The sequence below is a fragment of the Podarcis liolepis genome (genome assembly GCF_965112155.1).
Source record: "Podarcis liolepis genome assembly, chromosome: 1".
Taxonomy (NCBI): domain Eukaryota; kingdom Metazoa; phylum Chordata; class Lepidosauria; order Squamata; family Lacertidae; genus Podarcis; species Podarcis liolepis.
The window spans coordinates 87,386,306-87,441,063 of record NC_139554.1 but is presented as its reverse complement, the minus strand read 5'-3'; the positions used below and the strand labels follow the sequence as shown (position 1 = coordinate 87,441,063).

The 54,758-nt window shown below is 43.2% G+C and overlaps 3 long non-coding RNA genes across 3 annotated transcripts; 1 reads left to right on the top strand and 2 right to left on the bottom strand.

The window, feature by feature from the left end:
* Positions 1 to 15,606: 15,606 nt before the first annotated feature.
* Positions 15,607 to 18,736, bottom strand: LOC310701266. Its single transcript, XR_014522966.1, has 2 exons — positions 17,704 to 18,736; positions 15,607 to 16,188 (listed from the first exon to the last, which is right to left on the bottom strand). It is a non-coding gene; the product is annotated as an uncharacterized lncRNA (long non-coding RNA).
* A 155-nt stretch (positions 18,737 to 18,891) lies between these two features.
* LOC310701238 lies at positions 18,892 to 33,305 on the top strand. Its single transcript, XR_014522952.1, has 3 exons — positions 18,892 to 18,906; positions 29,123 to 29,526; positions 33,130 to 33,305. It is a non-coding gene; the product is annotated as an uncharacterized lncRNA (long non-coding RNA).
* LOC310701268 lies at positions 23,847 to 28,988 on the bottom strand. Its single transcript, XR_014522969.1, has 2 exons — positions 28,855 to 28,988; positions 23,847 to 24,033 (listed from the first exon to the last, which is right to left on the bottom strand). It is a non-coding gene; the product is annotated as an uncharacterized lncRNA (long non-coding RNA).
* Positions 33,306 to 54,758: the final 21,453 nt, after the last annotated feature.

Genomic DNA, 54,758 nt, shown 5'->3' with positions numbered 1-54,758 from the left:
AGTGAGAGACAGGGCCTCTGGGCGAACAGTTCTATAAAAGTTGCAGACAACCGAACTGGAGGGAATTCAGAGGAAAGTGACTGAAGAATCAAATTCATGCAAGGCAGACTGCTCCAGAATGGAGAAGACTGATTTATGACCACAGTTCACATTTGGCTCAGTAGTGACTAAGGCAGTAGGGGAGCCTTGGAAATCATCCAGATAAGTGAAAGGAGAAATTACCACAAAGTGGGAGGAATTTTCACCATCTGGATTTCTCTAAGGCTTTTGTATAGTTTGGATGTGTGAGTAATCATGATCCACCAACATAAACTGATAAAGGTTCAGCTACCCAGTATCCAGGTCATCTGGATCAACTAGATATTTTAAAGTATTGGTATTGTTTAGAATAATGTCTATATCCTGTCTTTCTCCAGAATCTTTACTTTCAGCTAAAGTCACCGTTTAGTATAAACCTTCATAAATAATAAAGAGGCTGGATGCATACAAACGCCCAAGCATGTACAAGGAATGTACTTTGTTTTATTTTTAGGCGTCAGCCTAGAAAAAAAGATGTTTGTAGTTCATTTCTTTGAAAACAATGGGACAAATTAGTCACATTTAAGCACAAGGAACATTTTTTTTGCATTAGGACCATAATGTTTTAAGTGAATTGTACTTCTGGTGTACTTCTGGTGTTTTCTCACACTTTACTGGGGGCCATATGCAAAAGAGAGAGGTTATAAATTTGTGTATATGTATGTACATGAGTACATGAGTATACAACCACAATGCTTCTCCAGTTCCAGTCACACGCTCCCAGTGGCTTTTCCTGTCTCATAAGGGCCATATTGATGTTACATGCATTTATAGGAACATTTAAATGCACATCCCTGTTTGGATTGGGAGTCACACAGGCAAACACATGTACACTGCACTCATAACTGGCTCTAGCCAAGAGGGCTGAATATGTGAAGCTCACTAAATCAAGCAGCCATTGCTCCATTCAAGTGTCCCTTCATCTCAATGTATGGTTTGAAAGCACATGAAGCCACCACCTTGCTGAAGCAGAGCAGGTCTGCATCTGCTCAGTTCCTGGAACATCTGGGTTCCATGATAGGAAAAAATGTGGCATAGAAATGCAAGGAAATATATAAATAAACAAATCTTTGGGTGGATTCTGTCCCTGTCCCTCTGTCCCTGACGAACTGTTTATTGCCATGATTGCAAATTATATTGTAACTTGCTTTACAAGGTTATGTGCATGCATAGTTCGAGGCCAAAGGGATGTACCAAGTTGTATGTATGTGTGCTTGCATAATATTTGCCCACCACTTTTCCGCCACTGTAGTTCTCATAATAATGGTTCACAATAATAAAAGCGGATTTATGGGATGAGATCATCTCACAGTAACCAACCCCACAAAGTGTATGTGTATCTACACTCTGGAGAAGATCATTTTCTGAACGTTGTTACCCTGTTGGTCAAAGGGAATTCCAGAGGCAAGAAAGATGAGCCTTGTCACTAAGCATTCTGCCTTTGATGCGAGTCAAACGAATTAGGGTTGCTGTGCAACAGGTGCAGCACCTCACTCTGTTTCTTCTCAGTGGTGGCAGCAAAGCAAGCTACTGAGGAGAGGACCTGTTCTTCAGAGTCTTCTGACCAGACTTTTTGATTGATTACATTTATATCCTGCCTTTCCCCCAAGGAGCTCTGTACACTGTTCCCCCCTCCCCATTTTATCCTTACAACAACCCTGAGAGATAGGTTAGGCTTAAGATACTGACTGGCCCAGGGTCAACCAACAAGCTTCATGGCCTAGTCATGGATTTGAAGCCTGTTATTCCAGCTCTTGGTCTCAAAACTCTGGCTAATATATTCTGGTTAAGCAGAATATGAAAAAATAAAAACAAATAGGTTAGGGAGTTGAAGTGAAATTTATGTTACACTACACCACTACTGGCTCTTCCATATGTTCCTGTTGCAGTTTACTTGCTTCTGTTGCTGCTTTTGTTAAATGGCATCAGCTGAGATGTCTGTCAGAGGGAAGGGGCAGCATTATATAAAGCAGAGCTTTCCAAACTTTTCATGTCGGTGCCACACTTTTTAGACATGCATCATTTCGTGACACAGTAATTCAGCTTTACTAGCAAACCGTAGGTTAAACTAACCCAGGCTTCCTCAACCTTGGCCCTCCAGATGTACAACTCCCATGATCCCTAGCTAGCAGGACCAGTGGTCAGGGATGATGGGAATTGTAGTCTCAAAACATCTGGAGGGCCGAGGTTGAGGAAGCCTGAACTAACCCTTTCCAGCCCTGGGAGGAGTGAAGGGAATGTTTGTGTGACACATCTGCACACTGCAGCTGACACACTAATGTGACACACAGTTTGAAAAGCTCTGATATAAAGTCTTCTGGTAATCTCTCTTGTAGCTTACTGCTTCACCTGGTCAGCAGCCGCTGCCATGGAGTAATCAAGACAGTTGTACCTAATAGTATATACAGATATGTTACTGTGTATACCTTCACTTTCTCTCTCTCTCTCTAATATTTTATATGCCAATATTCTTGCTAATATTTTAAGCAGCTACCCAGATTGCGTTCTTGGGGAGAAGTTTAGTTAATACAAAATTAAACAAAAATGTTTTGTTTTCTTTTAAAGGTGTCTTCTGTCTTCTCTGCTGTGCTACTGCCCAACAGGAGAAAGGAAAACCTTTGTTAGAAAGGATGGGGAAGAAGAAGATGTGTGTAAAAAGACTTGGCTTTCATCAAGCATCCAAGGACTCAGCTAAGGGCGAGTTGCTGTGCATAGCATTGTAGGGTTTTCTTTGTCAGCCCTTCAAAGTGTTGTGATTTAAAGGAATAACACAGGGCACATATGCCTATAAATGGAAACTGGGATTGTAACGAATAAGGCTCGCCTCTGCCAATGCAAACAAGTGCAAGGCAGCTGGGCTCAGAGCAACGGGAACCGAGCGAAATCCAAGTCCGTTGACTCATTGCTTCACTTTAGTTTTAATTTCATTTGAAAGCTACATAAACACAGGCATCTTTTCATAACAAAGCCAGCCTGGAAGTATAAAGGTCTTCTGGGAAGCTCATCCTTTTCAACAGGATTATAGGAAAGGGACTGCCCCTCTCATTGCTGTCACTTGGTTTTCAAACTGCTGGAAGAGGTTCAATAAGTGGCAGCAAACTGTCCTAGACTTTCTATGGAGCTGTTGTGAATTAGAGATGTGCACTGCAGTCCGATTCTCAAAAGTAAATCCCACATTATTCAGTGAAACTTACTCTCATGTAAGTGTGCATGGATCACAGCCATAGAGTTGTTTTAAGATGTAATCCTGTACATGTCTACCTCTGAGGAAAGGAGCTTCCAGATGAGCTTTTCATTCTGGTTTGCCTACAGGGCGATTCAATGCCATTGGCTATTTAATGAGCATTCACTCTGATTTATTTGCAGAATTCCCACACTTTGCAGTGCATTTACCATCACTTTCCATATTGCACAAAGTTTGATCATTTGGAGAAGCAGGTTTACTGCCCAAAGTCAGTAAGTCAGTTTCAACCTGATTTTGTCAACATGTGATTGAATCTCTCTCAGAAATAATGGCTGCCTATCCTCTTTCACATACGCTCATAGAGGTGCACGTACACGCACACACCAGTCGTCCATTCACACTCCACACAAGAAGGATGCCATTTTGGGATCTTTAAAAAATGGGGATTGTGAATCAAAGAGCTCTGTTCTTCCTGCACAAGTGAGAAGAGGACTTATTTTAAAATTGTGGCTCTGGTCAGATCTGTGCTTTCAAGTTTGACTAACAATAAATTGCTGATAAATCCCTTATCCCAAAGGTTTGTCCACATCAGAGTTTACTTTGTGTTTGTTGCTCTTTGTGTTTACATTTAATGTGCATGATGCTACCTTCAAACTACACTGATCTCAATGTTTTCCCTCTGTCAAACTGGGTTTACATGATACAGAAATATCCAACAAACTAGGGGAAATCAGCCTCCAAAATGCTCCACTCAGGGTGACAGATTATTTTTGTCCGTGTTTTTGGTGGGTGGATCAATTTTCACTTTCTGTTAATCCCCTTTCCATGCCCAATACTTCCTCTATGTGCCCATTCTTTTCTGCCTATTCTCATTCTGGGGCACTCCTGAACAGAATAAAGGATTGTATGCAGCTATCTGCTGAACTGGCATAATACAACCAATGAATTAGAAGGTGGGAACAAACACAAAAGGGAAACATGGCTGGATAAGAAATGAAAAGCACCTTTCTGATTGCTGTGCAATATCTGGTGTAAATTTTTTTTAAAATGTGCTTTGCTTGTGCAGTTTTCTGGCTTTGTGGAAATCAGATGGATCAAAACAATATGACTGTTCGCCATTCAGGAGCATGTCAGAAATAGTTATCAGCAAGGCCAGAAAATAAATGAAGCCACTAAGGAAGCATGAATAGGATAGAACCAAGTTGCTCCTCATATACAAATTCAAGTACATATGGGTGTGGAGTTCCCCAGTCTTATTCAAATGGGTGAGGGAATCAATTAACATCTAAAGAATGCTCCAGTGTGGACAAGCCCTTAGTTTCATCTCTGTAGTCTGATAACACAGCAGGGACAGAAAACAGCCATGAAAAGATTGATGATCTGATAGCGAATCAGTATACATTTCGGCTCTTCCTTCCCCAGTCTTCCTTTCTGCCCACCTTTCTTCTTCATTTTATTCATTGTATGTGCAAAAACAATATCCCTGATTTGAAATGTTGATTTCTTGACCATTTCATTACCAAACTCATATGGTAAAATGACCGCACAATCTTTCTCCTTTACACTCTGCCTGGAATCCTTATGCCTAGAATGGACTGCCCCCCCCCCCAATCAAGCCACCTCTCTCCCCTCCAGTCCACACTCAAAACTCTTAGCATTTTGGGGTTTTTTTAAAGCTATAGCTCAGGTGTTGTTATTTCCTAATACTGATCACACTGGCTCACTTGAATTTGCATTAGGAAAGCTCTACTTCACCAAAGGGAACAAAAGCTGAGAATGAAGATGTCAATTTTTGTTTCTTTTAGTTTCTCATTTTCCTTAAGTTCAGTTCTCCATATTGCCACATCAGTTCATGATTTCAAAAAATTGTTCCTGAAACATCATCAGCATCTTGTTGTGCATTTCTCTTGATAGAACCTTCTGGGATAAATTATTATTATTATTATTATTAGTTTCTTAAATTTCCATACTGAAGATCACAGGAGCATTTATAATATATAAACACAAAACACACATTATACGTAATATACACATTTTCCCAAAGTAATTTCGCCTAATATAACATTCTTGTAAGTTATTTTCACTAATATATGCATTTATACGCACACTTTACCCTTGTTTATGCATTTGTGAACACACATTATTTTATATTGCAAAATTCAAAGTGCAAATTTCAAAGGGTGCCTGTGTTTTGGATTGTGTGTTGGTTTTGGAAACAGCAAATTAGATAATTTCACCTTAAATGCAAACTGAATTAAATTTGCCCTCCCCCATCCCTAGCTGGGGGAACCCCCAGAGCAGATTGGGGGTGTGTACAGGGCATACAGGGAGAGGAGAGGGGAGAGAGAGGAAGCCCCATTGCACAAGCTGAAGTCCTTGTGCTAATGGGACAACTTCATTGGATATAACCCAATGAATTGTTTAAAGTGATGATTTGTGCTCAGGACTATTCCAGGCAGAAATGACTCCTGGTTCATTAAATTAATCAACCCAACACTAATTATCCCTAGTGGCAATTCTTAGTCTCTCAACAAGGACAACATTTTGCAAAATTCTGGCCATTCCCAGTGCATAATTTGATTTCCACTTGAGGCTTTTGGTTTCCTAGCCGTTGGCTTATATTATTAGGTTACAGCTAACTGTGCTGGATGTTTTTCCTATAGCAGGGAGAAAGGACTTTGCGGTTACGATGTTACTGTGACCTGAATTTTGGGTTGGGAACATGTCGTCTATAAAAACAACCTTTTCATCTTCTGCTTTAGTCAGCGCTAGCGTTGCCATCATGTATCCCGGGGCTCTGTTTTTATGCAGCATCTGCCAGTGCCATGGTACTTTCAGTAACAAGTAACATTGTACTTGTAGGAGCCAACAACTTGGCATTTTATAAGTTCAAAGCCCTCAGTTGAGGTCTGTTCTCAGAAGAAGAAAAAGGGAGAGAGCTGCCAGTTGTCTCTACTGTGTGAAATATTTCCTTTTGTCCATCCCAAATCTTTCAACATTCAGCTTCATTAGGTGGCTCCAGGTTCTAGTCTTATGAGAGCAGGAGGAAAACTTCCAGCTGCACAGGTTGTTTTTGATCCAAATTGAACCTGGAGTGGGTCTCTGATTGCTGCTTAGAGGCCTCTAGTCCCCAGCCTGATGACCCAATGACTTGCTATGGCAAACCTGCCCTCTCATCCATACCTCTTCCCATTTCCTCTTGCACAATGACACAGTGTTTTGCTTTCTCTCTTCTCATTCCTGCTCCCTGAACATAGGAAACAGGATACTTGACAATAATAATGGAGGGCGTTGTTGGTGGAATTGCATCCACACGCAACACAAGTTTCATCTGCTAAGTCTATTTGCCATGGCTGCAACTTTTTTTGTAGATGGACCTGGTTCTTGTACCTTCAATAGTAGCTGACTTACACATGGAAATTAGTGTCAGGAGACTCCCCTAGCATGCAGCTGATTGAGACAAAAAAACAAGAAAAGCTTCTCCTGTTAATATAAGTTCAGACTGGACTGTTTGTCCATCCAGCCCTGTACTGCCTACGATGACTGGCAGCTTCCTGACAATTTTTGCTAGAAATGCCCGGGATCTATCCTGAGATCTTTTTCATGAAAAGCAAATGCTCTGCCACTAAGTTATGGCCTCCTCCCAGCCTACATATCTGTGCATCAACCTATTAAATCCATAGATATATAGAGCCAGAAAACGAAGATGGCAATTCTACCATTCACTCAAAGGATATGAGTTTCCCTCCAAATGCCCAGTTTGAGTTCTAGACCACATCTGCAAAGAGAAGATGCTAAGGGTAATCCACATCAAGGCCCAGGAAGCCAATTTCACAGAAGGAAAACAGGGTAGTTAGTGGGTTGAGGAGTGCGGGTACAGATGGTTATCCACATGGGGGCTTGTCATGTGGCAGTACCGCAGGATGTTGAAGACAAGGAGGTAAGGGAGTAATTGCCTCTGCAAGAAGATGCGGGATGCTTTGAATTGTGTCTGTAATTTGGCAGGTGTCCAAAACAGTACGCTTGGTATTTTAGATTAAGTTGGAGGACAGGAGGGAGGGTGGGTGAAGATGGACATGTGTGATAAAACAGGAAATCATTCAGGGTGCCAAAAGTCCAGAACAGACTGCAGAGATGCTGAAATGGTGTGCAAAAGTAGGTACTTGGAGGATGGAAAAAGAGAAGTGGGTGGTTGTGTGGCAATACAGTCATAGACATACAGGCAGAGGGTCAAATGAAAGGTTATGCTGCAGTTGCTGAAGGCTGCCCGATATGACTGCTCCCTTGCAAAATGCACTTGGAAGGGGACAAGGAGAAATTTGCAGTGGAGAAGGGTGTGAGGGGAAGCACTTAACCCTTTTCCTGCCAGCCTATTCCCTCCTGAAACTCCTGCCCTCCCATCTGTGTTCCTCCTCGCCGGGTTCCAAACCTGCATTTGCCACAGAAATCCCAATGTGCATGTGCAAGCTCTGTCCATGGCCTTCTGACTCCCACCCGAAATGATTCAAATATTACCATGTCTATATCATTCATATTGTAAGTTATGAAGCATTACACTAGGACGTTTCTCATTTGAAAATCAGAAACATTTCATTGGGCTGAACAAGTTGCTAGTTTACGGCTGCAATCCTATACACATTTAGCTAGGAATAAGCCCCAGTGAACTCAGTGCAGCTTATTTCTAGGCATGCCTGCACACCTCCAATGCCCTTCCTTTTAAGAATTGTGTTAAAATGAAGTGAAAGGAACCACAGAAACTTCTGTCCTTTTCATCCTTGTCATTTGTGAGTGTTGGGATGGGCATTTTGCCAATCTGAATTACAACATTTATTTGAAATTTTAGTTCCCATTTGGACCCTCTTCCATTTGGCATAGTACTTCTTGTCGCTAAATACCCCAGATAAAAATCTGAGAAACATTCATGTTTGGGATTCACCCCAGATTTAAACACAAATACCTCCTGGGTTAATTTTATAATAGCAGAAAGAATCTGTGAACAATGCTCTGGAAAGAGAAGAATTGAGCCACGTTCAATGAAACCCACAGAGAGGATTTAGGCAGACAAACACTGCTTTCCAGGAACTGTGACTGTTAAGCTGCTACAGAATGTTTGAAGCTGCACCACATAGCTTCCCAGACAATTCCTGCTTTATTGTTGGGAAAGAAGAACAGTCCCTGATAGATTTTTCATGGATCACCTTAAATCAGGACCCCAGCCCCAACTTCTCAATTTTGGCCTCTCCCAATGCCCTTTTTATTGAGCATTCATTATTATTTGTGCTCATGATACTATTGAGACTTATCTATGCAATTCTGTTTAAAATCCTGTTTTGCACCTGCAGAAGTTTGGGGCAGCCACGCTGCTTCATTTCCAGCCAATGCACATCTTACCACTTTCTGCTGAAATCCTGTCAATGTTCTAGTACTGCAAATGTTCTGGTTTATTTCTGTCCCCCGTTTGTTGCGTTATAACCTCTACGGACAGCAGTCACGTAGCTGCTTCCCTTTTCTGCCACTGCAACATGCTGGATACTTTTAGCAAACATTTGGTGTTCACGTCAGTCCTCCTCTGCAGTTCTTAATATGGGCATGTCTTATAAGCTCTCAAGGTTTACAGCTCTGACAAACTCTTCAACGGGGACTCGGTAATGCTCACTGATTGATACCTCCTGCTTCCTTTTCTCATGCTGCATTCCACTTTCTCTCCATATAGTCTCTCTGGGGCTCATAATCTGAATGTGATCCAAGCTTTGGTGGGAGAAAACACTTTGGGGCAAACCAGGGGATAGGAAACCTCAAGCCCAGGGGGTGAATGTGGCCCTCCAGACCTCTCTATCTAGCCCTTGGGGCTCAATCCAGGCTGTGTTCCCTCCCTGGGCTACGTACCTCATCTTCCCTGTTTCATACCCCTCTGCCTAACTGGAATGTTTCCTTGAACTGTGACCATGTCTATTGCTTACCTAGATGGAGGACAGAGATGTGTGGGTGTGTATAGAAACCTCTGGATTGCAGCCTGTCATGCCAGCCCACATCAGTTGCTCTGCCCACTTTTGCCTCTGGCCCCGGCTCACTTTTTGCCCCTGGCCCTGCCAGCCCCTGGCATGTGGTCTCTGGAAGGTTGCTCATGTGGCAATGCAGCCTTGGGGCTGGATAACTGTCCAGGGGAAAACTGTTCCAGGTTGTTTTCATGCTGAACTCTTGTCGTGGGCTCAGGGGTGTACTTAGGGATTGGTTAAGTTGGCGTCTGCCAAGGGTGCAGGCCAGGATGGCTCAGAATGGCTAGGACCCCATCCACACACTCGCTGGGCCATTCCTCTACACATACTTGCCAAGGGCACAAGAGAGGGTAGAGGCATCAATACAGCTCCTTGCCAAGGGCGTAAGGGAGCCTAGGTATGCCTCTGCATGGGCTGACTGCAGACTGTGGCATGCATGAAGTCTAAAGCAGCAGTCTATACATGGCTAGAGGGGCAGCCACGTTGAAAGCAGCACAAAGAGTAGGCCACACAGAGGATTCCTAACAACAACGTTAGCGAGCAAACAAACCACACAACAGACTGCTGCTCATAATGTAGAACTGCCACTAATGTGCACACTGCCTGTGAGATGACTTGGCGGATCCTGATATGGCAAGCCAGGAGATCCAATACACTACAGATGTCATGCCACCTTTCTCTCTTGCGACATACCCACTTTCTGACTCAGCTACAGTAATGTACACTACTTCACGTACTTAAACTCGAAATGGCACCTTTCCTCAGAATGAAGTAGCACTGAAATCTATGTGGTTACTTGTGGGCAAACATGGTTAGGATTGGACTGTGATTCACACTTATCCAGTCATCATGCATTTTGTTATGGCTCTTTGAACATATTCATCATTTTTGCTCCTTGGGTGTCATTTTAGATTTAAATATAAGTAGACCACTGAGCACCCTTTCTCTCCCTCCCACTTTATTCTTTTTTAAAGCTCCTAAGTCCTAATATCTCAGAACACTAAACCCATCAAGATCAGTACATTCTCATCATTCCTCCAGCAGCCAGACTTATCTACATTATATACTATATCTGTCTTTTTTCTAATATGAGATACTTTATTATTATTATCATACTTGGCCAATGGCACAGTATGTTTGAGAGAAAAGAGTGGGGATTTCCCATATGGGCAATCAGCTAATGAAGTGATGCCTGCATGTTTGTGCATAGTGCTTTAAGCTCCCAATGTCTCCTGTAAGTGCTAATTATTAACATGACTTGGGACCCCAAGGCATGAAACCTGATTACCCCTATCTTATAACAACAGAACAGCTACTCTGCAAACCTTGTTACTGGTCATAAAATTATCTAGACAGCTTTAAATGTGCCTTTGCACTACTGAACTCTAACATCTGCTGCACTGCAAGTCAGTCAACCACACCCTGGGAGAAGAGGACTGTCTCAGAGTTTAAGAGGAGTTTGTTTTAATGAGTTGCAGATTTGTAGTGCAAAATCTGGTGGAAGGATCAAACTGAGAACCAGGGCTTTCATTACAATTGGTAAGTTTCTAGCCCTCTTGGTTGACGATAGAGAGTAGCCACTTTATTGAGAGTATGAGATGCAAAATAGGAAAAAAGTAGCATTGTGAATTGGATCAATTTCTGCTGTTAAATTACTGAGCGTAGTTTCAGATTACACATAAACATGGGCAGAAGGAATGGAGCAGTACCAACATTCTCATTTATAGATACAATAAAGTTCAATAATTTCAATCACTTGAGGATGATTGTGGAACAATCACAAAAAATAAGATATCAAATGAATAATTTTTTAAAAAAATACTTTATTGAAACAATACTTTAAAAACAAACAAACAAACAAACAAACAAACAAACAAACAAACGAGTATTTGGGCAATTTGACATGTACAGTACATTAGCCAGAGGATTAGCTACTTACCCAGGTAGTTCTGGTAGGAGAAATACTCATTTATATATGTAACATGTCAGTAAAAAAAAAAATCACATATCTGCTGCTTGCCAGCACCACAAAAACATTGATTAAAGTCATGAATCTTCATTAATTTTTATGGCGGTGCTTTGTCTTTTGTTTTTAAACAGGATGACAAAAAAATCACCAACAAATCACTGAACACATCTGTGGACTCATAAATGATCCTATGAGTTGACGGAGTTTTGAAGGGATTCCTTGTAAAAATTAAGAGGCTCCATAAAGATTTGTGCTTCAAATCTGTGTTTTTATGCCATGGTGGTGCTGGAAAGCATGAGATCCATTATTTTTTATGGCTCAGGGCTAAGACCACAATTTGCTTCATCCAGAGGTGGTGTGTCCTGTTTTTGCTGCCTGTATTGAAACAGGAAGGTACCACACTCCTGGCAAAGCCTCCCTTACCTGTGTTGTGAGCTCTAATTAGAACCCACAGAGTTCTTGCAACATCACACAGAATGCCTGAGATCTCATGAGATTTTGGTGAGATCTTACAGGAACTTGCTGGAAGCTGCAGGGGCATCACCTCTTGGCATTGCACTGCCTGAGGTGGCTGCCTCATTCTGCCTCATGGGCAAGCCAGCCCTGGCCTCACCTCTGAAAGTAGGGGGAACCAAAGTAGGGACTCCAAGGAGGATCTTCCTTTGTGGACAGGGCAGCTTCATGAGAAAGAACTCCACAATGCACCTGCAGGCATCTTGTGACTTTTTTATCTGCCTGACTTAGCAGATTTGGCAAGTAACTTTGTACATAAAATGGCTCAGGTGACAGCATGCTGTTTGGGTCATGGTAGGAGATTGCAGGAATTGTTGAATGCTGTCAGTTGGACTGTGAATTTGAGTGATGACCTTTTTTTGGAAGAGATTATCCGAGGAAGAAGTTCAAAAATTGCAAGAAGTCAGGGAACTCTATTGTTTGCAGCACTTTTGCAAGCAACTGAACTAAGGACTTGGCTGTGGACTTTAGAACAGCAAGAACTTTGAAGCAAAGAACCCTCTCTGGGCTCAGAGAGACAAGACTACTTGTAACATCTGAAAAGAGGGTATTTTTGTATAGTGGTGTGTGTTAGTGTTGGTCTAGTAAAGACAATTCTGCTAAAACGCTGTTTTCAGTAGTGAGTTTAACTCAGGCATAGGCAAACTCGGCCCTCCAGATGTTTTGGGATTACAACTCCCATCAACCCTAGCTAATAGGACCAGTGGTCAGGGATGATGGGAGTTGTAGTCCCAAAACATCTGGAGGGCCGAGTTTGCCTATGCCTGGTTTAACTACTTGATTGAGCTTCTGCGGCTCATACACCCAATGCCTAAACAAGATTTCCAGCAGAAAAGCATTATCTCTACTTTTAATTCTTTTCAGAACCTTCTTTCTATCTGTGGTACTACCTCAGCCCACACATTTCTTCTCTGGGCTTTTGACCTGGTGAACACATACTCAAGGTCTGGATTGGGATACAGTTGCCTACACCTTGGCCCAATCCTGACACTTCCTCATTTTTTCACTCCCCGTTTTATATAAGCATGCATTTTCAGGATATTATGATTGAGTAAATGACACTGACAATAGGTTTGCATAGAGGCAAACATTCTCTGAGAAATCAATTGTTGTTTCATACTGGTCAAATTCCTCTTGGATTTACCTAGACTTTTAAAGTCCAATTTGCAATAAGGAATAGCTATTAGTGAGTCTAGTCATAGCCTGTTTATCTCCTCCTCCTGAGGAAATTTGTCCCACCCATTCAGAGCAGAAACAGGCAGCTCTCCTTGCCCGCCTGCAACATGAGGGAATTGGGTTGTGAGAAGAAGGGTTTAAACACTTTGTGTTTATTTTGTCCCAGATAACTCTTTCCCCTGTCCTTCACAAGAGCACAGTAGCTGTCATGCTCAGCTGTAAATGACATATTGCGTTTACTATCTATGTTCTGAGTTAGCATAGAAAATATATATAAAACAGTGCTCTATTGATTCTCATAGGTGCAGTAGTGTCCTTTGGTATGTGTATAAGGCTTCACCACACATACTGATTAAAGGCTGATTATGTCACCTGAAATTACATAGGAAGGTGCTTATTCCAAGTCAGAACATTGGTCAATTTGCTCATTATAGTCCACTGATTGACAGTGGCTCTGAAGGGAATCCCCCCCCCCCACCGTCTTAGGTCAGGGACTGAACCTGAGACTTTAGCATACAAAGCATATACTGCCATTGTACTTGACTACAACCCTTCTCCAGCCACTGTAATGGACTCATTGTAATATACCATAGCACACCATCCAAAAACAGCTGTATGTTTCTGGATAGGGGCCTGTAAGAGCCTTACCTCTTACTATGTATTTGGACATGCATCTGATCCCTGTAGTATGCCCCAAAGATTCCATCTATCTGCAAGACTAGTTGCATAAATAGATTGTACATTCAATGTGCCATGGACCTGTGGCTTATTCATAGTGAAGAATGCTTATCTAATACGAAGAAAATAGAGCACATGTACCACATCCCCCCAATCAATTTCTTTGGTGGATTTCAGTTCTTTGGGAGTCTCCAAAGGAGATACACAATGTTGCCAGTTGGCAATGCCCCAAATAATATTCAAATATAGTCTATGCAGCTGGCCTACAAACAAAAAATCACAAAAGACAGATGTGAAGATTAGTTGTTTGCAGATCATCACTAATGCCGGCTAAGATGTGACTCACCTGTCTCGGTCATTCTTTACATCAAAGGAGTTTTCATAGGACTTTTCTTTTGAAAAGCATGTAAGAATTGATTGTGCATACAAAGACCCATACGAATTCCCCTGTCGTGCTGTTTTGAAGGGTGGTCCAACCTTCTGGAGAAGTTTTGAGTTTCCATCCTCATTACACTGATGGAAATGGAGGTCTTCACTAGATTAAAGAGCCTTCCTTCAGTAAAGGGACAACTTCTGCCAGTGGAAGACTAGAAGTGGATATAACCCAATTATTGTAAAAAATAATAAAGAGTGGTGAGTGTGTGAATACAATTTCATGAAGTCCACAGTTACAGCTCCCAACCAGCAAATGTTAGCACGTGTTCAAGACAATGGCACGACCTACTCATGGCTAATGTAAGGACACAAGAAGATCTTTGCTGGGTCAAAGTCAGGAGGTCCTTCCTGCTAGTCAAACAACCTGTTTCTAATGATGGCCAGCATACATGTAGGGGATGAAGGCAACATTCCCTCTCTGGTTGCTTATTCCCAAGCAACTAGTATTGCCTCTGACTGTTGCATTTCCATTTAGCTACTATAACTAACAGTGAATCTTATTGATTTCATAAGTACATAGGCATGACTGATTTGTTCTGGGCCGATCCGTTTCCTAGGGTAAGGATATAAGAGCAGGGAAATTTGGGGGGTGGGGGTGGGGAGAGAACGCTTGCATTTCCTGGCAGTCTTTGTGAACAGCCTATATGTTATCCTTGGTCTTAACTTGGGACAGATCCATTTCTAGCGCCTTATAAATTTTAACTGGGTGTGGATGGAAAGATGCCCTTTTGGGAACGCAGATTCAAAGTTCCTCAGTTCCTCAGTTCCCATGGAAACTGGCTTGGGAATGATTGATGAGGCCACGATATGAAGGGGAGAATCATAGATCCACCTACAGTATTTTCATGCTTTTCCTCAACTCCAGGGTGTGTTTCAAATAGGTAGATACTGACATTAAGACTATGCTGACCTCCAAACAATGGTTCTCCCCATAAAGACCCAGGCATATCTTAGAACAGGCCTGTCCAACCAGTTAATCATGATCTACTGGTCGATTGCGGGCTGTCCCTGGTGGATCCTGGTTGATTGTGTGATCTCCACTGATCGACGCCCCCCCAAGCTCAACAGCTTTGGTCAATCCAATGAGTAGATCACTGCCAGTTTATTTATAGTGGGAGTAGATCACAGTTTCTTGGAAGCTGGACACCCCTGTCTTAGAACATTCAGGCAACAACATCCCCATGCCATATTTTGCTTTATAGCAACAGAGCAGATATTTCACTGCTCTACCCATTTTATAGACCGGGGGAAAATGAGGCTGAGGCGCTGTCCAAAGCCTCTGGTGAATCCATCAGTAAAGTTGTGTTGTTCCTTTTCATTCTTGGTAGGGCTGCTGCTATTTGAGATGGCACTTTAGTAAGATAGCTTACAGGTGAAGCTTTACCAATCACAGAGATTCAATGACAGAGAAGTGTCACCTGCTGCATTTCTGCTTGTGTCATAAGCACAAGATCCCTACAAGATTTTTTTTTTTTTTAATTTGGAGCCAATCTCCCGAGTCCCATTCAAGTAGTGTGTTCATTGCACAACATTGGGTTGTGCGTCAAGATTGGGGGAGGGAGTGTACAAAGACAAGGTACAGCAACTATCATTTTTATTTATGACTCTAAGTTGATTCCAAGTGAAATTCCAGCCCAGTAGAAAAATGCAGAGAATTGAGAGCATCTTTGACTTAATGGACGTCTTACATTTCACTCTTCCCCTATCTGATATAGGATTGTCACAGGCAAGCCTTAATGGATTTTCCATTCTGTGAATTTTATCTCTCTTCTCTTTCCTTCTTGCTTTCCTTCCTTCACCATGGCTGTAAGATGCTTTATTTATGAATGCCTGAGTTCATAAATGTCAGCATTTCCGTTGCAGTGCTCCAGGATGTTGGCTCTCGCCTCTGCCTGTGGAATCAATTCTGCCTTATCGGATTCATCTCATACACGGACTCTGTGACCGAGAGACATTGGATCCGGCAGTGGTACTTCATCTGCATCAACAATTGCTTATCTCTTTGGGTAATCTCTGAAGGAGTCTTCTCTGCAGCGGAATGGCTTATTTAATTATTAGTATGATTAGGATCTTATATTGGGGGAGGGGGTGTCTGTGCGTGTGCAGATATTTATGTTTCAGGAGTGTCTTTCAGAGCCTGTGAAGAATCTAAAAAGCATCTATGGTGGGAGAAAATAAGTTTTAAGATGATATGCTCAAAGGTGCAGCCTGAACTTTGCACTGGATTGCCCTAGTGGTAAAATTCTGTGATTAGTTTCTGATTATATAAGTTCTACCCAGTGCTGTTTTGGAAAGTGTGGGGGGGGGACCTGTAGCCCACCCAGCAGGTCTCTCCATCCACACACACCCTGGCACCATTCCCATTGCGTGGACACACACACACACACACACACACACACACACACAAACACACTCCCTCAGGTCATACTCCTCCTCACCCCTTGACTCTGAACAAGGATGGGTCATTTTTCTCCCTTGTCACAGCATGCTGGGCAGGGAGGTTTAAATCTCTGTGCCCAGGGTGCCATGATGGAAGTGAACATCACTGCCTCTTCACCTGATCTGCCCCAAGCAGGAAAGGAGGAGAGGGTGTGATCAGGGGAGAGAAAGGATGAGGTATGTGTCTAACAATGGCAAGTGTGTAGGATTATGCCAAGTGTCTTTGTGTGTCTGTATACAAATGAGTGAAAGATGCAAATTAAATGCAGCTCTCACGGTTTGGACACATTTGCACAGTTCTGAACCATTTGCTTGCCTTGGTTGTAGCCTTTAATTGGATGGCTTGTGCCTCCATTCTCTGTAACCCTAAACCACTGTGCCCATCACAAGAGGCAGAAATTAACATTGGAACATTGCCCCCCCCTATTCTCACCATCACTGCATCTCCATACTAGGGAAAGCTGTGTCCTTTGAATTTCTGCCTGTTGGATAGCTGTGAAAAATACAGAAGTGGTTCTGCAAAAGAACAAACAGACAATATGTCAGTTATACCCTGTTAAATTAATGTTTAAAATCAGGGCACTAAAGCCCATCCCAGGCTTAATCACTTATACTCTTTGTTTACTTTTGCTGAGATAAGAAATGTAGATAGTGATATTTCTTTCAGAGATGAATCAGTATGAAAATATTTCCCCCCTCATGTTGCATATGTGTCATCGTGATTCAAGTCTTCAGAATCCCTCTTTCCTCATCTCCTGTTGCTGAAACATTGCCAATTTTCAATGTGATGTTTCCCAGAAAAAGGCTCAGAGAATACTGGTTTTTCCCAGATGGCCTGTCTCCCTTTTTATACTTTTCCTTTCTGTATATTCAGAAGGAATAAAAGTTTACAGTCATGAGATTTCATAGATCCTGTGCTTTGTGATTGTGAGATTATCTCAAATCACTTGCTCCCAAGATGGCCTGGCTGGGACTATTTCAAAAATCCTCATCTTTTTATGTTATTCCCTATATACTCAGTAGGATAAGAGAGCTCTCTGGGATGAATAACTACAGTGGAGCTATAGTTTCCCCCCCACACACATAACTAGCATTCCCAGCACTATATCTCCCAGGATTCCTTTTTGGAGGGTGGGTGGCAGCATGATTTAAATATGCTTTGGATGTATGGGGTGTACTCAGTCTGCCCACCTCCCTTATCCCCTCTCCTTTTACCAAGCATGCACAAAAGTTACTTTAAATCTCTGGTTCAGGCTTCCTGGTCTTTGACTTGAATTCTTGACCCAGACCCATTATTACTATCAGTTCTGTTTCCTGGTGGGATTCATTAACTTTTTGCCTTTGCTCCAGCACATCTCTGGTCATGACCCTTGGATTTCTCTTGGATTTCTCCTCTGAAACCTTTTAGGTGCATTCCATAGATGTCAACTCACTGGGGCCAAGAGCACCCACAAAATTCCCCATAAAGGGGCCGGGCACCCACAAATTTCAGGGCCAGGGCCATGCACACTGCATGGCACCCATGGCCCGTGGCACCCACAGTTGTGGGGCCAAGCTGGCACTCTTGCTAAGGACTTTATAATAGGGACACTTTTTCTACTAGATTGCATACATTTTATGCTAGTTTTTAACTGTCTTGAGTTTCCCCAAATAATCCTGTGTATTGCTATCTGGTACTGGAGCTGAAGATGGCCAGTTAAGAGATCCTAGCCTCTTCTCACATAACTTTTCTGAGATGAGAGAATAACTGCTAAACCTTTACAAGTTTGTAGTGTAACAATGCCCCAATATTTTCAGTTGGGTGTGCTACACCTTTACAGCAACTTGCCAGTCTGCTGAGGTGGTATAAGGACAATGTGTAATTCAGGCTAGGGGCTGAACTCTATGTTACAGTAAATGAGTAGATGCAGCTGAAATGGGAAAACTGCACACATATACTCCAATAGCATGATGGCCAATCCATAGCCCTCCTGAGGTTGTTAGATTTCCAATTCCCAACTGCCCCCAGCCAGCAGGGACAATGGTTAGAGAGGACAGGTGCTGCAGTCCAAAAATCTCTGGGGAGCTGCAGCTTTTCACTCCTGCAGTAGAACTTAACTCATGTCATGAGGTCACCCATTATTTTCACCACCATTCCATATCATTGGCTATTACATCACACTGCTGCTCAGTGAGTTCCGCATACTCAAGAGGACATTGGGCTAGTATTTCTTAATCAGCAGAATCCCTTTCCCCGTGTCAAATTGCTTTTAAACTTTAGGAGGACCTCCCAAAGTAGATAGTGGTGCGGCATTAGGGAATTTGCTGCTCAAAGGAAGGAAAGCCAAATGTCCCTGTGGTCACACCCAAGTTAGGTTCTTCTAGATGTTGCAGAGAGGGAAATGAGAACTCAATGTACATTCAGGGATGCTCGAGGAATAAGATTTCTTTGAATTCAGGTGTGAACCAACCCAATCTGTACCTTCTAGACTAAGGTAAGCATCAAGACAGAATTTATCCTTCAAGATTTTAAACTTTTTTCAAATTTTGCAATACAACTCTTGGCTCAGAAAAAGCACACCAAAAATACATTATAAATTGTTATTTTTAGAATAAATGATTTTTAGATAAAATACATCAAAGTTAACTGTATTTAAACAGTGTTTTGTGAAAAGATACTGTGTTTGTTTATTTAAAAAGCATTTCTGAGCCTCTTAATACTCAAAACCCTCTATAAATAGTATAAATCTTCAGCCAAGGCAGAAAATGTATGTCATCTCAGTTTTGTGATAAAATAAGTATTTAAATTCATATGTAAATTCAAATGTGCACCCAGAGTTGTTTTAAAACTGTGTTAATGCAGAAATGGAATGGAAAGGATTTATGGCCCGATTCTATCATTCTATGTATGAATTTATGCAAAATTGACAAGGGCCAGAAATAATCTCATCCACCCAACCCTATGTGCAGCTACAATTTTCAAGCATTCAGTGCACATTTAGCGTAACCTCCAGCTTCGCCCTAATCCTGTGGACCAAGTTAACTCATAAGGATATCCACCTGCTGAAGATCCATCCTGATGAAAGCAAGCATCAGACGATATTCTCCTAAAGTGAAGTAGCTCTAGAGATGGCCATGAGGCTCAGAATAGAACAGAGAGAAGCAGCTTGCTAGGTGTGTCGCTACTGCATACTGGGAGGCAGAGCGGCGAGGCAGCAGGGAGATTAGCACAGTAGAGCAGGAGTACTGATTAGCTCCGCCAGTATGTTTGCACCACGCTGACCTCCATGCCACCTCATCTCTCACTCTCTAGTTCAGCAACAGTGACCACCTGCTAGGAAGCTAGTGTAGTAGTGGCTCCACCCCACCAAGAGAGCCACTTCTGGGAGTAGGTCTAACAAGGGAAGTCTGTGGCAAAAGCCCTCCCACTACCCTAATATTAATTTTCACAGAGCCCAAAGGCAGGTAGCTTCCTGTTTTACTTGTCCCGTCCCCGTCCTCCCCAGTTAGGTCATCGTATTTATTTTCTTGTTTTCCTTGCTTGGGCTAACAGAGTTTTGTGTTTCTGGTCTTAATTATTCCTCTTATTCCCCATATGTCATCATCAGTGCTAGAAGGGTTTTAAAACACATCTGTTAATAGCGGTTGTGGGTGGAAACACAACAGAGTGGCTAAGCTCAAGGTGTTACATGATCAGCTTTCTCCTATGTGTCGTTGATGGAGGAGCTTCCTTCCAGCTTCTGCGTTCTTCCAGGTCTGATTGCTGGAAGTGAGAATCGGCTGAGATTCCTGGGCCTAATTAAAGCTTATCCAAATTTAGAGTCCACAAACAACCATCCTTTTCAAATCGCTCATCATTTGCTTTGCTACTTGGCTACACACACAGAGAGAATAATAAATAATAAATTTTTATTTATAACCCCCCTCTCCCCAGCCAAAGCCGGGCTCAGGGCGGCTAACAACAATAAAAACAGCACAGTTTACATAAAATCACAATCAATTAATTAAAATACGTTCTAAAATCAATTCAGAATCAAATTAATAGCAACCATTGGGCTAGAGTTCTATGAAAATTACAGAAGGATAGAGGGGGTCAGACTGTTCCTTGGCCAAAGGCCTGGTGGAACAGCTCTGTCTTGCAGGCCCTGCGGAAAGATGTCAAGTCACTCAGGGCCTTAGTCTCTTGTGACAGAGCGTTCCACCAGATCGGGGCCACGGCCAAAAAAGCCAGCCTAACCTACCTGTGGCCCGGGATCTCCAAGATGTTTTTATTTTCAGACCATAAGGTCCTCCGTGGGACATACCAGGAGAGGCAGTCCCATAGGTATGAGGGTCCTAGGCCGTATAAGGCTTTAAAGATTAAAACCAGCACCTTAAACCTGATCATGTACTCCACCGGGAGCCAGTGCAGCTGGTATAGCACCGGGTGATTTCTCAAGATCAATACATTAACCAATATTCCATTAACCAATCTTCTTCTTTGGCGATCACTTGTAGCCGAGTAAGATTGTCTTCCATAAATCCGGTTTTAACAATGAGTCCGTAAGTGACTGCGGAGGCCAATTCTGGATCCACACGTCCTTCCACAGTGGGGACATTGGTTTCTGGGCAGGAGTTGATCACGGTGTGGATTTGCCAAGTGTGCCTTCCTCTTAGCACGTTTCTCCCTTGCGTCCTGAGTTCAAGTGTCTTCAAAGCCCATGGCACCTTTGGTAAAGGCTGTTCTCCAACTGGAGGGCTCACAGGCCAGTGTTTCCCAGTTGTCAGTGTTTATACTACATTTTTTTACACTCGTTTCAGGAAAGATTAGACATGGAGGATAAGGCTATCAATGGGTACTAGGCACAATGGCTAAATTAAACCTCCAACATCAGAAGTGCTTTGTCTCTGAGGCCACATCTAAACTATACATTTAAAGCAGTGTCACACTATTTTAGACAGTCACAGACTTCTTCCAAAGAATGCCAAGAACTGTAGTTTGTTAAAGGTGCTGAGATTTGTTATGAGACCGCAGTAACCCTCTCAGAGCTACAATTCTCAGGGGGGTTTAGCAGTCAATCCGTTTTCCCAGGCAGCTCTGGGAATTGCTGATTACATGAAAACATCTGATTACAGTGCTCCAAATACTGTACATCTGTGGCCTAAATTAAGCAACTGGTATAATAGCACCTGGTCCTAGCTAGTACCACTGACTCCAGATCTGCATTAGAAATGCACAGCCATAACTCCCTGCCCTTTCTGCTTTTCTCCTCTCCTCTCCTCCACAATAAAACAAAGTTCTGTTGAAGTCCGATTAGGGAGACTCCACTGCACAAACTGTAATTTACAGAATATATATATATATATATATATATATATATATATATATATATATGAGAAACCCTTGCCAAGACTTTTATGGGTACCACTTTAGATGATCGAGCCAATGCAGTATTTGTTCAGTCAAGGACATTAAATTCTGCTGAACAAATGGGTGGATTGTTAGTGGAGTCTGATGTATTCCAGGGAATGAGAAGCTATAATATTGTTCACTTAAACAGAGGGGAGAAAACCATTTAGTCTGTATTTCTTGATTTGTTTTAAAAAAGGAATATTGTAGATATGGGGGATTCTCAACCACACTCATCCAAAAGAGGTACACCCAACAGTCTAAGGGCCAAACCAGCAATGACATTAATATTATACATAATATGCCTGTCTTTCATTTGAAATCTGTATTGCTTGAAAAGCAGCAATTAAAAGACAGAAGAATTTCAGCCACCACAAGGGGTATAGGAAATGCATGCTGAGCTTTAAATGGTCCCACCCACAGCAGCTTTGCTGCAGTCACTGGGGTAAATGGGATGAGGGACACAAAAATCTACAATTAAAACCCTATTTATAACAAAAATTGTACTTAAATATTTTATCATAAAAATATGCATTTAAAAACTCATTTTGTTCCATTTCTGTATCACAAAATCCAGAGAATCTGAAGGGTAATTAAGTTCTAATCCACATATTTGTCCCATATTTGTCCTATTTCCCAAGCACTACTGCTTTCATAGGAGGTTAAGCATTGAGACATACTTTCTCTTCATTATTACTTTTGGTCACAGTCCATAGAGAAGGAGGATGGTTTGCAGTATCAGCAGCCCAGCAATTTGAGCATAGCCAAGGGGCCTACTGGGAAGTTCTGCATCTTGCTTAAGGGCACTGGGTTCACTTGGGATACCAGAAATTCAGCTGTCCAAAGGCACACACCCCTCCTGTTGATACTAGTATGAGGACAGCTGAGAGAATGCTGGCAGCAACATTGACAGTGGAGGAAGACATGTTTCTTGTTGTAGCTCCCCAAAAGAGTTTCCAGCACCCTATCAAAATGACGCGGGTGGGATTTCTGCTACCATTGTCTTCCAGCAAGCAGTCTCCTTGTGATGCAGCTTGATGCAAATGGTGATGGAATAGACTGATGCCTGTCGTTGCTCTATTTTGCACTTAACTGGTGCTATGCATCCATAGCTCACACACAGAATTCTGTTTGGGTTTCTTGTGGTCCACCTGAGTTATTCTCTAACTAGGCAGCCCCGACTCTCTGTCTCTGTATCTCCTGCTCTATCTTATTTGCAATTTGTTAACGTTTCTGCTAGGTGTTTTTTCTTTCTTTCTAGAATTCCGAGGTTTCAGAGTATCAAGGCTCCTTCCACACCATTGGAAGGTGGGACAGTTAGGCATGCTGTTCTAGTGCATTGCCTATCAAAACAATTACCTGTCAGCTCAGAACATGACTGTCCTCCAGTCAGGTGTGCTGGATATATGGGGCACAAAGGACTTCAGCCCCTTCAATATTTTGAGGCGGGGGTGGAGCCCCCCAATATTGAGAGGGCTGCTATCCTCTGCTGCATCGAGTGAGTGCCATTGTGCTGGGTGGGAGGCTTGGAGAGCTTCCCAGTAGGTGTGGCCCAACGGGGGATGGGGTGTTGCACATGTGATGCACACATGACAGCCCCCCCCATGTGGGGCCCAACTTAGCTTGCCTGCATCTAGTAGCCCCAAAACAAGCATATTAGAAATAGTGATGGTGGTGAGAAGACTTCAGAAGAGACCATGGAGAGGAGCAGAAAAGACTGCAAAGTCACATCATATAGAGAGAGCATGCCTGCTGGCATGAATGAAAATAACCATGAATCTTGGGGGAAGTAAGTGGAATAAAAAGAAGTAGTAGTAGGAACAGTTTGACAAGCTGGCTGGAAAAATAAATGCAAAAATACCACTATAAGGCTACACCATCTGATTGTACCCTCTCTCTCATAGATGCTATTTTCAATACAGCTTGTATTATCTGACTAAAACTGGATGTTCTATTTTCTGATATGCATAATGGAATTTGTGGGTTTGTTTTGCAAATGAAAGAACTCAGTGCTTGCTATGAATATATTTCAATTTGTGTAGGCAGCTCTGGGCAGCTTATGATTTGCATGGAACATAATGAAACACACATAAATAACATCAACCAACTTTACCTTCTATCCAGTTGACTTTGTATCAACACATCTCAAGGTGTTTTACAGAGTGTTCAAGCACTTTGTCAACAGTCTTCAGAGCAGCTGTGGTGGCGGGGAAGAAAAAGTGAAGTTAATTAAATTTAACAACAGTCAAACTCCTGGAATACTGAATATCAAATTCCAGAATGTAGAGGTCAAATTAACTATTTTGTGCTCAGTATGTTTCTGTGGAAACATGTAAGGACAGTGCTGGTCTGATTAAAAAGACCTAATTTGAACCAGTAGTTAGAGGGAAGATGTCTAGAGAAAGCTCATGATCTCCACTCATTCACCTGCTATTCCATCTAAGTGTATCTTCCCAGGACTGGTTCATACTTTGCCCAATAAGACAAGTTTTACATGCAGTTGGTGAGAGCTTTTTTCAAGGCTGAGCTGTAGTTGGCTATTGGACATGAGCCAGAAGCCAAGTTAGGAAATCAGAGCCAAGGGTCAGGACCAAAAGCTCAAGCTAGGAGCCAGAGTCACAGACCAAGGCCAGGAATCAGGGCCAAGGAACCAAGGTTAGGAGGAATGCACAGAAGCTTTTGAGAGCCAGGATGATGTCTTGCTCAGGCAGAAACCCTTTTATAGCCCTCCCTGTCCAGGAGAGCCCAGTGGATAGGAAAACAACCCAAAGCTGGAGCTTGCTTCACTGCCAAGCTGCAGGTTCCAAGCTGCAGGTCTGATAGTTTATCAGATGGATCCACTGTACACAGAAGCAAAGCCAGCTGTTCTCACTCCAGGGGCTCCTAACAGCCATCATGCATACAACCACTAGTATGAACCAGGGTCTACATAAGAAGGCACCATTCATGGGACTGCCTGCTCCTCATTTTCTCTAGTACAATTTCTTGTTCATGCTAGAGCAGTGGTGGGGAACTTTCAGCCCAAAGGCCCAATTAGGCCTGGCATGGGTCCCAAAGCTGTTCCCCCGAAACCACAACTGCCTGCTCCGCAATCCAACTTCTGTTTCCTATCATTGCAAGGATTTCCACTTGAGAAATAGAACCTTCCCCCTCTCCTAAACAGCCTCCCAATATCTGCTCAGGAGGCCTAAAGGAACCCCTGGAACAGATTTAAGTGGTGCATAGGGAGAGGACAGGGGGAAGTTGCATTGCACAGGTGGAAATGTATGTGCTGATGGGATGTATTAGTTGGATATCACCCTTGATATTATATAGGGCATTAGCTGAGGAACAGGTATAGGTGTGATTACAAACTAGCAGCTGTAGTAGCTAGAGGCTCCACCCATGGCAGGGGAGAGCATTCGAGTTCACAACTTACTTTTGCACCTCACTGATTATGCAACCTACACGTTTGGCCAAAAGTATGAAGCCGACCCTTTTAGGAAGTTCTAACTCCCAATCCAGAATAGGTTTTTGTGAGTCCCCACAGAGCAGGAACTGTACTATCACCCGAATTCTACTTTAGAGACCTTCTGCTTCCAAGCATGTCATTTAAAGACCCATGTTTAAAGACCCTGTGTAACAAAAATTGTATGGAAACCTGCGGTTACAACTGCATGAATTAAGGTGCCACAACTCCATATATGTCCACATTCATAAATACAACAAAATCCTAAATTCTAACTGCAGAAGAGGGAATTAATATGACTTAATTATAAGGGGGCAAGGTTGAGGGATTCAGCAGGATACAGTTTGAGTTATCTAGTATCTCCTTTATTCTTCATTTGTTGTATTCCACAGTCATCAGCAAGATGGTTTTCTTCTTGATAAGAATTAACTGCTGCTTGCAATGGTTTGTATAGGTCATCTTGATAAATTGGCCAATGTGAGGAAGTAGCAAAGTTAACTCTCCCAGATAAAAATAGCTCTGAACTCCTTATCCTCTGTTATTGCTGATGCCTTTCCTTTTCCTCTGATGCAATCAAATCAACATTGCATGAAAAATCTAAAAATAAAGTCCCTTTTATATAAAAATCAAGTGTGAGATGCTCATGGTCCCTTAGCAACCTGCTAAAAGCTAACCAGAGACTCTTGTTATCAGCAAAAAAGAAATTCCACATCAATGTGGTAGAAGCACAAAGTTATAAACAACTCAACTTACTCTCCATTAAGTATGAAGTATTGCATCTCCAATCTACCATTATTCAGCAGGCACAAGTCTTATCTGGCATGCAGTACATGAGTGTCACAGAGCACATGAGACACCAGTTGTTGGCAACCAGTGACCATAGTTAAGAAGCTCAACCACCTCTCTGTCTTTTACACTGTCATGGAAGGCACAGAGCATGCACACCAAGCAGGCAGCTAAACAAAAGCTTTATTGTGTCCTTATATAAGAAGAGAACTGCTCAAGAAACCTCTGACTCAACTTGTACAACTATGTCCACTGCCACTATAGAGAATAACATGATCCACACACAACTCCAATTTCTTTGGACAATTTTACAGTAAAACTCACAGGATTATTTTGGAGAAGGTTTCTTCCTCTCAGCCTAACCCACCTGACAGGGTTATTGTATGGCTAAATGTCACCTTGAACTCCTTAGAGGAAGGCCTGCATTCAAATTAGATATTATATTTTAAGGCATGAACTGCAAACTGCAATAGGGGCACAAACATGATTCTCCCCATTGGAGAAATCATTTAATTTCCCCACAGTTTGTTTCTAATGGATCAACTTATGCGAGGATCAATTTACCTGACTAAGAGAAGAAACATATCCCTTAAATTGACAAAGGCATATTTTGTTTAACAGAGCACTGGGAATGAGTAAATGGTTGTTGACCTTCTCTGTATCCTAATACCACCAAAGTGAGTCCTCTGTTGAGTTACAAGAAAGAAGGAATGATTCTAGGAATGAAAACATCTCAGAATTCTTGGCAGAAAAGAAACTCTTGTGTATCTATGGGAAGCCAATGGGAATGCAACAAACCACATCATCATGGAGCATATTTACTTAGTATTTGTATTGTTACACTCACTCCATTTCTCAGAGCAGCGGGCTGTTCCAGGGGGTCCAGCACTTATCCAAGTTTTGGGTTTTTTTTGAAGATGATAACTGGAGCCTCATGGTGTTTTGTAATGTTTGTGTTTCTTGTCAGTTATACATATTGATGAGCATAGGTGGAGACACAACTCGAAACATTGCAATGCCAAATAAACTGCAACTGCATTTGATGTCCAGAGAAGTCTAATGTTAGCTTACAGAGCTCCAAATGCTCAGCTTTGTCTCTCTCCAGAAACTGCAGTCAGTCTTCCCCCAAATGCTTCTATTGCTTCAACGTGGGTGGTGCTGTGGGTTAAATCACAGAGCCTAGGACTTGCCGATCAGAAGGTCGACGGTTCAAATCCCCGCGATGGGGTGAGCTCCCGTTGCTTGGTCCCTGCTCCTGCCAACCTAGCAGTTCGAAAGCACGTCAAAGTGCAAGTAGATACCGCTCCGGCGGGAAGGTAAACGGCATTTCCGTGCGCTGCTTTGGTTCGCCAGAAGCAGCTTAGTCATGCTGGCCACATGACCCAGAAGCTGTACACTGGCTGCATTGGCCAGTAAAGCGAGATGAGCGCCACAACCCCAGAATCGGTCACAACTGGACCTAATGGCCAGGGGTCCCTTTACCTTTTACTCAACTTGCCTCTCCCTTGGACAGGAGAGAGAGGAGAAAAAGGATGAGTCATCTTCACCAACCTTCTCCTAGCCTAGGGCCATTAGTATAATTTCCCTAACAGAAGATGTGCCAGAAGGGACTATCAAAGTCATTCTGGCTTCATTAAGCCACTTTTGTCCAAATCTACATTTTATACAACATAAAATTGTTGAAATAACACGGGTGTGGCTCCTATTCTTCTCTCCTTCATCTGTGGAGCTGGACCAACCCATAGGATTCTGCATACAAATCAGGCATGCAAAGCACAAGACTTTCAACGAGCAATTGTTGAAAGTTGATTAAAGGTGCTCTTTTAATATCCTCACTTAATGAACATTGCTTAAGAAGATGTCTATTGGCAGAAAACATGTTAAGATATGTTTGAAGCTCCACTTCAATACAATAAAATTGAAACATCATTTGCACAATATTTTAAGACAACAGTACATATTAGTTTTAGAAAGTTCGAATTCATGAGGTTAGGTATATCGTTGCCAATGGCTATTAGGCAAGGCAAATGAAGACATGGAGACTCATACTAAGACAGAGTCTCCTAAAACCTGAAAACTGCTGAAAGACAATCACACTCAACAGGAAACTCAACTTGGAAAGATTGGATGGAGGGGAAATATTGTTCATCATCCTAATTGTCCCTATGACTATTAACCTGATTTTGGCAAAATAAGAATTCCTAGATAGCGTTGCAGAATGAAGAATGTCTAGCTCACTACAGATAGTGAGCTAGAAGTAGTGATGTGCCTTTTGGGTGACGTTTATCCATTTCTCCAAAATAGCATGAGATAAGGGCTGTGTACAGTCACCACCAGCCTCCACACCCAGAAAATGCCAGCCTCACTCTGAATCTGGCCCTGGATCAGTTTTGGGGTAGGCCTAAAGTTTAATTAGCTTTTTTTAAAATAATAAAAATAAAAAGCAGATTAAACATACAGTTGGGAAGGGACAAAATGAGGAGGTGCTGCATCTCCACCCCATCCCAACCAAGATCACAGGGGATCTTTCGGGTGCTTTTCTGCAAGCTTCTTCCTTTCAGGGAAGACACTTGGAAAGAAGCAGCACACAGGGTTGAAGTCTCTGCTGAACAGCCCTCTTACAGGATTGAGTCATTGAGTAGAGAATTCAATCCTGCTGGGTGCTGCTTTGCAAGGGCCTTCTTTGCAGGCAAGGAGCTTGCAAAGCAGACCTCTGCAGCGTCTCCTTCTTCCTGAACACCCTTCTTTCCCATCCCTCTTCTCACCCTTCCTTCCCATCCTTACCTCCTTCCCATTTCATGTCCTGGACTGCTCTGAGCAGCTGGATCTGACTAGGGGTGCTCCAAGGCTGTTCTCATCTGGCTTGAGTGAAACCTCGATTCCTACAAATCAGCCCAATTTGATTTGGGCTTCAGCTGAATCCAGTGCACAGCCTTCGCATAGGACACTACAAATGGCAGGGGTGAGAAATAACTGGTGAAGACCATGCATTTCCTTCTGGCTACTACAGAGAAAGTAGGAACAAGACATAGACCTTAATCTATCCTTCCAGGTTATATCAAGTCCGAAGGCAGAATGGTGGTATTCTGTGGCCATCTCCAATATTTCTAAGGCTGCAGAAAACAAGGAGTGATGTACCATGAGACAGGCCATTATGATGTAGCACTGCAGGCAGAGTCACTCATATGTCATAATTGATGGGTGACTTGTGGGCCCAAGTCAAGCTTATCTTCAATGCAACACCCCAAGCAGATCATCACCAGCTGATCTAGAAAGGCATCTTGCTCCACCTGGAGCAGAAATCTGCCACACAGATGTAAGAGAAGGAGAAGATGTCAAGATTCCGACGATATCACAGACATCGCAGCAAGAAAGGTGGTTGCCGTAAAGGGAAAGGACGTGGGAGGAAGCGAGGCAGGACAAAAAAAGGTGGTCGTGGAGGCAAAAAGAGAACAGGTGATAGTTTAGTAGTTATCTTACATTCTGTACTGCAGTATGTATCCGTCTGGAAGGGAATAACATGTTGATGCACATTCCTTTAGAACTCTGCCAATTCTCTTTCAATCCAAGAGATGACTTTATGTCAAATGGTATTCTGTCAACCAGTAAAGGAGGGGTAAGCCAATTGGGTGCCCTCTGGTACCTCCAGCCCCTATCAACTGCAGTCAGCATGGCTCATGATCTGGGATGATGGGAGTTGTAGTCAGCAGCGGAGCAAGCCGATCGGGCACCTGGGGCGGCATGCATGCCCTGCACCCAGGGACGGGGCCAGCCGCTCACACGGGTGGGGCCAGCTGACTGTGGGGCAGGGTGAGCTGGGGCAGGATGCTCCGCAGGGCCTCTGAGGAGTCTGCCTGCCTCCTCTCACTACAGCGGGCAAACCATTTGCAGGCCCTGCGATGAGTTCCGCCCGACATTTTGCCACCCCCCTCAGTGGTGGCACCCGGGACGACCCGCCTCCACTGCACCCCTTCCTCTGCCCCTGGTTGTAGCCCAACCACTTCTGGAGGACACCATGTTGGCTACCCTTGCAAGTAGAGCGTTTCAGCTGAAAACAAGAAATGTGTTACATGTGACATATGCACCTTCATAGGGTTAGAAGCAAATATTTAGGGAGGAAACAAGGAATAGGTGAAACTTGCTTAGCTCTTCTCCACCCTCTTTCCGCCCACTAGCTTGAAATTGGGTGACTGTTTAAAAAATCTTTGTGCAGACACATCTTTTCGAAAGTCTTATGCAGACACATAATGGGGTTTTGGGGTGTGTGTGTGTTAGCTGTGATGTTCCTGTACACCTATGGGGTTTGCAGTGGGCAGCCCCTTGCTGCCTCCTGGAAAAAAAGTTTCTATGTGAAATCTGTGTGTATGTTTGTGTGTGTTAACTGCTTACCATATTAGCCTAACCTTTGAAAAAACCCCATGATCGCATCATTTATTAACTGAAACAAACAAACAAACAAACAAACAAACAAGCTGATCATTCCCATCATTAAAGGAGGTTCCATGGTTAATTTTGCTCAGGAGCCAGTGTAGCTTCCTTCTCCTCCTCAGGGTTAGTCACACATGATCTTGCTAGGCTGTCTTAGCTCAGTCTTCCCAAACCTGGTGCATGCAAGTTGTAGCCACCGAAATAACATCAAAATCTGGAAGGCAGCAAGTTTAGCGAGGCTGTTCTAGGGCACCCAGCAACTTCCTCACGCATTGCCTTCTGGGGCTTGGCTACACTCCAACTGCTGCTAAACGTACCCATGTTTTGGGGGCCTGGAGGATAAGATGGTTAGATGTCTAAAAGTGATCCAGCTGGCACCAGCACACAGCGTAATTGTGCAAATCCGGAGGCCCTAGCAGGGCCTGTCATTGGTGGCAATGGGCTTGGTGGAGCCTCAACACAGAGGGGAATGTAAGATCTGAACAGCTGGGGTTATTCTTGCCACCATTTTACCTCTTTTAGAATTGCTCGAATGTTTGCTTTGTATGTCATTGATGTACAAAACATGGAGGTGTGATAGAAGTGACTAGAAGAGTGCTTCGTACAAAGGGCTGCTCTTTCCCATGCTCAGCTTGCCCAGGGTGCAGGATTTCAGTGCCTAAAGACATAATGATGCCCATATATATCTACTGGTTATGGCACTGTCCATCCCCACAACACAAAGTGACACAGTCCATTCTACCAATTTATCCAATTGGTACCCTTGGGCATATAGTTTTGATTCACCAGGAGACACCCACTAATGGTGAAAGAGGGGTGGTGATTTTTGCCATTTCCCCTTCCTTCCTCTAGCCCCTAGAGCCCATAAAAATCTGTTCTGGAGCTTCTCCTCACCATCTAAGTTGCCTCCCCTTCTCCTCCATTAGTAGGGGAGCACTAGGATGAGGTTTTGGATTCCACCACAGGCCTCAGTATATGTCTGCTGAGTTGAGATTGTGCTGGAGGAGTTGTGTGGTGACGGCTTTGACATGTTCACTTAAAGGTGTGGTAAATCAGGTTGCTGAGTGTAAAAGAAAATCTAGATATGACCATAAAAAGAAATCACCCGCAACTATAAATGAAGCACTTGATTTGATAAGTTTTTGATACAGATTTCTCACATCCATGCTCTTTAACTACTTAAATTGTAGTTAAACTATAAGGCTTTCAGTGACAAAACATGCATTTTTGCTAAAATTGCTGTTACCTGTCTCCTGATCATGTTATGGAAGGGAGGGAGGGAGGGAGAGAGGGATGGAGGGAGGGAGGGAGGAAGGAAGGAAGGAAGGAAGGAAGGAAGGAAGGAAGGAAGGATCACTTTATGAGCATTGAAATATGGATGTTTATTTTATTTATATATTTATATGCTGTCTTTCTGAATTAGGTCTACCCAACGTAGCCAATAAGAGATAAGCATAGAAATAAAATAAAGCCGTCTTTATTTTATTGATTTTCATTTTTTTAAAAATGCTTCACTTTTCCCCTCCAAGAAAAAGTTATTCAAAGTGGCTTTATCAAAATATAAACAGGAACACAAAAATAAGAATAATTCATCATAAAAACCATGGTTTTCCGACAAAAAGCAACATCATGGAACAAGGAGACAATAGAGCCAATACCAACAATTAGCCAGTTATATGAAGCAAAAAACCAGATCCGATATATTATTTAAAAAGAAATATATTCTGTCGCCAGCAGAACTCAAAAAAGGAGGCTGATTGCCACCTCTTAGGTGGGATGCCCTCGCTTGTGCCACCACCATATGTGCCTCAGAAGGCAGCAACACATGCAAGAAGGGTGCAGCGGATGATCTTAAGGCACATTCACATAGGAAGAGATGGTTCTTTTAGTACCTTGGTCCCAAGCTTTCCAGAGGCCAGAACCAGGATTTTGAATTGCACCCAGAAATGAACTGGCAGCCAGTGCAGTCCAGAAAATATGTTTCCTGTGATCCCAACACTTTGCCCCAGCAGAAGCATCCTGCGCCAACTGATGTTTCCCAGTGGTTTTCAAAGGCAGCCCCACATAAGATGCATGGCAGCAGCCCAATCAAAATGTATATAATGCATGTAGGACCAGGGTGCATTCTGATCATATCAAGACAAGCAGGGGAATTTCAAAATTTTACAAAAGGTAAGAAACCAAAAATACATTAAAATCAGGGGTGGGTTTTTTGTTCAATCAGAACTCACTGGAACTCAGTACCAGTACCTCTCAGGTGGGCACCATTGCCATTATAAGAGAACAAGGGAGGCATTCATGTTGAGTTCTGGCACCTCTTTTCCTAGAAAAATAGCACTAATTAAAATAAAATATTGCTGGTATCTCCACAGCAATAAAACACCAACAAAATGGCAGAATGATTAATAAACTAAGTTGAAAGTGACGAGAAGTTGGTTGGTTTTCAAAGCTTTCTTAAATCCTGTTATTGAGAGTGTCATCTTGGGGGAGAGTTCCATAAGGAAGAGGCCACTACTGAGAAGACTCTGCAAATTAACATGGGCTGGATTTTTTCTTTGGGAAAAAAAAAAGAATGGTGGATCTGGACCATGAATGTACTGACGTTTCTCATTGTTCTTTCTTGCCTTCAAGGCCGTCACCACTACAGGAGGTGTGTGCTATACTAACTGGACCAGTTTGGAACAAAGGAGTCCTAGCAATGCAATCACTGACTGAGCAGAACTGACATCTTTCTCCAAACAAGTCATCAGCGTACAGGGTCAGGAAATGTTAGAAAACGTTTCCAATTAAACCTACCTGGGCTGGAATTTCTGCAGCATCTTTATGTGTTACTTATAAGTCTTTTCCTTATCTTTGTAAGTGATTTTAGGAGTCATGTGCCTGCTCTGACCCAGTGGAGCTGTTTTCTGGCGTTTTGACAGATCTATGCCGTAATTAAAGCCACAGTCTCCAAATTTACCTAACTCTCAGTTTCTGAAATAATGCACAAACCAAAACACAGCCATCGTTTAAATTTACACTTAGAATTTTGCAATGCAGTTCTCCAGGCAAGTAAAGTGTGTGCATGAAGAATGCATTTATTAGTGAAAATAACATGCAAAGTGTGTTCTATTATGGGAAACTGTTTGTAGAAAAGTATATATTAGGCATACAAATTATGGACAAACATGGTCACAATAAGAGATCTTCACACTAAAATGCTGCTGAATTTTCAGGAGAACTGTTTTTAAAAGTTGGCAAACTGTAGTGGAAATGTGAAGAACTGAAGAGTGGGAAAATTAGAAACTGAGAGAAACCAAAACTGGCAGATCCACACATCCCTAAAGCTAACAACCCTGCCTCTCATGTTTTGTTAACATAGTATCAGAACACTTGAGGAGGGCTAGTGTCCCACCGAAAGTTATGAATCTTGAGTTAGTCACAACCACTAGTTTCATTGGTTCCAACAGATAGTCATGACCAATGCTGTATGAGCAAGAGGGGAATCCCAACCCATAAAGCATCTGAGCCCTAGCGGCTTAGGCAGCTATGCAAAGAAAGAGTAATCGCTACCCTTTTATTTGTTAATTTGTTCTTTTGAAGCACCATCTAAAACTGCAACAGGAACACAGTCATGGAGGACGAGGGTCTTGGGGAAGGAGGCATCACTCTGACATTTTGGCCCCTGAGACAAACCTCAAAATGGCAGCTCTCTCTCTGTCAGGGAAGAAGAAGTGAGTAAAGATCTACGTCAAGGAAAAGGGAAGAAAGATCTACAGTGGCATCTGCTGCCCCTGCAGATCCTGCCACCTGAGGCAGTCGCCTCACCTTGTCTCATGAGTGGGCCAACCCTACTCTGAGGAAGAGGGAAATGAGCCTTAGAAGCAAATCATTTGTTGGGGGATGAACTGATATCCTCTTGTGCCTCCAGTGGGCAGGGTAGTGGGTGGTTTCTGGTAGTGGGTGATTTGATCATTATGGACATAGCCACCCAGCTTTATAACGGGAGGCAACCCTGGATTTAATCTTAAGAGGTACCCACAACATTGTGTGAGAAGCATGTGCTGCTGATCTGATTGAGAACAGTGACCACAGTGCTATCAAATTCAACATATATGTAAGTTGGGAATTGCTGAGAAGGTTCAGCATGGTCACATTTCACTTCAAAAGAGGAAACTTCCCCCGTATTGGAAGACTGCTTAAAAAGGAACTTTTAAAGAAAAGAGCAACTAAAATGATCGACTCCCACATATAGAAAGGTTACAACATTTAGGGCTTTTAAGTTTAGGGGGGGAAAGGGAGAGGAGAACATGCTAGAGGTGTATAAAATGCTTCAGTGTATTAAAAAAGTGGACACAGATGTTTTCCCACTCTTGCTCATAAAACTAGAACCCAGGGTCATCCAATGAAGTTGAATTTGGGAAGATTCAGGATGGACAAGAAAAAATTAAGCAGTGGAACTAACTCCCACTAGAGGTAGTGATGGCCACCAAAGTGTATGGCTTAAAAAGAGATTTAAAAGGGTCTATCAGTGGCCCCCAGCCATGGTGGTTGTGTACTACCTCTGAATACCCGTTTCTGAAGAACACAATTCAGGAAGTGCTGTTGTGCTCATGTCCCGCTTGTGGGCTTTGTCTTCCCATAGGGATCTAGTTGGCCATTGTGAGAACAGGGTGCTGGACTAGATAGGCCTTCAGCCTGAGCAAGCAGCTAGATTGGGTTGACAGTGTTGTGTCCTGATTTGAACTCCATTTCCAGGTTGTTAATGCTCTGCTTAGTACATCATTAAATGGTTAGTAATTAGTAACCTTATCATAATCTCTCTAATACAACGGCCAGCTTGTTTGCGCAAATGTTTCACAACTCTTTTAATCTTAACCATAGCCTCAGCTTTATCAGGGCATTCTATCTTTTTGCTTGTTTGCTTTGTTGTTCTGACTGTAGAAACATCCACCTATTCATGGATTTTCACAAAAGGGACCTGTTTTCAACTTGGTTATTAGACCTCTGCCCCCTTTGAATGCTGAATTCTACCAGTAAAGAGATAGCTTTTCAGTTTTTCCCCTCTTTGCTTTTTAGATTTCCAAATTAGCCTTAAAACAACTACTACATTATCCTCAGAAAGCACTCTAGGAATCAAGAACTGGAAGCATGCATTGTCTGTAGACAACTCAAGAAACGCTCCAGAAAGCATTTTGCATGGGAGCAAGGGAGGGAGAGAGGAAGAGAGAGAGAGAGATTCGACTGAATAATATTAGCCTTATTCAGAACTTATAAACAAGTCCTGCCCCCCCCCCTAACAAAGTCCTGCCCCCTAACAAAAACCCTGGCTATGCCCATGAGATGTTTCAGTCTGCCAATTAAGCCATGTTCTCTGGAGTATTCCTACTGATGTCTATAGGGCTTCATTCAGGAGGTAAACGGTTTTGAGCACTGACGTCCAATACATGCTTTCACAGTTCATTTTTCATATAAAGGTCTTTGCCCATCAGCTGCTTAAGTGGTGAAGGATGGGGTTGAATCTGTTTCCTCCACTCTGTGCAACTCATAAACCATAGTCACGGAATCATTTATGCCACAAGAGCATTGAAGTGGCATTGAGGAAGGCAGGGCAGCTTCAATTCCATCCCTGTCAGGCACACATTTGACTGAATTTTTCAGCGATCTGCTCGCACTTTCCTTGGCATGTGTGGGCCCATTTGGATGCCAGAGATGTTCCCCCCTACTTTCCTATCAATATCACTTCATTAATTACCTACCGTACTCAGCCAAATCCACCAGATGATGGATGACATGGGCAGAGCCTCTCAGAGACTTTGTGCTGGTGGTAGCACATTGTAAACACTGCCGAGCTGATGACAGTCGTCGCACAGGCCCATGACTCAGCAATTCCCTTTGTGCGATCTAAATCCAGCCAGAAGCTGATCTCAGCTCTTGTGTGGGGTTCAGACTCCGATAGCCAGCTTGCAGGGATTCCTTGAGAGCATGTTTAGTTTGCAAGACAGGCAGGCCCACACCTGGTTTTTCTCCAGTTTGAAGTGGGACAAGGTGAAAGTGGTTTGTAATTCGAATGAGGAGCAGTAACAACAGTGACCCACCTCCCAGATGCTCAAGTTGGCAAGTAAGGAAGCCTGTCTGACCGGATAGGTTAAATATGGGCCTGGGGCCTGGGAATCATAACTGATCCACTCTGGCCTATGGTTGTTGAGGCTTCCTTGCTGATGAGCATAATGTTTATGCAATTCCTTACTTTCTCCAGAAATGGGTGGTATTTCAGAGGGAGGATTCCTGCTGGACATCCCCCAGGTTCAGTGTGCAGTGCTGGGTGGAGTCCTGACAGGCAAGGATGATTGTCACAAAGGTAAAGCCCTGACTTCCTGACTGGTAGCTTCATCAACAGCACTTTCCCTTAAACAGGTTACGAGAATTCTCAAGTGATTTGCAGAATGTAACAGATCTTGTATGCTCTCACAGAGCCCCTGTCCAATCCTCTGTGCAGTCTCAGAATGCCTCAGAATAGCAGCATCTTCAACAGACATGCTGCTAAGTTCATTTTGTAGCTCCAAAACATCTATTGACATTTTCCTCTAGCCATCCTTTCCTTGGGGACACAATCCAAATTCAGTCTATGAGAGGGAAAGAAAAGTGGTATCCTGATGGCAACCACTTGCCTTTGAAAGGTGATGGTCTTGCAGGCATCCCCTTGGATCCAATATAAGCCTGAAAGGCTAATTCTAGATTGGCAGGATCTGATGAAGGTGTCACATTGACATGTTAATAGGGGATACTGTGGCTGATGCTCTGCTTCTTATACCACTATTGATTCTGGAGCTATAGGAATTTGTGGTTTCCCTCCCGGCTCATTATCGGCTCATCAGCTGAGAATGACACCAGAGATCTCTTATTTAAAGGCTTCCTCTTTTCTGAGTTTTCAAATTATACTTGTTTTGCCTTCTGTCCACCCACACTTTTGCAGTGCTATTTTGGAATTAGAGTGTGGGGGCAGTAAAGACATTGCCTCGGCACATATGTCATGTTCCCTTCCCTTTCTCTTCCTTTCCTGTACATCATGCATCACAATGCCTCACCCATGACAGGTTGTTTGCATGGGATAGCTCAGTCAGTAGAGCACAAGACTCTTCATCTCAGGGTCAAGGGTTTGAGCACCACACAGGGTGAAAGATTCCTGCACTGCGGGGGATTGGACTAGATGACCATCGTTGTCCCTTCCAGCTCTGTAATTCTATGATTCTATGTGATTCTTATTTACAAACAGAGTTCCATGTGGATGAGGATGATGAGGTGGGTAGCAGATGATCCACCAGCAGAAATGAAAGTGGTAGATGTACACAAGCAAAGTCACCTATCAGATGGGATGACTGCCCACCATAGAGTCCCTTTCTGAGCTGCTACTTTCCCCTCCAAAACCTCTATATACTTCTTGCTGTGCTGAACCCTAGTGTCACCCACCCTGGGGAAGAACCTTCACCCCCTGAAAAAGATGTTTTCTCTTTTTCATGCAATGATTAGGAGAACTTCACATTGTATTTTATTAGGGGAGTTCCATTGTGCAAGAGTAAATCCTTAAGCTGATGGAACAAGTTACTCAGCACTACATTAGATGCAACCCAGGGACTTATGGACATCTTCCAATGTAGCAGCTAACCATAAATGACACCCACACAGGTGAAGAAAAGCAGGACATGCCAGTGCAAAACTGGCACACTACATTCATAGTACATTTTATTTTATTTTATTTATTACAAATGGTTTAAGAATTTCAGTGCAAGAGGGTTTGGCTCTGAATACACAGAGGCACTAAGAATGGTCGAGAGCTGAATTCTGATCCCCCTAATTACAAGATTTGTCATCATTACTAATAAGAACCATTTCCTGCTAGAGTTGCATGTGTCAGCCCAAAGTCTGTGACGCCAGATGTTTCTAGTATTTCTATTCCTGTTGATGGGAAAATGCCTTGTAACATTTGCAAGTGTCTTTATAATGAAACCAGGAGCAACCTGGGAGGGCAGCTATGGGAGCAGAGGAGAGTTTTGTACTCAGGTTTGTAGCAGTGGGGTGAAGATATTTTTATTCTCATTGCAGACACTACTAGAGGTTCCCTAAGCCAGAGCCCCTTTGTACTTCTTGTTCAGTCCAGCAGTGGTTTGCATAACGTCTATCGGGCTTCGACGTTGCACTTTCTGCTGATTTGAGCTCCTCAAGTATTTTGGGTTTTGGATTAATACTGCTCACTGGAATATTGTGCCTTTTTAGTCTCAATAATCAGCTTTGTTTCCTTTGAATGGCCCTCTAGCTAGCTGAAATTCCCTGTATCCAGATTCTCTAAATTCACTCCAATTGCACAGTCCCATTCATTTGCACCATGCAACTTTAGCAGGGGAAGACTTTGGCCTTTCAAATTTCAGTGGTGTCCTGTGCGAGGTCAAAATTCAGTGCGCCCCCTGCCTCCCACCTTCCATTCTGTTCAATTCACTATGTCATAGTTGTGGTGCCCTGTGGCACTCCCTAGGCTTGGTGCCCAGTGTGGGGAAACCAGTTGTGCTGCCCTAAATCGGCCTCTGAGCTAAGGTTCAGACTTTGTGGTTTCTGCTTAGAGATCTTGGTCCCCCCACCTTGCTGCAGGATGGGACCCATAATTCACAAGCTACATGGCTTCCTAACTGCAGGCTTCTCAGCACTTCTATATAAGCAAGCCAGAGAGATGTATGTGTGATAGGTGCAAGTGACAATGTACATGGAGGTTTCATGCTTTTTCCTACATGGACCTACTTTCCATGAAGGAAACATGTAACATTTGAGAAGCCTTTCCAGTATTCTACTCACCTAGGGCCCCTCCAGAATGGTGGCTTATTTGTGGGTGTTTTCTGCAGCCTGCCACTGATGCAATAATCATGCCTAGTGATGGATTTACACTGGACCATCCACACAAGATTCTGCTTTATTCATTGTCCTGCAATCCAGTCTTGTTGTATTACTGCCATCTGGAGAGGCATTCTTCTCTTAAAACCTAAAAAAGGTAAAGGAACCCTGACAGTTAAGTCTAGTCGCAAACGACTCTGGGGTTGCGGCGCTCATCTTGCTTCATTGGCCGAGGGAGCTGATGTTTGTCCACAGACAGTTTTTCTGGGTCATGTGGCCAACATGACTAAGCCGCTTCTGGCGAAACCAAAGCAGTGCACGGAAAGGCCGTTTACCTTCCCGTCGGAGCAGTACCTATTTATTTACTTGCACTTTGATGTGCCTTCGAACTGCTAGATTGGCAGGAGCTGGGACAGAGCAACGGGAGCTCACCTCCTCGTGGGGATTTGAACCGCCAACCTTCCAATTGGTAAGCCCTAGGCTCTGTGGTTTAGACCACAGCGCCACCTGCGTCCCTATTCTTCTCTTAGAGTGCAACAAAAGTAGACCCAAACAACAGCAACCCTCTAAATTTGTGTTATGAAAAGTTACAGGATTTCCTCAGGGAACCACAGGACATGCACTGACTTGGAAATGAAGCAGATCCATCACAAAACTTTGGCAGGCACATACAGTATTAAAAGCAGGATTGTGTAAAACCACTCCAATTCTATCATGATACAGATAATTATGATACACAATTACAAGGATGTCCTGATGGTCCCTTCAAAGGCCACCAACCCTGATGAATATGCTGTACCTCCACTGCCCAAGACAGTATGTTTCTGAATACCAGTTACTGGAAATTGCAGGTGGGGAGAGGGCTCTTGTGTTCAAGTCTGGCTTGTGTGCCTCCCCCAGGCATCTGGTTGGCCGCTGTGAGAACAGGATGTTGTGCTAGATGGGCCCTTGGCCTGACCCAGTAGGTTTTTATGTTCTTCTGTTCTTAATGTCACAAGGATCCCCCCAGAACCCTTGACTGTGGGTGCTAAATCTGTTCTGGACTGCCTCCCCATGTCTGTGCTTTAGCTTGAACCTCAATTATTGCCTATCTTGCCAAATTCTAACTCACAACCTCCACAGTATTCCTGTACTTCATGGATGGGGAACCTGCGGTCTTCCAGATATTGTTCGCCTCTGACTCCCATCAGCACCAGAAGGCATGGCCAAAGGGCAAGGATGGTGGGAACAGCAACATCAGGTGGGCAACACGTTGCCCATTCTTGCTGCGCTGTATGGTCTCTTGGAGCCAGACTAGACTTTAGTATTCTAACCCCAGGCCTGCTTTGCTGCTTACTTTAGAAACACAGCTATTCTCAGCAGATGGATTTTACTTGTATGGCTGCTTTCATAAAATGTTTTTTTGAAGCTTCCCCAGACAAATGAAATGCACAATTAATTATTTTCTATGTTATCCCCCCCCCCGCCACTTACCCGACACAGTGTATAGAGCCCATTCTCTCTCTGACTTTTCCTCTTCAGTTCATCACCCCATTGAATATTTCTCCAGGTCTTCCTGTTTGTCAGATTTCCGGAATCAGGTTTACAAAATGTTTCCTCTCATAAGTTCCCTGTTAGATTAGCCCCAGTGGGTCACTTTTCTGAAATGTTCCTTTGCCTTCCTGTCATGAGGTTCAGCAAGTGATTTTGTAGGTGAGATTCATTTTACTCAAACCACCAAAGCATTTTGACATAGACACACACACACACAAAACCCCATCCCCCCAAAAGAACAACCTTATATATATATATCCTAATTGCAACATTTCCTTAACTCATTTTCAACAGTTAAATAAATATAGAATTGACTTCATCAGCTGAAAAATAAACAGTGTTTCTGTTTCACACTGAACATTATCCCCTTCTTAGAATATGAATAAACCAATGACACTTTCAACAACATTTGTTAGCAGGCTCATAAATAAAAACACCATCATTTATAGTAGGGATCACCTTCATTGCTACCCATTAATCAGGTGTTAATGTAAATTTCTCAGTGCAAGCTAATGTTAGGTAGAGAGATATGATTTGTTCTGTGTCAAAGTCCAGCCAAGGGCAGATGCACACAAATATAATCTTGGAGATTGTGAAGGAAAGTGGGAAGCTGGTACCCCCAGCATATTATACTCTGTCAAGCTTGCAAGGGCAGAAGGCCAGAATTTCCTAGAATTTATACCAAGCTTAGTCAATCCAGATGGTTATACTGCCACCCAATCAAAGAAAGCAAAGTTGGACATTCTTTCTGTTCTTAAAGAGGACTGCACAGCTTGGACATACATTTCTCTGAACCAGACCTCAGTTTCTGATTATGATGTTTCCAACTCAAATCTGTAATTTCCAACACTCAGAGTGACTCAGTGAGCTTCATAGTTGGGGCATTGGTGCTGGTCTGAACAACAGACTACCTTGTTTAACATTTTGTCCACTCGGCACATAGCCCATGAGTTTGCAGAAATTTGAGGAGCACACTATTTTGAATTTGAAAGCCACAGACATCCAGTAAACCTAAAGGAAGAAGTCACTACCTTCTTACCAATCAAGTCCATATACCATATTTTTTTCATGTTTAAGACTAGGTCCCCCCCCTAAAAAATAATGTCAAAAATTAGGGGGCGTCTTATACTCTGGGTCCTCTCCCCCCACATTTTCTTAAATCCAAGTCCCCCAAAATAGGGGGCATCTTATACATGGGGATGTCTTATAGACGGAGAAATACGGTAAATGGGAGAGGAGGAACCTTGCTGGCTAAGGGAGAACATCTTTCATGGCACCTGAGAGCATTATAAGGGATCGTGCTATCTTCGGGAGTACATGACATGCTGCTTGACACAACTCTGATCTCCAATAGAGAGGAATAGCCACAGAGCTTAGGAGGAATGTCTGGGGTGAGTGGGAGGGTGTGTGTGTGTTCTGCTGATTGCCTCACTTTGCCTAATGGTAGTGCTGGCCCTGGTTCAGCTGCAGAAGAAGGACAGATGAACATTTGGCCTCAAGGCCCTTTCTGGAGAGCTGAAAGATGAAGGGCAATGGCAACATCTTGCATTCTGATTGTGAAGCATAAATATCTTCCAAGGCGCAAGGAGGAGGGACATCTATGACATCCTTTCACACCTATTGCAGAGAATGTACAGCACCTGCCAATACCTCGAAAGGAAATTAGCTAACTTTTGGTTAAACCAGAATAAGCAAAATCACAAAAGCCCCAAACGTTAATCAAACAGATGTAAATTTCTGGCGGGCAATAAGAAAGCTTCCGGAGCAGACCTGGAAGGTAGCACTGTGCATTTAATGAAAAGGATCCCAAAAACTTTCCCTTTCAGACTGGGCAATAAACTCATTATTCCCCAAGCGAGTGTGAAAAGGCAAAATGAAAGGCTAGAGAATGGATTCACTTGTTTAAAAAATAAATACATGATGGGGAGGGGGAGGAGGGTAGAATAGTATTTCCATAATCTCAAGCAAGGGATGAAAATCTTACCCTGCAAGCAGAGTTATAGCATATATATTACTCTTTCTTGGAAAAGTTTTGCAGTGTTCCCAGTAACTTCTCTGAGTATGCAGGCAACACAGCCAAGCGGTGAGTGTTGTGTAACATGCTCTGGAGTGATTCCACTGAATGACCTTCTCTTCTATAAGTATGGCTAGGTTATATGATCAACCAGGGACCATCTTCTCTTCAAACAAGCCACCCTTCATGCAGCTTTCAGGCAGTGTCCATTTTCTGCTTTCTTCAGCCAGCTGTCATCACATGCTCTTGTTCTGAGATGGGTCACTAAGAGATAGCCTTAGGAACGGTAGGGTCCACAGTGTAATCTATCCATTTCTTTATTATATTCCATTTTAATTTCATGAAAACATGCCTTGGGTTCCCAAGAGGTATCCCACAACCACATAAAGCATACCACTATTTCATAAAACTGTTTTTAGTGGTGCATTTTAAATTGCTGTAACACACTTTGGGACCTTCTGATAAAGAGCAGTACAGTGGTACCTCAGGTTAAGTACTTAATTCATTCCGGAGGTCAGTTCTTAACCTGAAACTGTTCTTAACCTGAAGCACCACTTTAGCTAATGGGGCCTCCTGCTGCTGCCGTGCCGCCGGAGCACGATTTCTGTTCTCATCCTGAAGCAAAGTTCTTAACCCGAGGTACTATTTCTGGGTTAGCGGAGTCTGTAACCTGAAGCGTATGTAACCTGAAGCGTATGTAACTCGAGGTACCACTGTAGTAAATATAAGAACAACAATAACAGCATCTAGAACAAACTGCTTAGCCTCGGCACAATTGTAGCATCATGTATCTCCAGACCAGGCCCTAGGACAACATGAGGTAATGGCTTATAGATTGCTCTCACGTGGTTGATACCAGGAACTGCTGTTTGTTAAAGGCACAGAGCAATCTTGCAAAACTACCATTCCCCAGTACCTCTTGGCAAAAGCTACTCCAGTTAACCCAGTTTTAAACCCATTGACAGTTGCAGTGCAGACGTGCACTCAGGGTGTGTGAGACCTATTGCAAGCATTTCTCATGGTGTGTTTAAACTGCTTTAGGTCCACCCACATTGGAAACATCTGTAATAAAAGCTTGAAACCATTGGTTCCCAAGCAGCTGCATTGCCTTGCTGTGCTGCTATTTAGTAAGACAAAAGTATCTGAAGAGCTGGAATAGGCTCAGTTCCAGGCAGTGCATTCTGGCTAGGATCAAGAAGCAGATAAGGGAAATGATGTGTCTTACCTTGCAAGAGGACAGCCCTCTATTTCAAGGACCACCAGAGAACAACCTTTTATTTGAAGGAGACCTCCATTTGAGGAGGTGTCTGGTCCAAGCCCTGTATAAAGATCCCTAAAATGGGAAAACAGGGCTTTGAAGTTGCTCATCAAGTGTCAACATCTGAACAGTGGACTGAATGGGTCTCCTGGTCAAAGTGTCACCCACTATGGTCAGATGTGCTGCATTTCTACTCAAATGATAGTAATCTGAATTTGTATCTATATATAGATTAGCATGTGCAATTTTAATGCTAAATTTTGTCCTCTTTTATGGCGATGTGTTTCTTCTTATATACCAATGTGTAAGTGTCTGTCCGAGAGCAGATCCATCAGTCTGAAGATATGTGTGTTGACTACAATTACTGCCAGGTAAGAGTAGTGCCATATATAATTGCACGCCCTGTGAATTCACTGGGTTACTCTGACTTGCTGCTCCATGAAAACAAGAGCCATGAGGGATTTTTCAGGATCCAGGAACCTTAAGTGTTCTAAATTATCATGAGCAAAACTAGCTTCTCCCTCATCAGATTCCTCCATAAAACTCCAATCCTTTCCCTGCCTTCTGTCCCCCTTTTTTTATTTGGATTACAAACTTGTCCAACACATAATGATTTACTTTGGGACACACCATGCCAGAAAGAGAAAGGACAGATCTAAATTTACTTGCCGTTCTAATTTCCAAACAGACTCATTTCCTGCTGTTCCTTTTGTTTTTTATTTCCCTCATTGTGCTCACATTCTGACTCAGAAGAACACGTTTCCATGCACTGTCAGTTTGGTTGGGGGAAGATTCTTAGTTGCTGATGAAGCCTCCGCAGATCTTCCTATTTATGTAAGTGAATTCCTTCATTTCATACCCAAGATCTGACCTGAGAGATCAAATGCCAAGATAATACCCTTCAATGTAGTGGAGGTATCCTGCACTCCCCCTCAAAACCTGCACTCAGAAGAATTCATACAAAATTGCACACATTTACTTTTAATAATGTACTCTTTCTTTAAGCACTAGCTGAGTCTGGGCAGAGTCTTTTGGCAAGGTGGTAAAGCAGACGGTGGTTGGGGTGCGTAGGCCAATGTGAAGAAACAGCAGGAGGAGAAGGGATTAAAAACAGAAGCTTACAAAAAAACCCAACCACTTCTTATCCTCAATTAGTAGGAGATGCACTCATGAACTTTCTACAGATGCTACCTGAACATTTTGAATTTTTTCTCTGTAACCATGAGGGCTAGAAACTTGCTGTGTGCAATTCCCCACTCCTTTATAGTCCATCTATGATTACAGGTCAGTGGAAAAGCACCAGAACGTTGCTATAGCTTTGAAGGTTCTAATCATAGAATCATAGAATCATAGAATCATAGAATCATAGAATCATAGAATCATAGAGTTGGAATAGACCACAAGGGCCATTGAGTCCAACCCCCTGCCAAGCAGGAAACACCATCAGAGCACTCCTGACATATGGTTGTCAAGCCTCTGCTTAAAGACCTCCAAAGGAGGAGACTCCACCACACTCCTTGGCAGCAAATTCCACTGTCGAACAGCTCTTACTGTCAGGAAGTTCTTCCTAATGTTTAGGTGGAATCTTCTTTCTTGTAGTTTGGATCCATTGCTCCGTGTCCGCTTTTCTGGAGCAGCAGAAAACAACCTTTCTCCCTCCTCTATGTGACATCCTTTTATATATTTGAACATGGGTATCATATCACCCCTTAACCTCCTCTTCTCCAGGCTAAACATGCCCAGCTCCCTTAGCCGTTCCTCATAAGGCATCGTTTCCAGGCCTTTGACCATTTTGGTTTCCCTCCTCTGGACACGTTCCAGTTTGTCAGTGTCCTTCTTGAACTGTGGTGCCCAGAACTGGACACAGTACTCCAGGTGAGGTCTGACCAGAGCAGAATACAGTGCTTGGATACAAGCTGGGGCAGTCTTTCTAGTAGATGAGTGACATTGCTTGCTAATCTCAAGGATCAAAATAAGTATTAAAATCCATAGAATCATAGAATTGTAGAGTTGGAAGGGACCCCCCAGCAAAGCAGGAGCTAGATCTTACATGACAGATGGCCATCTAAAACTCTTCTTAAAAACCTCCAAGGAAGGAGAGTCTACCACCTCTTGTGAAAATCCTTTCCACTGTCAAAATAGCTCTTACTGTCAGAAAGTTCTTCCTGATGTTTAGTTGGAATCTCCCTTCTTGTAGCTTGAATCCATTGGTTTGGGGCCTGGCCCCTGGAGCAGGAGAAAACAAGCTTGCTCCACCTAAACAGCCGCTTAGATATTTGGCTATCATTAAGATGCCCTATCAACTTCACACTGACATCCTGAAATGTACTCAACACATCAGAGCAAATTTAGTGTCCCCCATCTGATATTTGTGCGGCTGGTTGTTCCTATCTAAGTGTAGGATCTTACATTTTTCCCTATTGAAATTCACATCTCCAATCGGTTAAGGCAATCCCGATTCTATCTTCTGCACCATTGGCTACCCCTCTCAGTTTGATGAGCAACCCCTCAATTCCTTCATCCATGTCATTGATAAAGATGTTGAACAACAATGGGCCCAGGACAGAACCCTGCAGCACCCCACTTGTCACTTTCCCCCCAGGATGACAAGGAACTATTCTTGAGCACACTCCTTGAGTTCAGTCAGTCAACCAGCTACAAATCCACCTAGCAATAAACCTAGTCCAGTCCACATTATACCAGCTTTTCCGCAAGTATATAACGGGGGAACTTTGTCAAAAGCCTTATTTTTTTGGGGGGGTGTACTTTGAGCATCTTTTAAAAAATATATAAATATGCAAATTTTCATGGATTACTAGTGAAATAGGACAAGAAGACACATGTAAAAAGGACACATGTACTGGAAATAGACTGATTCACCAACCCCTGACTATTGCTCTTCCAGTGTTTCTTCCTGTGCTCGCATCATGCTTGCTTATGTGCTGGAACTGCATTGTTTCAATATTTTATTTTTATTATGTATTTATTTATTTATTGGATTTGTACACCACCCCTTATCTGATGATCACAGGGTGGTTCACAACATAAAAACAGGGTTGCATGAAAGTAAGACTTGAAGGCAGCAATGCTTCTGAATACCAGTTGCTGGAAACCACGTGAGAGGAGAGCGTTCTTGTGATTGAATCCTGCCTGCTGGTTCCCACAGGCATCTGGTTGGCCACTGTGAGAACAGGATGCTGGACTAGATAGGCCATTGGCCTGATCCAGCAGGCTCTTCTTATGTTCAAGCCTAGCCCAGGGACTAGGACGCTGCCTCCTTGGAAGCCTCAGGCTCCTGCAAGACCTATCCATTTAACACCTATAGCCCTTTTGAAATAGAGACCGGCTCATCTGTATTATTGCTATTGCTTCTATAAATGGGGGTGGAGGAAGCGATGAAAATGTCTCAGTGTGGCCTGTGAAACCAAACAGGCAGAATCAAATGACAGTTTTAGAGCTGGTCATGTTGGATGCATGGAGTGGCTGGAGTTCAGCAAAGCCACGGGGGCCATCTATTTTATCATCTGCTATGTTTGCCTGCTTTTCACAGCCTGCCCCAGGATGCCAGTGGAGCGTTTGGGGTTGGACAAACATTGTCCAGTTCTGGCACCGTTTTTCAACTTTACTGCTATGGGACTGTGAGGGATTATAAACATTTTGAGTTTTCCCTTATGTGCCGTGACCTCCTTAACGACAACAATAAATCACTGCTTTTGACTTTTAAGGAATTCTTTCCCTGCTTATAGCTTATTGCGGAAAGACTGAATAAAACTCAGGGAATAAAGCAAATGCTTACTTAGGAGAACCTGTGGTATTTAAGTCTCGGGGGAATAGGAAGCTGCTTTATATGGATCAGACCCGTTATTCCACCCAGCTCTGTATCACCTGCACTGACTGGCAGGGGCTCTTTAGGGTTACAGGCACGGGCCTCTCTCGGTCCTACCTGGAGATACTGGGAACTGAACCTGGGACCTTCTGCATGCAAGACAAATGCACTACCACTGAGCCACAGCCACTTTCTTTTTTGTCATATAGTGTACCCCTCTCTTGGCCTTTATGAATTATTTGTTCCTACTTAAATTGGGCTAGAATCAAGAGTTAGAAGCCTTCTAATTTTGCTGCCATATAATATGAATTCTGCAATTTGTAGCAATTTTCTATGTGTTGTAAACCAGGGACTTTCTTTGAGTTAATTTGCAGACTTTGCACAGTTGTTTTATATACAAAAACAAAAACCTACTGAGTATAAGGTTGCTTTGTGGCAAGGAGGAAAGGCACTTATGGGATACTGGAATACTATCGGGCAGGGGGTCTCTAACCTATGACCTATGATAATGATGGGTTGCAGCTCTCATCCGACCTGGTCAATGTGGTCAGTACTCAGGGATTGTGGGAGTTGTAGTCCAGCAACATCTGAAAGGCGACAGGTTAGTCACCCCTGTTGTAGGGATAGGGGTGTCCAAGGAAAGACAGGAAGTGTGTAGAATGAAGACTTACACACTGGCCAAGAACTCACCCATATAATCTCTGGTATCTCTCCCCCCTCCTTTAAAAAGCATCCTACCTGCAAACTTTTAAGATTTTCTCCATGGAGATCTAACAGTTGACTTGCAGTTTGTTTGCCTTAGGTACCAAGACTGCATCCTTGCAGTTAGAGTGAACGTTAAACTCCTTATAAAACAATAAAATGAAATCACTCAGGTAAGAAAATAAAAAGATGCATTTTTTAAAAAAGGCAATGGAAATATATAGTTAAGGGTCCTCTGAACCATACACTAGATCAGGAATTGGGAACCTACGGTTCTCCAACTCTCATCTGCTGGAGCCAGTATAACCAATAGATGGAGATGATGGAAGCTGTAGTCCAACAGCATCTGTAGAGCCACAGACTGCGAATGTGGGATTGAAAGCTCCAGGGCATCTAGCGCCTCATACTCAATATAAAATGTTCTGGATCAATTAATCAGCCAGAATAAATATGTCAGTTGGTTCCATCCAATAATTTATTTAGACTATAATTCACATGTCAGTCTGAAGCAACAGCTGAAAGTCATGGAAGCACAGCATCTCTTTGGGCTTATTCACAATTCCCCTTGCTCCACTCCTTTCCCTTGGGGAAACCCATTCTTTAGTGCTCAATTGGTGCAAAAGGCAAATTCAGGTTTTCTTAGGATTGCTCTAAAGAGTGGGTTTTCCCTGGGAAAGGAGCAGGGCAGGGGGGAAATTGCTCAGACCTGTGCCTGGAAAACTCAGGTCAAGTGTGAAACAGCTTAGACCCCATGCTTTCTAGGCATAGGACAAGCAGAAGTGTGGATGAGCCCTTTGTCAACACTCTTGAGAGGCTAGCTGAAGAATGTCAATAAGTAACTAATGTGCAATAAGTTTTGTTATCTCCAAGTAAACATCATCTGATCAGGCTGCACATCTTGCAGACAGAATATACTATGTTAATTATGAAAAAGGCTTTTACATTCTGTATTAATTATTATGCCTCGAGATGCATGATTTTCCAGTGTTTGCCACTGCTTGGCTGATGTGGACATCGTAAAGAACATTTTGAGACAAAGAGGGGTTGTGGCTAGGAGAAGTCTTGTGGTCAAGGCTATCTTGAGAGAGGAGCTGTAAATCATAGACTACTGTCATTGTGTTCTGCATGATAACACTTTATCTGGTGTTTACTAGAACTGTGTTGTGTTCAGCATATTCTCCCAGTCCCAGGGCACTTTTTGTTTCTTTGTTTCATACTTTTAAGGAGGGTCAGTCAATAGATTTTTATTTTTATTTTTTGCTTTCCTGCTCAGAGTGCATCTGACCACCCAAGAACAGAGTGATTCTGCAAACCGATCTTCTAAATTTCTCCTGGTGGGTTTTTCCTGTGACAGGAGAGGGGGAAATTAGCTGGGGATGAAATCAAATGGCTTCTAGAAGCTTCTCTTCTTGTGCAGCATGTTCTTTTCTCAAGGCTTCTAGGAACAACTGCATGACATTTATATCACCAGTCTCTGCTCGCACCCAGAAGCCTCCAATTGGATACAACCTTTGTAGATCACTGGTAGGGAAGTGGGTGGCGCTGTAGTCTAAACCACTGAGCCTCTTTGGCTTGCTGATTGGAAGGTCGGCAGTTTGAATCCGTGCAATGGGGTGAGCTCCCATTGCTTTGTCCCAGCTTCTGCCAACCTAGGATTCGGAAAAGCATACCAGTGCAAGTAGATAAATAGGTATTGCTGCAGCAGGAAGGTAAATGGCATTTCTGTGCTCATCACAGTCCTCTGCATGCCAGTAGTGGTTTAGTCATGTTGGTCACATGACCCGGATAGCTGCCTGTGGACAAACACTGTCTCCCTCGGCCTGAAAAGTGAGATGAGCACCACACCCCATGGTCACCTTTGACTGGACTTAACTGCCAGGAGTCCTTTACCTTTTAGATCACTGATATCGATCAGGCAGTTCCTCTCACTCTTGAAGAGGCAAAAAGAGTAAAAGCAACAGGGGAAGGATTGAATGATTCTTTGAAGCAGAGCTGGCCCAGCCATTAGACAGGGTGAGTTTGCTGCCTCAGAAGAAGCCCCCCAGGCAGCATGCCCAAGGGTGAACCCACCTGCTCCACTGCCTCCACCAGTGGCAGAAAAGCACCACTACCATTGTTGACAATTTTTAGCAAGATCACATCCATTTTGGGCTTAAAATCTACCTTCGGATTGCCTGAGATATGTTATCCTTTGCCTCTCACTAGGTGCCTTCTGATGATCCTCCTTCTATTTTTATAATTCTGTGGGTGATCAAGAGTCACACAGCCAACAGCACACAGGAAGCCCGCATTATCACAGCAGAAGCAACGGTGGGCACACACAAGAGGCCAGACCTCACAGAGCTACCAAATAAAAACAGACAAACAGCACTAAATCAGAATTTCTAGCTTTGTAAGCTTGCTTTAGCAAAACAGAAGTCATTTGAACAGCTGCTGGATGGGGCCTACCTCAACTCTAGGCAAACATGGGGATGAGGGGATAGAATTATTGGGCAAGAGGATATGGGCATAGGAAGGATATCTTGGGGATGCTAACTTGTAGCATAAATACAGAAAGCTCCCAGCAGCTGCCAATGTTGTTTCTAACTCTGGAACAATTCCAAAGGCAACATGTAGAATTGGAAAGACCCAAGAACAACAAGTGTTAAAGCTATCCAACCTGTAATGATGGCTGAACTGTGGGCGAAGAGGCTGCAAAGGTTTGGAACCGTTTAAAGGATGCATATAAGGTGACTGGGGGAGTGGGGAGAATATCAGAAAATAGTTGTTAATGACAGAAGCAAAAGAAACCCCAAGGTAAATGATGGGTAAACTGTTGTGGACAGATGTGCATTAGTGGCCTTGCGTGGTGAGTCAGGACCATGAAGCCACCTTCCCCAAACCAACATCATTGCCATTTATCTGGCAGAAGCACGATGGGATGAAGCACAGTGGGAAGTGGAAGAGGTGGGCACCATTGACATTGTATCAACAGAATAGTCCCAAAGAAGCCGTGTGCTATAGAGTTCATTGGGTGGAAAGGGGACAGGGAAGAAAGTTGTCTGTTGTTAGCAATGACACCAATCAACAGGTGGTTCATTGTTAAGGGGCGGACTGAGGTATTAGACATGACTCTGAGCTAGGCAGAAACAGAAGGTGGGGCTCTGTCGAAGAGTGGGGCAGGTGGGACGAAGGATTGCTTGATCCCACCACTATCACAATCACACCAACTATTTGCCTCCTTGAAGCAGAATCGCTCACGACTGCTTCACTGCTCAGCCTGCTCCACTGCTCAGTCAACAGCTTCTTGCCTCTGGCTGGAATCCTGCCCTTAACGGTGGCTTTGCTTATTCCCAAAGTTATGGAAGCAGCAGCCTGTTTACTGGAACCGATCTGGTTTTGGCTCCTGCCTCCATTCCTTGGCTCATGCAGGGGATCAGGAGGGCAGGGAGGGGGGATTTGGGAAGAGGGGAGAACTGGCACATTTCGTGCATCTCCGAGAGTCCTATTTACTGTGCTTTGCGCCAAACACAGTAACCAACCTCTTCTCCTCCCCTCCCCCACTTCATGCCTGTTCTTTGGTTATTGGGGCTGCTAGGGTGGGGTGTTGTCTTTCCCAGAAGCCTTGCCAAGATGATTCCAGGAAGCTGCTGGTGCAACTTTGTAATTGAATCCCCTGGGAATGGTTCCCGTTTGATATTATCCTCTCTCCTGTCCTTGACCTATGCAGAAGGCTCTTTATTAACATGATCAAAACCTGTTCGGAGGAGGCGGTCATAAAAGGGTTTGCTCTGCAATGTGTGTTGGCAAACTGACTTGGGAGGACAGTTCAAACTCCTGCCTGTTTCTTTATCACTGTGAACTTTCCCCTGCACATTCCCACGCTTCGGAGTATCGTAGAGTTTAAAACAAGGTCTTGTCATCTTCTTTACAAGATGCTGAACTGCAGCGCAGGCTCTGATATTTTAGGCTCATGACCAGCTTGGCAGTCTCCACCAATACAGGCTTTCTTTTCTCCAGATGAATGTATTTATATGAATTGCTTACCCTGCTCTTTCTGTTCTTCTAAGCCTGAGGTCTCTTGACCTCTTCTCCTTGTTTCATCCCAGTAAATCTATGCCTCTATTTCTTTGCTAACAGCAACAGATTTCAGCCTATGTCACCCCCCCCAAAAAAAGACAAAAGAGGGTACCGATTTGCATAAAAACATGTACAGGCTTATTTATATGGATAACTTCAAATATAAAAATGAGTACTATAATTTAACTAGCAACACAATTCATCTCACCATAGTGGGGAAGACAGTGGCCAGGTGATACATGTGTACCTGCTTAGTCTGCTGTCCAGGTGTGAAATGTTGATGGGAAACTTCAAGGCCCACCACTTCTCTTTGCTTAAGTCTATTTCTCTTTAAATCTGACTTTGAAGGACACTCTTCAAAGAGGACTCCTTCAAATACAAGATCATTCTTTGATGGCCCTTCAAATATTGAACTATCCTCTATAAGCCCTTCTCTGTCCTCTGCAAAACAGGACATCTGGCCACCTTGTTTTTGGCTTGACAGAAAGCCAGTGTTAGTGGCTTTGTCCTTATATTTAAGCCATGTGGGCATTTCAAGGGATTCCAACTGGCTTAATTTAATGCCTTTTCAGAGAACGCATTAATCCCCTCCCTTTCCAATGCCCCAAATTGCCCCAATCATACTGTTTTCCACTTTGAAATCTTTACACAGAGACTTGTATTATGCCTCAGAGTAAGTTTACACACCTTGTGGCTGACTAAACCCAGACCCAGGCCATGAACCATCTATTGTGGCCTGTCAGTTGCTTGGCAATCCTTCTGTTTCTTCACTACATAAGCCGGTGGCTTGTCACGCCCATGGCGGACTTCCAGATATAGCTAGTGGTGGGTAACAGGTATGCAGGCATGCCTTCAGGGCTTGTACACCTCATCTGATGGAGTTACAGCTTGGCCCATGGTGGAAGTGTGGATAAAACTACACAGTCCATGTGGTGAACGGAGGTACATCTTGCCCCATTTTGTAATAGTTTTTGGACAGTTGGTTGTGACACATCTTGGTAGACATCTGGAGGAGGAGAGACCTGTGTGCATAAACAGATTAGCTTCTGCTGCTATTGGGACAGCCAGAAAATAGGGACAGTTGGTGCATGTGCTTAGCAAGCAACACTTTTAGGACCTGATGCTGGATTATTATAATAATTACAAGAGTTGCAGTACACAGACCATTTCCAAATATTTGGTCCAAACTAGGTTTCTGTCAAGTATGTTGCTCTTGCAGAAGGTGACAAGACCTTTATTCAACACAGCCTCCGATCCCTCTTGCCGTACACTTGCCTCAGATTCCTCAAACTTGTATCAAGTGAGTGTACAGTGGAGCAGAGGCAGCATCTTCCAAAGAACATTGAGGGGGCCAGACGCGACATCCTGACATCGTGCATGTGGCGTCGTGCAACATCCAGAGGTCACTCTATGCCCAGCTCAGGGTTCTGCATCAACCATGAGGGCCCACGGCCCCCAGGAAAGAAAGAAAGAAAGAAAGAAAGAAAGAAAGAAAGAAAGAAAGAAAGAAAGAAAGAAAGAAGACTCAGGTTGCCCAAAGAGTCTTGGCCTCCTGCAGCTGGTGCTTATGCTATCAAGAAACTAAAATGTGAAAATACGGAGGAACTTCTTTCAATCCATAAAATTCTTCGGTTCTCTGAAGTACAGGGAGCAAATTCAGTGTTGTGCTCTTCGAATAATTCTGTCAGCACAAGCATTTCAGTTTGCCCAATGGAACAATCTCCCCTCTCCTCCCCCTGCATCCTGTTTTTAAGATTTTCCAGAACCTTCAGAGCTAATTGAGGGGTGCATGGGGGGAAGAGAAGGGGGGAGTCCCATCTCACTAGTGGGACTCACTGTGCTGGCTCACACTGGTGCACCTATTTAGTTGAATCCATCCCTATATATGTGCAACAAACTTGGAAGTGCCACATATCTCTGCATCTTTTCTATTATATAAAACCCTGACAAAAAGAATTGTATATTAAAAATTCACTAAGCTGTGTTGCTGTAAAAGCCTTCACATACCA